The sequence below is a fragment of the Rattus norvegicus genome, chromosome 3, assembly GCF_021556685.1.
Source record: "Rattus norvegicus strain SHRSP/BbbUtx chromosome 3, alternate assembly SHRSP_T2T, whole genome shotgun sequence".
Taxonomy (NCBI): domain Eukaryota; kingdom Metazoa; phylum Chordata; class Mammalia; order Rodentia; family Muridae; genus Rattus; species Rattus norvegicus.
The window spans coordinates 70574805-70646893 of record NC_141536.1 but is presented as its reverse complement, the minus strand read 5'-3'; the positions used below and the strand labels follow the sequence as shown (position 1 = coordinate 70646893).

Sequence of the window (72089 nt, the reverse complement as noted above, 5' to 3'; positions counted from 1 at the left end):
ATCATTTAACTCTACAGGTGCTGCTGATCTCTCTAATCAGAAGAGGCTTTCTTATAAAGTAGGATGGAGAATCACAACAGGACAGTGGTAACTGAATTCATTCTGATGGGTATCACTGACCACCATGGGCTACAGCCCTCACTGTTTTGTTTATTCCTTCTCATCTATTTGATATCACTGGTGGGAAACTTGGGCATGATTGTTCTTACCATGGTGGACTCCAAGCTTCAAACACCCATGTATTTCTTTCTCCGACACCTTGCTACTGCAGACCTTGGTTATTCAACAGCTGTGGGACCCAAAATGTTAACAAATTTTATCGTTCATCAAAATAGAATATCCTTTAACCTTTGTGCTACACAGTTAACCTTCTTTCTCCTGTTCATTGCTTGTGAACTTTTTATTCTCTCTGCAATGTCCTATGATAGATATGTGGCCATCTGTAAGCCTCTGTTCTATACGGTCATCATGTCAAAAAGATTATGCTGGGTGCTTGTGGTAATCCCTTATCTTTACTGTACACTTGTTGCTCTTCTAATCACAACTAAGATTTTCACTTTGTCTTTCTGTGGCTCCAATGTCATCAGTCATTTCTACTGTGACAGTCTTCCTTTGTTATCTTTGGTCTGCTCAAATACAGAGGAAATTGAAGTAATAATGTTGTTCTTATCTGCTTTTAACTTGATTTCCTCTCTTCTACTTGTTCTTGTCTCCTATCTGCTCATACTCATAGCCATTCTCAGGATGAACTCTGCTGAGGGCAGGCGCAAGGCTTTTTCTACCTGTGGGTCCCATCTAACAGTGGTCACTGTCTTCTATGGGACTTTGATATTTATGTACATGCAGCCCAAATCCAGTCATTCCTTTGACACTGATAAAGTAGCTTCAGTCTTTTACACCCTGATTATTCCCATGTTGAATCCCTTGATCTATAGCTTGAGGAACAAAGATGTAAAAGATGCTCTTCACAGAACAGGGAAAAGACTACGAAGTGTTTGCTTTTGAAATTCATACAGAATTCAATACCTTTACTCTTTACTATCCATAAAATGTTTAACAAGTATAAAGGATCAACAGAGTTAAATGTTATTATGTTTCCTGGTAGTCAAACATCTTAATGCTCTATAAGAATTCATGAAGAAGACAATAAATCTTACCCCTCTTCCTGAGAAGGGTTGGATTGTAATGAAAAATATAAGATCACACAAAATATTCATAAAGTGTAAAGATCGTAAGATTCACTGGTATAGTTTTGTACTCTTTAGATAGAACAGGAGCTATAGAGCAGGGTTTAAATGGTATTGTATACCTGACTCATTATGTTTTTCAATGTGTTGCATCATTTTTGTCAACATTTTCATTAACTTTTTTAACTCATTCATTTCTATGAGTTGTGTGAAAATCTCAACTGATCACAGTGAGAGATAACTGAGTTCTCTGCTTTGCTCGTCAATCACCATAGACCTTGTTACATGTCCCATCACATGAACCCTACCAATCACATTTACTTTACTGTTATTCATAGTGACCCTGGTGCTATTTAATTTGGAAGTTTTTGCCACTCAAACAACCTGCAGTTCCTTCATAGAATCGATCTTATTTTTCCAATTTAGTGTATAGGCACTTTTGAGTGAATGTACAATTGTAGGCTACAAAACTTTGTATAAATGTTTCTTTTATTTATTTTTTATTAACCAGATTTGTATTCTTTATTTCCTGATCTTCATTGTACATTATGGAATTCTCTAAATTAAAAAATAAAGATAGTTGAAATGACATGTTTTTTATTATTATTATTCTTGTACACACACCTGGATGCATTAAGTAGATTTTTTAATGAAATCTGTTGAAAGAATATCATTTTATTTGGCCATGCAACAGTGAACACAATACTTGTTCCAGTATATTCCTTAAGTGTATCAATTTGTGAGCAAGCATAATACCACAAATGGAAGTGGGCTTTATTTCTAGCCAAAGTACACCAATATAGGTACAGAAATAAATACTTACATATTATGATAATACCTCATATGTATCCTTTCTGTTCCTTCAAGTTTTAGAAAAGTGTTTCCTCTTTAAGTTTCATACCATTTGATGTGTGTATTATATTATACCAAATCTATCTCTGCTGCCAATCAATTTATAAATACATATTCTGTAGAATAATAAAACTATATGAAGGGTAACATGGGGTCTATCAAAGAAGACTTTAAAAGTTGATGATTGCACAATTTAATTCACTAGAATAAAAATTGTACAGTTAAGTGCTAAGTGTATTTAAGACTTATACTTTGAAAATTGTCCAATTTCTTTTAATTAATTAATTTATTTATATTCTTTAAATCTTTCTTATAGTCTAGACTTCATTCCCCTCCAAGTCTACCCCCTGACCAGTCCACATACCTTACCATCTCAGCCCCACCCCTATCTCCGAAAGAATGTCCCCATTCCACCACCCCAACCCTATCATGCTCCCCACTCTCTGGAACTTCAAGCTACGTGAGGGTTAGGTGCATTGTTTTTCACTGAGGTCGACCAGGCCGTTGTCTGCTATACAAGTGTTGGGGGCCTCATATTATCTGATGTAGGCTGCCTGATTGGTAGCTCGGTGACTGAGAGATCTCAGGGGTTGAGGTCAGTTGAAACTGCACGTCTTCCCTTAGGGCTGCCCTTGTCCTCCGCTTCTTTCAGCTTTTCACCAATTCAATCACAGAATTCCCTGGCTTTTGTCCATTCTTTGCGTTCTAATATCTGCATCTGACTCTTTAAGCTCTTTGTTGAGCCTCTAACAGGGCAGTAATGCTAGGCTCTTGTCTGCAAGCACAGCTCAGCATTGGTAACACTGTCAGTGATCCAGGCTTCCCCTTGAGATGGATCCCAATTTAGTCCTGTCACTGGAACTCCTTTCTCTCATGTTCTTCTCCATTTTTCTTCCTGAAGTTCTTTCAGGAAGAAACAATTCTGGGTCAGAGCTTTTGACTGTTGGATAGAAATCACATCCCTCCAACTGATGACCTGTCTCTCCACTGGAGGTGGACTTTACAGGTTTCCCCTCCCCACTGTAGAGCATTTCACTCAAGGTCCCTCCCTTTAAGTCCTTACCTGAGAGTTTTTAACCTCTCAGGTACATTATAGAGGATTCCCACTACCTCTTACTGCCCAAGGTTGCCAGTTTTCATTTTTTCTGCTAGCCCTCATGGCTTCAGTCTTGTCCCTCTACCCCATATACCTGATAATGTTTCCCCCTTTCTCACTCTTTCCCCTCTCCTACCCTTGTCCCTCCCCCTCCCTCTGCTTCCCCTTGACTGCTTTCTTCTCCCTCCCAGGTGGAGTTGAAGTTCCTCACTTGGAACCTTTGGCTTGTTAACCTGCTTCAGTCCTGTGGGTTGTATCCTGGGTATTTTATAGATTTGGGCTAATATTGCTTATATACCATGCATGTCTTCTTGGAGATGTTACCTCACTCAGGATGGTATTTTATAGGTCCATCCATTTGCCTAAGAATTTCATGAAGCCATTGTTTTAGGAGCTGAGTAGTACTCCATTATCTAAATGTATCACCTTTTCTGTATCTACTCCTCTGTTGAGGGACATCTGGGTTGTTTCCAGCTTCTGGTTATCACAAATAAGGCTGCTATGAATGTAGTGGAATGGGTGTCCCTGTGGCATTGTGGAACATGTTTTGAGAATATGCCCAAGAATGGTATCTGGGTCTTCCATTACATCTATCTTCAATTTTCTGAGAAACCACCAGATTGATTTCTTGAGTGGTTGTACCAGCTTGCAATCCCACCAGCAATGGAGGAGTGTTCCACTCTCTCCATATTCTCACCAGCATATGCTATCATCAGGGTTTTTGATCTTAATAATTCTGATTGATTTAAGGTAGAATATCAAGATCATTTAGATTTGCATTTTCCTTATCACTAAGGACTTTGAACATTTCTTTTAGTGCTTCTCAGTCATTCAAGTTTTCTCTGTTGTGAATTCTCCGTTTAGTTTCATACACCATTTTTTTTATTGGGTTGTCTGGGTTTTCGGTGGTTACCTTCTTGAGTTCTTTATCTATTTTGGATATTAGCCCTCTATCAGGTACAAAATTCTACCTGTAAAACTAAAATGACACTTAGTCATTAACAGACATCAAGTAATAAAATGTTTAATTTTTGAACTTTACCATATTTTGTTTCAATATATTAACTTAAATGAATAGATAAAACTATGATTGACAACAACACAAAAATCACTAACATCCACATTTGAAGGTATATTCAGAAATGACCATAAATAAATAATGTATAACAAATATAAATAATGTCACATTTGATAACATACCAAATGAGTATGATAATGTTTAAAATCGGCCATATCAATCATTTTAATAGTTTGCATTTCATTATAATGTAATTTCATGATTATTTTGTTTTACATATTTTCCCACAGCATACAATTTTTATAAACAATGAACTAGAGTGAGATGAAATAATTACTAGAAAAATTTGTAACATTGAATTTAACATTCTTTATAAAAGTTATTCTAAATTTTAAATACTGATCAAAATAAGAAAACTAAAATTAATTAGAGAAACTTAGAATGTATATGAAAATATAAGCTGAGTAGAGTATAGTCTGTAGTAGTGATGTAATGGCTTTTTATTTCTAGAGATTATTTGAAGTACATGACAGGTAAGAAGAGCTCAATGATTAAGTGAACTTGCCAAAATTGACAATATGAATTTAATAACCAGGATTCACCGAAAGTGGAAGGAGAGAACAGATGCCTGAATGCTGTCCACTTTCATTTGTATGTACACATTGACACATGAACAGACACAATAATGCTGAAAAATAAAAATATTTGCAAAGTATTTGCAAAAATAGTTATAGGGGCTGTAGAGATGTTTCAGTGATTAGATTGTACAATGCTCTTGTCTAGGATCTAAATTCACTTTCAAGTTCCTATGTCAGATTACTTACAACTGCCTGTAATTCCAGTTTCTTAGGATCAAATCCCGTTCTCTGGCAAACACCATATAATGTACTCTGCAGTTCTACTGTGTGCTTTTATTTCATTATATGTTGGTGGATTTTGTTGTTGCAATTTAATTTGAGGTGTGGTTTTTATTAAGCTTTCTTAGTTCCAGACATTTGGCTTGGTTTTGTTTCGTTGAGAAATAACTATATATTTAAATGTGGGATTATTTTCAAACCCCAGGCCATAGCTCAGTATGCCTCCTTGGAGGACAACTGACACCAGGACAACCAGGTGAGATAACAATTCCTTAATTCCCCATCTTCTGGGACTCTGATAAGCCCAAGAGCTATTAGGTCTGCCCCATCCCCTCTGGGACCCATCTTCTGGTTCACACAGGCCAGAGTTCACTGTGCCACCCTAAAGGCCTGTTGCTACCAGTGTGAACTAGGTGAGATACCCATGCCTCAATTCCCTGCCTGCTGGATCCCAAACAAGCCCAGCACCCATGAACTCTTGCCAATCCCTCTGTGCTCCATAATCTAGTCCAAACCTCTATCTGAAATCCCAGATCTGCATTCAACTTTCAGAGCCAGAATTAGTCTACATCCCTGGAGGTCTGTCGCAACCCAGAACAGCCAGTTCATTCTGCCTGGCTGGATACTAGCTGCCACCCTAGGCAAGCAGAGGCCTCCTGCCCTTAGGAACTACAAGCTCTACCTGCAGTCCCAGAGGCATGTCACTACCAGAGCAGTGAAAAACAGAGAAAATAGAATAGCCAAAGGTAAGCACAAGAACACAAACAATAAGTGCTAGGTCAATATGTCAACACCAGAACAAAGTTCACCTACTAAAATACACCCAGGACATCTTAACACACCTGAAGAGAAAGACAATAACTTTAAGTCTCATCTTCTGAAGATGATAGAGGCATTTAAAAAGGAAATAAATCCCTTAGAGAAATACAGAAAATATAATCAAACAGATAAAGGCCTTTAAAGAAGTAGTGTATATAAGAAGTATATATATATATATATATATATATATATATATATATATAGATATATAGATATATAGATATATAGATATATATATATATATACACACACACACACACACACACACACAATTAAACACGGGAATGAAATGAATAAAATTATACATGATGCTCTGCACCCAAATCCCGTGGGAGGGAGAGCTAAACCTATAGAGAGGCAGACACGCCTGGGAAACCAGAAGAGACTGCACTCTGCACACATTACTGATTCCAGAGGAAAACACCAAATGCCATCTGGAACCCTGGAAAGGGCAGGGCAGATCTTTCTGGTTGCTGCGACCGTGGAGAACTCATAAGCAACACCCCATGAGCAAACTTGAGCCTGGGGACCACAGGTAAGACCAACTTTTCTGCTGCAAGCGACCTGCCTGGTGAACTCAAGACACAGGCCCACAGGAACAGCTGAAGACCTGTAGATAGGAAAAACTACACTCCCAAAAGCAGAACATTCTGTCCCAATAACTGACAGACACTACCTCACAGTGAAAGGCTGGAAAACAACTTTCCAAGCAAATGGTCGGAAGAAGCAAGCTGGAGTAGCCATTCTAATACCAAATAAAATCAATTTTCAGCTAAAAGTCATCAAAAAAGTTAAGGAAGGACACTTCATATTAATCAAAGGAAAAATACACCAAGATGAACTCTCAATCCTAAATATCTATGCCCCAAATACAAGGGCACCTACATACATAAAAGAAACCTTACTAAAGGTCAAAAAACACATTGTACCTCACACAATAATAGTAGGAGATTTCAACACCCCACTCTCATCAATGGACAGATCATGGAAACAGAAATTAAACAGAGATGTAGACAGACTAAGAGAAGTCATGAGCCAAATGGACTTAACGGATATTTATAGAACATTCTATCCTAAAGCAAAAGGATATACCTCAGCTCCTCATGGTACTTTCTCCAAAACTGACCATATAATTGGTCAACAAACAGGCCTCAACAGGTACAGAAAGATAGAAATACTCTCATGCGTACTATCAGACCACCACGGCCTAAAGCTGGTCTTCAATAACAATAAGGAAAGAATGCCCACATATACGTGGAAATTGAACAATGCTCTACTCAATGATAACCTGGTCAAGGAAGAAACAAAGAAGGAAATTAAAGACTTTTTAGAATTTAATGAAAATGAAGTTACAACATACCCAAACTTATGGGACACAATGAAAGCTGTGCTAAGAGGAAAACTCATAGCGCTGAGTGCCTGCAGAAAGAAACAGGAAAGAGCATATGTCACCAGCTTGACAACACACCTAAAATCTCTAGAACAAAAAGAAGCAAAAATACCCAGGAGGAGTAGAAGGCAGGAAATAATCAAACTCAGTGCTGAAATCAACAAAGTAGAAACAAAAAGGACCATAGAAAGAATGAACAGAACCAAAAGTTGGTTCTTTGAGAAAATCAACAAGATAGATAAACCCTTAGCCAGACAAACGAGAGGAAACAGAAAGTGCGTCCAAATTAACAAAATAAGAAATGAAAAGGGAGTCATAACTACAGATTCAGAGGAAATTCAAAAAATCATCAGATCTTACTATAAAAACCTATATTCAACAAAACTTGAAAATCTTCAGGAAATGGACAATTTCCTAGACAGATACCAGGTACCCAAGTTAAATCAGGAACAGATAAACCAGTTAAACAACCCCATAACTCCTAAGGAAATAGAAGCAGTCATTAAAGGTCTCCCAACCAAAAAGAGCCCAGGTCCAGATGGGTTTAGTGCAGAATTCTATCAGAACTTCATAGAAGACCTCATACCAATATTATCCAAACTATTCCACAAAATTGAAACAGATGGAGCCCTACCGAATTCCTTCTATGAAGCCACAATTACTCTTATAACTAAACTACACAAAGACCCAACAAAGAAAGAGAACTTCAGACCAATTTCCCTTATAAATATCGATGCAAAAATACTCAATAAATTTTGGCAAACCGAATCCAAGAGCTCATCAAAACAATAATCCACCATGATCAAGTAGGCTTCATCCCAGGCATGCAGGGATGGTTTAATATATGGAAAACCATCAACGTGATCCATTATATAAACAAACTGAAATAACAAAAACACATGATCATTTCATTAGATGCTGAGAAAGCATTTGACAAAATTCAACACCCCTTCATGATAAAAGTCCTGGAAAGAATAGGAATTCAAGGCCCATACCTGAACATAGTAAAAGCCATATACAGCAAACCAGTTGCTAACATTAAACTAAATGGAGAGAAACTTGAAGCAATCCCACTAAAATCAGGGACTACACAAGGCTGCCCACTCTCTCCCTACGTATTCAATATAATTCTTGAAGTTCTAGCCAGAGCAATCAGACAACAAAAGGAGGTCAAGGGGATACAGATTGGAAAAGAAGAAGTCAAAATATCACTATTTGCAGATGATATGATAGTATATTTAAGTGATCTGAAAACTTCCACCAGAGAACTACTGAAGCTGATTAACAACTTCAGCAAAGTGGCTGGGTATAAAATTAAATTAATAAATCAGTAGCCTTCCTGTACACAAAAGAGAAACAAGCCGAGAAAGAAATTAGGGAAACGGCGCCCTTCATAATAGACGCAAATAATATAAAGTACCTCGGTGTGACTTTAACAAAGCAAGTAAAAGATCTGTACAATAAGAACTTCAAGACACTGAAGAAGGAAATTGAAGAAACCTCAGAAGATGGAAAGATCTCCCATGCTCATGGATTGGCAGGATTAATATAGTAAAAATGGCCATTCTACCAAAAGCGATCTACAGATTCAATGCAATCCACATCAAAATGCCAATCCAATTCTTCAAAGAGTTAGACAGAAAAATTTGTAAATTCATCTGGAATAACAAAAAACCCAGGATAGCTAAAACTATCCTCAACAATAAAAGGACTTCAGGGGGAATCACTATCCCTGAACTCAAGTACTATTACAGAGCAATAGTGATAAAAACTGCATGGTATTGGTACAGGGACAGACAGATAGCCCAATGGAATAGAATTGAAGACCCAGAAATGAACCCACACACCTATGGGCACTTGATTTTTGACAAAGGAGCCAAAACCATCAAATGGAAAAAAGAGCATTTTCAGCAAATGGTGCTGGTTCAACTGGAGGTCAACATGTAAAAGAATGCAGATTGATCCATGCTTATCACCCTGTACAAAGCTTAAATCCAAGTGGATCAAGGACCTCCACATCAAACCCAATACACTCAAACTAATAGAAGAAAAACTAGGGAAGCATCTGGAACACATGGGCACTGGAGAAAATTTCCTGAACAAAACACCAATGGCTTATGCTCTAAGATCAAGAATCGACAAATGGGATCTCATAAAACTGCAAAGCTTCTGTAAGGCAAAGGACACTGTGGTTAGGACAAAACGGCAACCAACAGATTGGGAAAAGATCTTTACCAATCCTACAACAGATAGTGGTTTTATATCCAAAATATACAAAGAACTCAAGAAGTTAGACCGCAGGGAGACAAATAACCCTATTAAAAATGGGGTTCAGAGCTAAACAAAGAATTCACAGCTGAGGAATGCCGAATGGCTGTGAAACACCTAAAGAAATGTTCAACATCTTTAGTCATAAGGGAAATGCAAATCAAAACAACCCTGAGATTTCACCTTACACCAGTGAGAATGGCTAAGATCAAAAACTCGGGTGACAGCAGATGCTGGCAAGGATGCGGAGAAAGAGGTTCTCTCCTCCATTGTTGGTGGGATTGCAGACTGGTACAACCATTCTAGAAATCAGTCTGGAGCTTTCTCAGAAAATTGGACACTGAACTGCTTGAGGATCCAGCTATACCTCTCTTGGGCATATACCCAAAAGATGCCCCAACATATAAAAAATACACGTGCTCCACTATGTTCATAGCAGCCTTATTTATAATAGCCAGAAGCTGGAAAGAACCCAGATGCCCTTCAACAGAGGAATGGATAAAGAAAATGTGGTACATCTACACAATGGAATATTACTCAACTATCAAAAACAATGACTTTATGAAATTCGTAGGCAAATGGTTGGAACTGGAAAATATCATCCTGAGTGAGCTATCCCAATGACAGAAAAACACACATGGTATGCACTCATTGATAAGTGGCTATTAGCCCAAATGCTTGAATTACCCTAGATGCCTAGAAGAAATGAAATTCAAGACAGATGATCAATATGTGAATGATTCACTCCTTCTTTAAAAGGGGAACAAGAATACACTTGGCAGGGAATAGAGAGGCAAAGATTAAAACAGACACAGAAGGAACACCCATTCAGAGCCTGCCCCACATATGGCCTATACATATACAGCCACCCAATTAGACAAGATGGATGAAGCAAAGAAGTGCAGGCTGACAGGAGCCAGATGTAGATCGCTCCTGAGAGACACAGCCAGAATACAGCAAATACAGAGGCGAATGCGAGCAGCAAAACACTGAACTGAGAACTGGACCCCGGTTGAAGGAATCAGAGAAAGAACTGGAAGAGCTTGAAGGGGCTCTAGACCCCTTATGAACAACAATGCCAAGCAACCAGAGCTTCCAGGGACTAAGCCACTACTTAAAGACTATACATGGGCTGACCCTGGACTCTGACCTCATAGGTAGCAATGAATATTCTTGTATGATCACCAGTGTAAGGGGAAGCCCTTGGTCCTGCTGAGACTGAACCTCCAGTGAACATGATTGTTGCGGGGAGGACGGCAATGGGGGGAGGATGGGGAGGGGAACACCCATAAAGAAGGGGGGGATTAGGGGGATGTTTGCCCAGAAACCGGGAAAGGGAATAACACTCGAAATGTAAATAAGAAATACCCAGTTAATAAAAAAAAAGTAAATGAAACAAAAAGAAAAAATTATACCTGATAATGGAAACAGAAAAATAAAGAAAACACAGAGGCAATCCTGGACATGAAAAACCTGGGAAAGAGAACAGGAAATACAGATGCAAGCATCACCAAAAAAACAAACAAACAAAAAACCCAAACAAACAAACAAAAAATCAAACAAAAAACAACAACAAAAACGAAATGGAAGAAGGATTCTAAGGTTTAGAAGATAAGATAGAAGAAATTTATACATTGGTCAAAGAAAATGCCAAATCTAAAAATTATCTAACAACAAACATCAAAGAAATTTGGTACATTATGAAAAGACAAAACCTAAGAATAATAGGAATAAAAAAATTCTTAGATTAAAGGCCCAGAAAATATCTCCAACAAAATTATAGAAGATATAGCTATAAGCACATAAGCAACTTACAGAACACAAAATAAACTGACCTAAAAAGTCTTCCCACCACAAAATAATGAAAATACCAAATGTACAGAACAAAGAAAAAATTTTAGATGCTCAAAAGGCAAAATCCAGGTAACATATGAAGGTAAACATATCAGAATTTTATCTGACTTCTCAATAGATACTCTAAATCCAGAATGGCTTGGACACATGCTTTTCAGACACTAGGATACTACAGATGTGAGTCCAGATTATGATACTCAGCAAAATTTTCAATCACCGTAAATGAAAAAAACCAAATTATTCTGTGATAAAAAATTTAAATGATATCCTATGCGATACCACATTAGATATACTAGAAGAAAAATTCCAATGGAAGTAAGGTAAATACACGGAAGAAAACACATGAAATTAACCATTTCACAGCCAAACCTAAAGGAGAGAAACACACACACACACACACACACCATCAACACTGAAAAAACAGGAACTAACAATCTCTTGAATTCTCTTAATGTCAATGGACTCTATTCACATGGGTTTAAAACACAGGTTAAGAGTCTGGATGCCAAAAAAGTATACATCTTTTATCGACATACGTGATTCACACTTCAGCAACAAATATAGATACTACCTCAGAGTAAAGGGCTGGAAAAGTTTTGAATCAAAGGTAAATAAGAATAGCCATTCCAATATCTAATAAAATATACTTTCAAACAAAAGTAATTAAAAGGGATGATGAAAGACACTTCATACTCATCAAAAGAAAATTTCAAGATGACATTCAATTCTGATCATCTATGCACCAATCAAAAGGGCACCCACAGACATAAGAGAAACGTTATTAAAGCTTAAATCACAAATCGAACCCCACAGATTAATAATGAGAGACTTCAATACCTGAGTTTCACCAATGGTCAGGTTATCGAAATAGAAATTATAAAGAATAATAATACAATTAACAGAGGTTATGAATCAAATAGACCTAATGTATTATCTATAGAATATTCAACCAAAACAGAAAATATGCTTTCTTCTCAGCATCTCATGGAACCATGCATTGGTCACAAAGCATGGAATTGACAATGCACTGGTCACAAAGCAAGCCTGAATGGATACAAAGAGATTGAAATAACCCATGGATAAAAAGTTTACTTCAACAACAACATAAACAACAGAAATCCTACAAACTCATGGAAACTGAACAACTCAATGACCTCTGGATCAATCAACAAATAAAACAATAATCAAAGACTGTAGAATTTTATGAAAATAAAGACATATTATATACAGACTTATAGGAAACAATGAAAGCAGTTCATGGCACCGAGTACCTTCATAAAGAAATTAGAGTTCTCATACTAATGTTTGAGAAGAAAACCTGAAAACACTTAGGGGAAAAAGGAAGCAAACTCACCCAAGTGGAATAGATGGCAAGAAATAAACTCAGGGCTAAGACCAACAAGAGCAAGTCCTTTGGGAAAAAAATAAACAATAAGACAGACAAATCCTTAGTTAAACTAACTTAAAGGTGGGCAGACATTATCCTAATTAACAAAATATCAAGTGAAAAGGGAGACATAACAAAGACAGTGAATTGTCACAGAATCATTAGGTTTTACTTTAAAAGCCTCTACTCCACAAATTAGAAAATATGAACAAAATGAATAATTTTCAGATTCATACTACTTACCAAAGTTAAATCAAGATCAGGTTAACTGTATAAATAATGCTATAACCCATAAAGTAAAAGACACCATTATCCCAAACCAAAAAAGCCCAGGGTCAATTTTTTATTATAGATTTTTTAATATAGAATCCTATATAAAGATTTTCAAAGAAGAGTTCATAACAATACTCCTCAAACTAGAAAATAGAAACAGCAGAAACATTGCCAAATTAATTCTATGAGGCCACAGTCATCCTGATACCTAAAACATACAGAGACTCAACAAAGAAAATTTCATACCAATCCCCTTATAAACCTTGATGCAAATATACACAGTAAAATACTGAAAAGCTGATTCCAGGAACACATCAGAAACATCATCTACCATGATGAGGAAGGCTTCATCCCAGGGATGCAGGCAAGGTTACCTGTTATATAAAAAAAATTGAAAAAAATCACATATGATCATCTCATTAGATGCTGAAAAGATCTTTGACCAAATCCAATACATGTTCAAATTAAAAGCCTTAGAAAGAGCAGGGATACTAAGAAAATACCTAAACAAAATAAAAGGAAACATAACAACAAACCAATAGTCAACTTCAAATTAAATCAACGAAACTTAAAACAATTTCATTAAGAGACAATATAAGACTCTCTACTATTTCCATATTTCTTCAATATAGTCTTTCATTTCTAGACAGAGCAATAAGACAACTAAAGGAGAAGGAGGGAACTCAAATTGTAAGGGAAGAATTCTAAGTATAGTTATTATAGATGATATGACAGTATACAAATACGTCTGCCAAAACTTTACACAAGACCTGCTATAGCTCATAAATTCCTTCGGCAAGTGGCTGGACACAAAATTAATGCAAAAAAAAAAAATCAGGAGTCCTCCTTTATACAAACAATAAATGGGCTGATAAAGAAATCAGGGAAATAATACACTTCACAATTGCCACAAATAATATAAAAAAAAATCTTGGCATAATTCTAACCAGGTGAAAGGTCTGTATAACCAACTTCAAAAACTGAAGAAAAAAACTGAAGAAGATATTAGGTGGAAAGATCTCCCATGTTCATAGATTGGTAGGATTAATATAGAAAAATGACTATCTTACCAAAAATCAATCTACAAATTCAATGCAATCACCATTAAAATCAGTACTGAAGTCTTCACAAACATGGAAAAAGAAATTCTCAATTTAAAAACCAAGGATAGTGAAAACAATTCTCAAAAATAAAAGAAGTTCTTGGGAAATCACCATCCCTGACCTCAAGCTGTTCTACAGAGCAATAGTGATAAAAAACAAAACCAAACAAAACAAAAAACAAACAAAAGTAAACCTCATGGTATATTTATAGAAACAGATAAGTCAATCAATAGAAAAGAGTTGAAGACCCAGAAATAAATCCATATACCACATAAACTCATATACCTGTGGGCACTTGATCTTTTACAAAGAAGCCAGAACCATACAGTGGAAAAAAGAAAACATCTTCAACATTTGATGCTGGCCTAACCATTGGCCTGCATGTGGAAGAATGCAAATTGATCCATATTTATCTCCTCTTAAAAAGCTCCACATCCAAGTGGATCAAGATAAAACTGGATATATTGAATCTAGTAGAAGAGAAAGTGGGAAAGAGCCTTGAACACATTGTCACAGAGGAAAGTTTCCTAAACAGAACACCAACTACTCAGGCTCTGAGACTAACAATCGTCAAATGAGAAATCATAAAATTGAAAAGGTTTTCTAAGGCAAATGTCACTGTTTTTTTTTCCATCTTTATTAACTTGAGTATTTCTTATTTACATTTCGATTGTTATTCCCCTTCCAGGTTTCCTGGCCACACATCCCCCTAATCCCCCCCCCTCCTCTTCTCTATGGGTGTTCCCCTCCCCATCCTCCCCCCATTACCACCCTCCCCCCAACAATCATGTTCACTGGGGATTCAGTCTTAGCAGGACCCAGGGCTTCCCCTTCCACTGGTGCTTTTACTAGGATATTCATTGCTACCTATGAGGTTGGAGCCCAGGGTCAGTCCATGTATAGTCTTTAGGTAGTGGCTTAGTCCCTGGAAACTCTGGTTGGTTGGCATTGTTGTTCATATGGGGTCTCAGGCCCCTTCAAGCTCTTTCAGTCCTTTCTAAGAGTCCTTCAACGGGGGTCCCGTTCTCAGTTCAGTTGTTTGCTGCTGGCATTCGCCTATGTATTTGCTGTTTTCTGGCTGTGTCTCTCAGGAGAGATCTACATCCAGTTCCTGTTAATAGCACAAAGTGGCAATGCAGAGATTGGGCAAAGATCTTTACTCACACTACATCTGGTTGAGGGACAATATACAGAATATATAATGAACTCAATATGACTCTAGAAAACCAAATAACACACTTAATAAGTGGGCTATAAAGGAAAAGAGATAATCCTCAGCTGAGGAATCTTGAATGGCTGAGAAGCACCTAAAGAAATGTTCAACATTCTTAGTCATCAGGGAAATTTGAATCAAACAACCCTGGATTTCTACCTTACACCAGTCAGAATAGCAAAGACCAAAAAGTCAGGTAACAGCAGATGCTGGCAACAATGTCCAGAAAGATGAATATTCCTCTATTCATCTGTTCCAACCATCCTGCAAACTGGTCCAACCACCCTGGAAATCTGTTTGGAGTGTCCTCATAAAATTGGAAATAGTTCTACTTGTGGACCCAGCTATATCACTCCTGGACATATACCTAAAAGATGCTCCACCATATCACAAGGATATATGTTCCATTTTGTACACAGCAGCCTTATTAATAATATCCAGAAGCTGGAAACAACCCAGATGGCCCTCAACAAAAGAATAGGTACAGAAAATGTGGTACATGTACACAATGTAATCCTACTCAGTTATTAAAAACCAGGACATCATGAATTTTACAGGCAAATAGATAAAACTAAAAAATATCATACTGAATGAAGTAATCCAGATTGCAAAGGACATATATGGTATGTAAACACTGATAAGTGGAGAAACTAAATGTTGTTGTCAAGGTATTCTATTATTCTCTATATAAAACTCTCATCAGTTTAGAAACAAAAATTCATACCTGTGTCTTTGTTTTTTGGAAAGCCACATATGTTTGCATATGTTTGTGTAAGGATGTCATAGAAGTGCATATAAACCTTTTTAGTACATTTATTTCAAATACTAATTTTACATGTTTTAACAAATTATATTTAATCTACTTTTCTTTCTTTTTTTTTTTTTTTGGTTCTTTTTTTCGGAGCTGGGGACCGAACCCAGGGCCTTGTGCTTCCTAGGTAAGCGCTCTACCACTGAGCTAAATCCCCAGCCCCTTAATCTACTTTTAATAAAAAATCCATAACATGACAATATTTGAAATAATTGATTGTGCTACAGCCTCTATTCACAACTTGTTTTTTAATAAATCCAGATGGGGAGACAAATCCTCATAATAGTGGCTGAGTTTTCCTGAGGGTCATTACTGACTACCCTGAACTGCAGGCCCCATTGTTCAGACTATCATGATCTATCTGATCTCACTAATGGTCAACACTGACATAATCATTCTTACCTCAGTGGAATCCAGGCTGAAACAGCAACATACTTCTTTCTCAGACACAATGCTATCAAAGATCTTGGTTACTCGACTGCTATCAGACCTAAAATGTTAGCAAATTTTAATGTCAGTAGAAATACAATGTCCTTTCATCTTTGTGCTACATAATTAGCCTTCTTCCTTCTGTTCATTGACTGTGAACTGTTTATTCTATCTCTGATGTCTATCTGTAACACACTGCTCTAAAACATCATGATGTTACAAATTATGTGTTGGATACTGGTGGCAATCCCATACCTTTATGGCATATTTATTACTTTTATAGTCAACATAAATATTTTTTTTATCCTTTTGTGACTACAATGACCTTCCTTATATCAACTGTGATAGTCTTCCCTTGATATCCCTGCTCTGCACAAATACAGATGAAATAGAACTGATAATTTTAATTTTATCTGCTATTAATGTATTTCCTCTTTTGTGGTCATCCTTGACTTCTATCTGATTATCCTAAGACCCATTCTAAGAATGAACTCTGTCGAGGGCAGGTGGAAGTCTTTCTTTACCTGTGAGTCCCACCTGACAGTGGTCACTGTCTTTTTTGGGACTGTGATATTTATATTCGTGCAACATAAGAGGAGTAACTCTTTGACACTGACAAAGTAGCTTCTGTCTTTTATAACTTAATCATCTCTATGCTGAATCCTTTGATTTACAGCTTAAGAAATAGGGGTAGGATGGGGAGGGGAACACCCATATAGAAGGGGAGGGGAGGGGGTTAGGGGGATGTTGGCCAGGAAACCAGGAAGGAGAATAACAATCGAAATGTAAATAAGAAATACTCAAGTTAATAAAGATGGGGAAAAAAAGAAACTATATAAAAATGCTCTTAGAAAGAGAAGTAAAATTGATGCATGTAAGTTCTCATAGAAGTCAGATTTTGCCAGACCCCATGGGAAAGAGACGTCACCGCCTGATCAGGTGGGCACTCCTGAGGCTGCAGAGCGGAAGAAACCACCAACACTGCCCACCCCTGCCCACATCCCTGGCCCAAGAGGAAACTGTATAAGGCCTCTGGGCTCCCGTGGGGGAGGGCCCAGGAGCGGCAGGACCCCTGCCTGATACACCGCCGGAACCTGAAGGAAACAGACCGGATAAACAGTTCTCTGCACCCAAATCCAGTGGGAGGGAGAGCTAAATCTTCAGAGAGGCAGACAAGCCTGGGAAACCAGAAGAGACTGCTCTCTGCACACACATCTCGGACGCCAGAGGAAAACACCAAAGGCCATCTGGAACCCTGGTGAACTGAAGCTCCCAGAAGGGGCGGCACAGGTCTTCCTGGTTGCTGCCGCAACAGAGAGCCCGTGGGCAGCACCCCGTGAGCAAACTTGAGCCTCGGGACCACAGGTAAGACCAACTTGTCTGCTGCAAGAAAGCTGCCTGGTGAAATCAGGACACACAGAGGCAGAATTCCTCTAGGACCGGGCACGTCCTGTGTTTACCGGAAGTCCCACACCCGTGGATCCCGGCCCGCAGCAGCTCTCTGCTCCCAGACCCCGTGGGAAAGAGACTTCACCTCCTGGTCAGGTGGGCACTCCTGAGGCTGCAGAGCGGAAGAAACCACCAACACTGCCCACCCCTGCCCACATCCCTGGCCCAAGAGGAAACTGTATAAGGCCTCTGGGCTCCCGTGGGGGAGGGCCCAGGAGCGGCAGGACCCCTGCCTGAGACACCGCCGGAACCTGAAGGAAACAGACTGGATAAAGAGTTCTCTGCACCCAAATCCAGTGGGAGGGAGAGCTAAACCTTCAGAGAGGCAGACAAGCCTGGGAAACCAGAAGAGACTGCTCTCTGCACACACATCTCGGACGCCAGAGGAAAACACCAAAGGCCATCTGGAACCCTGGTACAGAAGCTCCCAGAAGGGGCGGCACAGGTCTTCCTGGTTGCTGCCGCCGCAGAGAGCCCGTGGGCAGCACCCCGCAAGTGAACTTGAGCCTCGGGACCACAGGTAAGACCAACTTGTCTGCTGCAAGTGACCTGCCTGGTGAACGCAAGACACAGGCCCACAGGAACAGCTGAAGACCTGTGCAGAGGAAAAACTACACGCACGAAAGCAGAACACTCTGTCCCCATAACTGGCTGAAAGAAAACAGTAAAACAGGTCTACAGCACTCCTGACACACAGGCTTATAGGACAGTCTAGCCACTGTCAGAAATAGCAGAACAAAGTAACACTAGAGATAATCTGATGGCGAGAGGCAAGCACAGGAACCCAAGCAACAGAAACCAAGACTACATGGCATCATCGGAGCCCAATTCTCCCACCAAAACAAACATGGAATGTCCAAACACACCAGAAAAGCAAGATCAAGTTTCAAAATCATATATGATCATGATGCTGGAGGACTTCAAGAAAGACGTGAAGAACTCCCTTAGAGAAACACAGGAAAACATTAATAAACAAGTAGAAGCCTACAGAGAGGAATCGCAAAAATGCCTGAAAGAATTCCAGGAAAACATAAATAAACAAGTAGAAGCCCATAGAGAGGAGACACAAAAATCCCTGAAAGAATATCAGGAAATCATAAATAAACAAGTAGAAGCCCATAGAGAGGAGTCACAAAAATCCCTGAAAGAATTCCAGGAAAACACAATCAAACAGTTGAAGGAATTAAAAATGGAAATAGAAGCAATCAAGAAAGAACACATGGAAACAACCCTGGATATAGAAAACCAAAAGAAGAGACAAGGAGCTGTAGATACAAGCTTCACCAACAGAATACAAGAGATGGAAGAGAGAATCTCAGGAGCAGAAGATTCCATAGAAATCATTGACTCAACTGTCAAAGATAATGTAAAGCGGAAAAAGCTACTGGTCCAAAACATACAGGAAATTCAGGACTCAATGAGAAGATCAAACCTAAGGATAATAGGTATAGAAGAGAGTGAAGACTCCCAGCTCAAAGGACCAGTAAATATCTTCAAAAAAATCATAGAAGAAAACTTCCCTAACCTAAAAAAAGAGATACCCATAGGCATACAAGAAGCCTACAGAACTCCAAATAGATTGGACCAGAAAAGAAACACCTCCCGTCACATAATAGTCAAAACACCAAACGCACAAAATAAAGAAAGAATATTAAAAGCAGTAAGGGAAAAAGGTCAAGTAACATATAAAGGCAGACCTATCGGAATCACACCAGACTTCTCGCCAGAAACTATGAAGGCCAGAAGATCCTGGACTGATGTCATACAGACCCTAAGAGAACACAAATGCCAGCCCAGGTTACTGTATCCAGCAAAACTCTCAATTAACATAGATGGAGAAACCAAGATATTCCATGACAAAACCAAATTTACACAATATCTTTCTACAAATCCAGCACTACAAAGGATAATAAATGGTAAAGCCCAACATAAGGAGGCAAGCTATACCCTAGAAGAAGCAAGAAACTAATCGTCTTGGCAACAAAACAAAGAGAATGAAAGCACACAAACATAACCTCACATCCAAATATGAATATAACGGGAAGCAATAATCACTATTCCTTAATATCTCTCAAAATCAATGGCCTCAACTCCCCAATAAAAAGACATAGATTAACAAACTGGAAACGCAACGAGGACCCTGCATTCTGCTGCCTACAGGAAACACACCTCAGAGACAAAGACAGACATTACCTCAGAGTGAAAGGCTGGAAAACAATTTTCCAGGCAAATGGTCAGAAGAAGCAAGCTGGAGTAGCCATTCTAATATAAAATAAAATCAATTTTCAACTAAATGTCATCAAAAAAGATAGGGAAGGACACTTCATATTCATCAAAGGAAAAAACCACCAAGATGAACTCTCAACCCTAAATATCTATGACCTAAATAAAAGGGCACCTACATATGTAAAAGAAACCTTACTAAAGCTCAAAACACACATTGCACCTCACACAATAATAGTGGGAGATTTCAACACACCACTCTCATCAATGGACAGATCATGGAAACAGAAATTAAACAGAGATGTAGACAGACTAAGAGAAGTCATGAGCCAAATGGACTTAACGGATATTTATAGAACATTCTATCCTAAAGCAAAAGGATATACCTTCTTCTCAGCTCCTCATGGTACTTTCTCCAAAATTGACCATATAATTGGTCAAAAAACGGGCCTCAACGGGTACAGAAAGATAGAAATACTCTCATGCGTACTATCAGACCACCACGGCCTAAAGCTTGTCTTCAATAACAATAAGGAAAGAATGCCCACATATACGTGGAAATTGAACAATGCTCTACTCAATGATAACCTGGTCAAGGAAGAAACAAAGAAAGAAATTAAAGACTTTTTAGAATTCAATGAAAATGAAGGTACAACATACCCAAACTTATGGGACACAATGAAAGCTGTGCTAAGAGGAAAACTCATAGCGCTGAGTGCCTGCAGAAAGAAACAGGAAAGAGCATATGTCAGCAGCTTGACAGCACACCTAAAAGCTCTAGAACAAAAAGAAGCAAATACACCCAGGAGGAATAGAAGGCAGGAAATAATCAAACTCAGAGCGGAAATCAACCAATTAGAAACCAAAAGGACCATAGAAAGAATGAACAGAACCAAAAGTTGGTTCTTTGAGAAAATCAACAAGATAGATAAACCCTTAGCCAGACTAACGAGAGGACACAGAGAGTGCTTCCAAATTAACAAAATCAGAAATGAAAAGGGAGACACAACAACAGATTCAGAGGAAATTCAAAAAATCATCAGATCTTACTATAAAAACCTATATTCAACAAAACTTGAAAATCTTCAGGAAATGGACAATTTCCTAGACAGATACCAGGTACCGAAGTTAAATCAGGAACAGATAAACCAGTTAAACAACCCCATAACTCCTAAGGAAATAGAAGCAGTCATTAAAGTTCTCCCAACCAAAAAGAGCCCAGGTCCAGACAAGTTTAGTGCAGAATTCTATCAAACCTTCATAGAAGACCTCATAACAATATTATCCAAACTATTCCACAAAATTGAAACAGATGGATCACTACCGAATACCTTCTACGAAGCCACAATTACTCTTATACCTAAACCACACAAAGACACAACAAAGAAAGAGAACATCAGACCAAGTTCCCTGATGAATATCGACGCAAAAATACTCAACAAAATTCTGGCAAACCGAATCCAAGAGCACATCAAAACAATCATCCACCATGACCAAGTAGGCTTCATCCCAGGCATGCAGGGATGGTTTAATATATGGAAAACCATCAACGTGATCCATTATATAAACAAACTAAAAGAACAAAACCACATGATCATTTCATTAGATGCTGAGAAAGCATTTGACAAAATTCAACACCCCTTCATGATAAAAGTCCTGGAAAGAATAGGAATTCAAGGCCCATACCTGAACATAGTAAAAGCCATATACAGCAAACCAGTTGCTAACATTAAACTAAATGGAGAGAAACTTGAAGCAATCCCACTAAAATCAGGGACTACACAAGGCTGCCCACTCTCTCCCTACTTATTCAATATAGTTCTTGAAGTTCTAGCCAGAGCAATCAGACAACAAAAGGAGGTCAAGGGTATACAGATCGGAAAAGAAGAAGTCAAAATATCACTATTTGCAGATGATATGATAGTATATTTAAGTGAAAAAGTTCCAACAGAGAACTACTAAAGCTGATAAACAACTTCAGCAAAGTGGCTGGGTATAAAATTAACTCAAATAAATCAGTTGCCTTCCTCTATACAAAAGAGAAACAAGCTGAGAAAGAAATTAGGGAAACAACACCCTTCATAATAGACCCAAATAATATAAAGTACCTCGGTGTGACTTTAACAAAGCAAGTAAAAGATCTGTACAATAAGAACTTCAAGACACTGAAGAAGGAAATTGAAGAAGACCTCAGAAGACGGAAAGATCTCCCATGCTCATGGATTGGCAGGATTAATATAGTAAAAATGGCCATTCTACCAAAAGCGATCCACAGATTCAATGCAATCCCCATCAAAATACCAATCCAATTCTTCAAAGAGTTAGACAGAACAATTTGCAAATTCATCTGGAATAACAAAAAACCCAGGATAGCTAAAGCTATCCTCAACAATAAAAGGACTTCAGGGGGAATCAGTATCCCTGAACTCAAGCAGTATTACAGAGCAATAGTGATAAAAACTGCATGGTATTGGTACAGAGACAGACAGATAGACCAATGGAAGAGAATTGGACACCCAGAAATGAACCCACACACCTATGGGCACTTGATTTTTGACAAAGGAGCCAAAATCATCCAATGGAAAAAAGATAGCATTTTAGCATATGGTGCTGGTTCAACTGGAGGTCAACATGTAGAAGAATGCAGATCGATCCATGCTTATCACCCTGTACAAAGCTTAAGTCCAAGTGGATCAAGGACTTCCACATCAAACCAGACACACTCAAACTAATAGAGGAAAAACTAGGGAAGCATCTGGAACACATGGGCACTGGAAAAAATTTCCTAAACAAAACACCAATGGCTTACGCTCTAAGATCAAGAATCGACAAATGGGATCTCATAAAACTGCAAAGCTTCTGTAAGGCAAAGTACACTGTGGTTAGGACAAAACGGCAACCAACAGATTGGGAAAAGATCTTTACCAATCCTACAACAGATAGAGGCCTTATATCCAGAATATACAAAGAACTCAAGAAGTTAGACCGCAGGGAAACAAATAACCCTATTAAAAATGGGGCTCAGCGCTAAACAAAGAATTCACAGTTGAGGAATGCCGAATGGCTGAGAAACACCTAAAGAAATGTTCAACATCTTTAGTCATAAGGGAAATGCAAATCAAAACAACCCTGAGATTTCACCTCACACCAGTGAGAATGGCTAAGATCAAAAACTCCGGGGACAGCAGATGCTGGCGAGGATGTGGAGAAAGAGGAACACTCCTCCATTGTTGGTGGGATTGCATACTGGTACAACCATTCTGGAAATCAGTCTGGAGGATCCTCAGAAAATTGGACATTTAACTGCCTGAGGATCCAGCTATACCTCTCTTGGGCATATACCCAAAAGATGCCCCAACATATAAAAAAGACACGTGCTCCACTATGTTCATTGCAGCCTTATTTATAATAGCCAGAAGCTGGAAAGAACCCAGATGCCCTTCAACAGAGGAATGGATACAGAAAATGTGGTACATCTACACAATGGAATATTACTCAGCTATCAAAAACAACGACTTTATGAAATTCATAGGCAAATGGTTGGAACTGGAAAACATCATCCTGAGTGAGCTAACCCAATCACAGAAAGACATACATGGTATGTACTCATTGATAAGTGGCTATTAGCCCAAATGCTTGAATTACCCTAGATGCCTAGAACAAATGAAACTCAAGACGGATCATCAAAATGTGAATGCTTCACTCCTTCTTTAAAAGGGGAACAAGAATACCCTTGGCAGGGAAGAGAGAGGCAAAGATTAAAACAGAGACTGAAGGAACACCCATTCAGAGCCTGCCCCACATGTGGCCCATACATATACAGCCACCCAATTAGACAAGATGGATGAAGCAAAGAAGTGCAGACCAACAGGAGTCGGATGTAGATCGCTCCTGAGAGACACAGCCAGAATACAGTAAATACAGAGGCGAATGCCAGCAGCAAAACACTGAACTGAGAACGGGACCCCGGATGAAGGAATCAGAGAAAGAACTGGAAGAGCTTGAAGGGGCTCAAGACCCCATATGTACAACAATGCCAAGCAACCAGAGCTTCCAGGGACTGAGCCACTACCCAAAGACTATACATGGACTGACCCTGGACTCTGACCTCATAGGTAGCAATGAATATCCTAGTAAGAGCACCAGTGAAAGGGGAAGCCCTGGGTCCTGCTAAGACTGAACCCCCAGTGAACTAGACTGGTGGGGGGAGGGCGGCAATGGGGGGAGGGTTGGGAGGGGAACACCCATAAGGAAGGGGAGGGGGGAGGGGGATGTTTGCCCGGATACCGGGAAAGGGAATAACACTCGAAATGTATATAAGAAATACTCAAGGTAATAAAAAAAAAAAAAAGAAAAGAGGAATTAACGTAAAAAAAAAGAAGTCAGATTTTAAATGTTGTTTCATTTCACAATAAATGTGTATGCTTTATAATATCAGTGAAGGAAATAGGAAAGAGTTATTCTCTAAAGAGAAGACAGTTTAACAAAATTTAAAAATTAAATATAGCAGAAAATTCTCTTAAAATATGTAGAACAAAGAAGGGAATAATTTTTTTTGAGTTTAGTGTTAGCTAAATAGATAATATGAAAATTAAAAAGCCTAGAAACATTAATGAAGGGATGAGTTTTTCTTTTGCTGGAAGATTACTTGGTAGGTTTGATATCAAGCCAATCAACAGCTGAACAGATAATAGATGAAACATAAAAAAGAAATAACTTTTGCTATTGTTTGAAAATTGCTATGTGAATTTGATAACAAAGCCTATGGAATTAGGTGGATAAAACCAAATATAACTTTAAAATGTCTGTGTAAAGTAATTTATTATCAGATAATAAAACTGATAGCAAGAACTATGAAAATCTAATATGGCTATGTATAGTCAAACTTTGTCATTTTGGCATGAGAGATTGAGCCAGGACTTTGGGCATTCTTGGTCAATAAACAACATATCTAGATCTATAAATAGGTGATAAAGGTCCAAGTAAATAGCATGCAATTAGCTATTAAATCTTGAAGAAAATTAATTTCAAAATTGGTCCATAATTTGTATAATATTTTATTTTGAAGGATAATGTGCCTAATCACATGTGAAAAGCAAGTCAATATCACGAATATTCCTGGCAATAGTCTCTAAAGTGTTTTTTTTCTTTTATTGGATATTTTTTAAATTTACATTTCAAATGTTATTCCCTTTCCCAGTTTCAGGGACATAAGTCACCTTTCCCATCCCTCTCCCCTTCTTCTATAAGGGTGTTTCTCTCCCCATCCACCCACTTTCAGCCCCCTCCCCCACTGACATTCACCTACACTGGGGTATCAAGCCTTGGTAGGACCAAGGGCTTCTTCTTCCATTGGTGTACAACAATGCCATCCTCTGATATATATCCAGCTGGAGCCATGGATCAGTCCATCTATAATTTTTGAGTAGTGGTTTAGTCCCTGGAAGCTCTGGGTGGTTGGCATTTTTGTTCTTATGGGGTTCCAAGCCCCTTCAGCTCTTTCAATTCTTTCTCTAATTTCTCCAATGGGAATCCAATTCTCAGTTCAATGGTTTGCTGCTAGCATTTGCCTCTGTATTTGACATGCTTTTTCTGAGCCTCTCAGGAGACATCTATATCTGGCTCCTGTCAGCATGCACTTCTTGGATTTATCAATATTGTCTAGTTTTGGTAACTGTACATATATGGGGTGTATACTCATGTGGGGCAGGCTCTAAATGGCCATTCTTTCAGTCTCAGCTCCAAACTTTGACTCCATAACCCCTACTATATATATACTTTTTCCCCCTTTTCAAAAGGATTAAAGCATCCTTACTTTGGTTGTCCTTCTTGAGCTGCATGTGGTCTGTGGATTGTATCTTGGGTAATTCGGGCTTTTGGGCTAATATCTATTTATCAGTAAGTGCATACTTTGGGTGTTTTTCTTTGATTGGATTACTACACTCAAGATGATATTTTTTTAGTTCCATCTATTTGCCTGTGAATTTCATGGAGTCATTGTTTTTGACAGCTAAATAGTACTCCATTGTGTAGATATACCACATTTATTGTATCCATTCCTCTGTTGAAGGGCATCAGGGTTCTTCACAGTTTCTGACTATTATAAATAAGGCTGCTATGAACATAGTTGAGCATCTGACTTTGTTGTATGTTGGAGCACCTTTTGGGTATAAGCCCATAAGAGGTAAAGTTGGGTCCTGAAGTAGGACAATGTCCAATTTTCTGAAGAACCTCTAGACTGATTTCCAGAGTGGTTGTGCCTTTTTGAAATCCCACCAACAATAGAGGAGTGTTCCTCTTCCTCCACATACTTGCCAGCATCTGTTGTCACCTGAGTTTTTTATCTTAGCCACTCTGACTGGTATGAGGTGGAATCTCAGGGTTGTTTTCAATTGAATTTCCCTGGTGACTACAGATGTTTAGCATTTCTTTAGGTAATCCTCAACCATTTCATAGTCCTCTGGTAAGAATTCTTGGTTTAGTTTTGTACCCTATTTTTAATAGGGTTATTTGGCTCTCAGGAGCCTAACTCCTTGAGTTCTTTGAATATTTTGGATATTAATCCTCTATCATATGTAGGATTGGAAAAGATCTTTTTCCAAACTGTTGGTTACTGTTTGGTCCTAATGACATTGTCCTTTGTCTTACAGAAGCTTTGCAGTTTTATGAGGCCCCATATTTTTATTCTTAATCTTAGACATAAGCCATTGACATCTTGTTCAGGAAATTTTCCCCAGTGCCCCTGTGGTCAATACTCTTCACCACTTCTTCTTCTATTAGTTTGAGTGTATCTGGTTTGATGTGGAAGTCTGTGATCCATTTGGACTTAAGCTTTGTAAGGAGTGATAAGAATGGATTGATTTACATTCTTCTACATGCTGACCATCAGTTGAACCAGCACTATTTGTTGAAAATACTATCTTTTTCCCGCTGGGTGGTTTTAACTCCTTTATCAAAGATCAAGTGACCATAGGTATGTGGATTCATTTCTGAATCTTCAGTTCTATTCCACTGATCTATCTGCCTGTCTCTATACCAATACCATACTTTTTTTTAATCACTATTGCTCTCTAATACTGCTTGAGGTCAGGGATAGTGATTCCCCCAGAAGTTCTTTAATTGTTGAGGATAGTTTTCACTATATAGGGTTTTTTGTTATTCCAAATGAGTTTGGAGATTTCTCTTTCTAACTCAATGAAGAATTGATTTAGAATTTTGATGGAGATTGCATTGAATCTGTAGATCGCTTTTGGCAAAATGACCATTTTTACAATATTAATTCTGCCAATCCATGAGCAGAGGAGGCCATTCCTCTTCTGATATCATCTTCAATTTCTTTCTTCAGAGACTTGAAGTTCTTGTCATAAAGATCTTTCTCTTGTTTGGTTAGAGTCACACCAAAGTATTTTATATCGCTGTGACTATTGTGAAGGGTGTTATTTCCCTAATTTCTTTCTCAGCCTGTTTATCCTTTGAGTAGAGGAAGGCTACTGATATGTCTTAGTTAATTTTATAACCAGTCAATTTGCTAAAGTTGTTTATCAGGCTTAGTAGTTCTCTAGTGGAACTTATGGGGTCTCTTAAGTATACAATCATAGCATCTGCAAATAATGGTATTTTGACTTCCTCCTTTCCAAATTGTATCCCTTTTGCCTCCTTTCATTGTCTAATTGCTCTGGCTAGGATTTCTAGTGCTATTAGTAATAAGTAGGGAAAGTGTAGACAGCCTTGTCTAGTCCGTGATTTTACTGAGATTCCTTCGAGTTTTTCTCTATTTAGTTTAATGTTAGCTACTGGTTTGCTGTGTATTACTTTTACTATATTTAAGTATGGGTATTAATTTCCTGATCTTTCCATGGCTTTTATCATGAAGGGGTGATGAATCTTGTCAAATGCTTTTACAGCAACAAAGGAAATGATCATGTGGGTTTTTTTGAGTTTGTTTTTACAGTGGATATTATGATGGGTTTCTGTATATTGAACCATTCCTGCATCCCTGGGATGAAGCCTACTTGATCTTGATGGATAATCATTTTGACGTGTTCTTGGATTCAGTTTGTGAGAAGTTTATTGAGTATTTTTGTGTCAATATTTCCTAAGAGAAATTGTTCTGATGTTCTCTTTCTTGGTTGGGTCTTTGTGTGGTTGAGGTATGAGCATAATTGTAGTTCATAGAAGAGATTGGGTAGTGCTCTTCTGTTTTTATTTTGCAGAATAGTTTGTAGTATTGGTATGAGGTCTTCTATGAATGTCTGATAGAATTATGCACTAAAGCCATCTGGTCCTGGGCTCTTTTTGGTTGGGAGTTTAGTAACTGCTTCTACTTCTTTAGGAGTTATGTGACTGTTTAGATGGTTTAACTGATCCTGATTGAACTTTGGTACCTTGCATTTGTCTAGAACTTTGTTCATTTCTACTCCTGTTATGTGTATTTGCTTCTTTTTGGTCTAGATCTTTTAGGTTGGCTGCCAAGCTGCTAATGTATGCTCTCTCCTGTTTCTTTTGGGAGACACTCTGAACTATGAATTTTCCTCTTAGCACTGTTTTCATTCTGTCCCATAAATTTGGGTATGTTGTGCCTTCCTTTTCATTAAATTATAAAAAGTCTTTAATTTCTTTTCTTATTTCTTCCTTGAACTAATTATCATTGGGTAAATCATTGTTCAACTTCCATGTATATGTGGGCTTTCTGTCATTTTTGTTGTTATTGAAGACCATTTTTAGTCCGTGGTGATCTGATAGGATGCATAGGATTACTTCAGTCTCCTCGTATCTATTGAGGCCTATTTTGTGACCGATTATATGGTCAATTTTGGAGAAGGCACCTTGAGGTGGTGAGAAGTTATATTCTTTTGATTTAGGATGAAATGTTCTATAAATATCTGTTAAGACCATTTGGTTCATAACTTCTTTTAGTTTCTCTATGTCTCTATTTAATTTTTGTTTCCACTATCTGTCCATTGATGAGTGTGCAGTGTTGAAATCTCCTACTGTTATTGTTTGAGGTACAATGTGTGCTTTGAGCTTTAGTAAGGTTTCTTTTATGAATGTATGTTTCCTTGCATTTGGAGCATAGATATTTAGAATTGAGAATGAATTTTTCCTTTGGTGAATATGAAGTGTTCTTCCTTATCTCTTTTTGATAACATTTGGTTGAACGTCAATTTTATCTGATATTATAATGGCTATTCCACCTTGTTTCTTTTTGCTTGCACAGGAGTTTTCCAGCTTTTTACTTTGAGGTAATATCTGTCTTTGCCTCTTAGGTGTTTCCTGTATGCAGCAAAATGCTGGGTCCTCTTTACATATCTACTCTGTTAGTGTATATCTTTTTATTGGGGAGTTGAGTCCTCTGATTTAAGAGATAATAAGGGATAGCGATTGCTGCTTCCTGTTATTTTTGTTGTTAGAGGTGGAATTATGTTTGTGTGTCACCCTTCTTTTTGTTTCATTGCAAGGAGATGTATTTCTTGCTTTTTATAGGGTATAGTTTCCCTCCAGGTGTTGTAATTTTCTATTATCATACAAATGATAATAGAAAGGGCTAGACTTATAGAAAGGTATTTTGTAAATTTGGTTTTGTCTCCATCTATGTTTATTGAGAATTTTGCTGGATATAGTAGTTTGGGCTGCCATTTGTGTTCTTTTCAGGTCTGTATGACATCTGCTCAGGATCTTTGGACTTTCATAGTGTCTGGTGAGAAGTCTGGTATAATTCTGATAGGTCTGCCTTTATATTTTTCTTGACCTTTTTCCTTTACTATTTTTCATATTCTTTCTTTGTTTTGTGCATTTGGTGTTTTGACTATTATGTGACAGGAGGAATTTCTCTTCTGGTGCAATCTATTTGGAGTTCTGTATGCTTCTTGTATTTTATGGGCATCTCTTTCTTTAGGTTAGGGAAGTTTTCTTCTATAAGTTTGTTGAAGATATATACTGTCCCGTTAAGTTGGGAGTCTTTTCTGTCACTTTCAGTTGGAAGTCTTCACTCTCTTCTATGCCTATAATTCTTAGGTTTGATCTTCTCATTGTGTCCTGGAGTTCCTGTATGTTTTGGGCTAGGAGCTTTTTGCATATTACATTATCTTTTGATGGTTGTGTCAATGTTTTCTATGGTATCTTCTGCCCCTGAGATTCTTTCTTCTATCTCTTGTATGCTGTAGGTGATGCTTGTATCTATGACTCCTAATCTCTTCCCTAGGTTTTCTATCTCCAGGGTTCTCTCCCTTTGTGCTTTCTTTATTGTTTCTATTTCCATTATTAAATCCTGTACAGTTTTGTTTAATTCCTTTACCTGTTTGGTTGTGTTTTCCTTTAATTCTTTAAGGGAATTTTGCGTTTCCTCTTTAACGGCTTCTACTTATTTACTTGTGTTGTTCTTTATTTCTTTAAGGGAGTTATTTATGTCCTTCTTAAAGTCCTCCACCTTAATTCTAAAATATGATTTTAAATCCAAATCCTGCTTTTCCAGTGTGTTTGGATATCCAGTATGCGCTTTGGTGGGAGAACTGGGCTCTGATGATTCTAAGTAATCTTGGTTTCTGTTGCTTAGGTTCCTGTGCTTGCCTCTTGCCATCAGGATGTCTCTGGTGTTAGCTTGTTTGCTGTCTTCGACAGTGGCTTGAACCTCCTATAGGCCTGTGTGTCAGTACTCCTGTAGACCTCTATTCTTTCAGCTGGGTCTGGGAACAGAGAGCTACTCTTGTGTTTGTGTGACCTCAAGCCTCCAGGCAGGTGGCTTGGTACAGAAGAGTTGGTCTTAACCTCTTAATTGTGCAGGCACTCCTGACAACGGACTTACACTTATTGGCACAGGCAGAAACATGAAGGGTCCTTCCCCTGACTGCTTTTAGGTCCATGTTCCTAGAGGGCACAGATGGTACTAGGCAATTTCCTCTTGGGTCTGAAATGTGGGCAGAAAATAATTGTCTCCTTTGAATTTTCAGAAGTTTTGGCACTTCTGAGGGTCCAGATCTCTCTCAATGGGATTTGGGTGCAGGGAGGTGTTGGACCATTTCAGTTCAGTTCCAATACAGTCAGATTACATCAGGTTCCTGATGCTGACTCTTCCTGTATTCCTCTATCCAGAGGCACTATGTAGTTTCCTCTTGGGCCAGGATTGTGAGCAGAAGTGGACAGAAGTGTTGATCTCCCCTGAGGTCTCAGGATTGTCCGCACTTCTGGGAGTTCAGCTCTCCCCTCCCCATGGGATTTAGGTGTAGGGAGCTGTGGGCCTCTAACGTGTGTTAAGTACTGCTCAAAATATTTTTCTTTCAAAGAATGGCAACAGAAAAGTGTTTATTCCTGAAGTACTGCACTTTTATTGTTTGATTTTTTTTGTTTATTTTGTCATTTTTGTTGTTTTGTTTTCTTAGATTTTACCATCAGTCATCACAGTTTGCTTTTGCTAATTTCAAACCCCAAGATAAATGTGGCATAATCCTTCTGGGACATGTTCTTGTTAAATGGATATAAACAAGGTGAATTAGGAGTATTAAATGTGCTCAAAGTTGCATGCTCTTTTCCTTGAGTTAAAGTGAACAGCAGAATATCTAAAGTATTTTGGGAGGCTGGAATCTAAGATTCGAAGTTTAGCTTCCAATTTATTATTTTATTTAATAAACATGGTGATTGTTTACTGTGCTGTCCAAATAATATGTATTTTTCAAATTCTGATTAACTCATAATAATGCCTTGGGATTAAAATCAAAGTTTCACTGTCAGAAACAAAAGACTAACCTTAGAACTCACAGTATTGAAGTAAAAAGGAGTTCTATTTAAAATTTTAAAAGTTTGTGAATTTTTTGAGTAATGAATATACTTCAAAATAAGGATATTCACGAATGCATAGAAAATTGAGAAATGCTTTTTATTTGAGGTTTTAAACAAGCTATATATTAAATTTTAATATAAAAAATACAGTTAAAAGGCCTTTAAAATTTAAAGTCAACAGGGCATGGGTAGTCTTCTACAAAAATGATTTGATGATTATGTCTAGGAATGACTAGTATTGAGTATTTTTGATTTTTTTTTATTTTCTACACGCTAGAGGTTGTGGGTCTCTGTAAATGACCAGTTATCATAAACCAAAAAAATCAATTTTTGGAGTTCCATTAAGACATGTCCCTTTAGCAGATGTGTCATTTTTGACTCTTCTGGAATGACTATAACCTAACTGTCCTCAGGTTCTTGGCTGCTTAAATGGTGCAAGATATGATATTTCTCTTGCAATAGATAGTTTTCTCCTTCTGCCATGTAAATAAAAAAAAATAGGTCTTCAGTATTGGCGACAGGAACCCTTATTAGATAAACCATCTCTGGAACATGTCCCTATAATTCATTAAGAGAAATGGAGTTTGCATCTCACACTAGTTTTGTTTTGTTTTGTTTTGTTTGTTTTTTCTCTCACTAGTTTTGAAAGAATTACTAGAGAATAAGAAGACATTTACTAAGTTTTGGGATAATGACTAAATTTAATTACTTTTTTGTATCTCACTAAATTATCAAAGACTATTTATTTATTTATTTTTATACTCCAGATTTTATTCCTCTCCCAGTCCACCACCCGAGGGTTCCATATTCCATAATTCTTCCTCCTCCCACTCCCCTCCCCATCTACACAAGGATGTTCAAGTCCTTTGTTTTCTTGCTGAAAAAAAATGACAGTCTGCATACCTTATGGTTTTGTTTTTTAACTTTTTATCATTTTAGAAAAATGGGAAAAATACAATAGACGAGACGAGAATAGATAACTTCTCTGCAATTTGTATAGAAATTGCATTAGTATGTGTGTGTGCATGTGTGTGTATGTATGTGTGTGTATGTATGTATTTTAATTATCTAATGTTTTCTCATGCTTACTGTAAGAACATTATATTTTTTGAGGGCCAAAAGATTAATAAAGAATATAGACAATATATTACAAACCATATTTTGTAAATTTTATTTTATGCCCACAAATGTACACATAAAAAAAATCATCTTTGGGGTTGGGGATTTAGCTCAGTGGTAGAGCGCTTGCCTAGGAAGCGCAAGGCCCTGGGTTCGGTCCCCAGCTCCGAAAAATAGAACCAAAAAAAAATCATCTTTAAACAAGATGTTAACAAGTAGATTTCATTGTTTTTTATTGAGACACTAATATGTTCATTTCTCTCAACTAATTTGTATTATTTATTTTTTTCTATTGAAACAACTTTTAAAGTATTTTTCTACATTTGATCTGTTGTTTTGTTAAAATTTTCATCATGATATTTAGTAGATTTTCCAAAAATTTATCTCTGTTTACAAGGTTTTTTGCACTGCATTCTGTATCATAATAGGGAGATTATCTGCTAGCAGAACAGAAGTATGTTATAAACCTTCTTATAACAATTTTTTTGTTGTTATGGTGTTTGTATATCACAAACAAAACACATAAAATGAAAGCTACTGAAACTGACAATAAGAACTTTGAAACATATCTTAACAGAGAAAGTTGACAGTTCAAAATGCAAGTCCAATTCAACACAGTGTTCATCCCTCAAATTTTAATATCCTCATATTTTTCTAGAAAAATATATTTCTAATTATTTGTATAAATATATTATCTAATAAAAATAATAATTCTATGTTCTTTAAAGATTAAATTTTGGGACAGAAACACATACCAAATTTTTATTATGTTAAGAAAGGCCGCAGAATATAATATAAACCTGAGCATTGTGAAATTTATCATTATGTTGTAAAGGAAATGAGTTATTCAATCTTGAAACTAAGTAAAACATCCACTAAGTAATTTTAAGGTCTGAATATTTGATAAAGTAAAATAATTTACAGTTCAACTATTTTTGTCACCTGATATGAGGGGTTTATACCTCCAAGACTGAAAAACCAAGTATCTGTAGACATTGAATAATATTATTTTGTAACACAAATCTAGTTTAGAGCCATTCTTATGTCTGTTTATTTTATTTTTAAGTCATATACAAGTGTGTTATATATGTGTATTCTAGATTAAATTTTACATATTGAAAAAATAAGAATTATTTTTCCTATAATAGATTGTAATAAATTCTCCAAGTAATAATTGGTTGATTATATATTGTTGCATCTAGAAAAATTGTCTGATGAGTCAAGATGAAGAACCAAAACTTGCAGTAGTGACTGAATTCATCCTGCTTGGCATCACAAATGAATCTAATCTATAGGCATTAATTTTTGCATTTTTCTTATCATCTATCTGATCTCCCTAATGAGCAGCTTAGCCATAATTCTAATTACTGTGATGGACTCCAAGCTGCAAACTCCCATGTATTTTCTAATAAGACATATAGCTACTAGAGTTCTTGTTTATTCAAGAACTATTGGAACCAAAATGTTAGAAATATTATAGATCAAAACCTAGTGTCTTTTAACTTTGTAACTTTGACTTAGTCTTCTAAATTTTCATTGCTTGTGAGATTTTTATTCCATTTTCAATGCTGTATGACCACTATGTGTCCACTGTAAGCCTTTATTTTTATGATCCTCATGTCAAGATTATGTTTATTACTGGTGGCAGTCCTTATCGCATTGCAAAATTGTAACTGTTCTATTCACAATTAAGATTTTCATTTTATCTTTGTGTGTATACAAGGGTGTCATTCCTTTCCACTGTAACAGTCTTAATTTGTTATCTTTGGTCTGTTCAAATATACACAAGATTGAAGTGATAATGTTCATCTCTCTAGATTATAATTTTATTCCATCTATTCTAGCTTCATGCACCTCATATAATAGGAAACTTACCATTTTTAGCCTCACATTATTGAGGATTATTTCACTCTGCTTGGTGTTCTCCATTTTCATCCCTGGTATCCTACCTTCCATTTTAATAATTACATAGTACTCTATCTTTGTAAAATTCATTCATTCATGATTAGATATTTTATTTCTTTTATATCCTGTCCACGTTATGGCACAAGAACCATGAGAGCACATATTCACCTTTGAGAACTTAGCTGTGCTACTTTTGATAAGTACCTGGAAGTGGGAATGTTGACCTATACAACAAGTAACTGAATTGCAGCTGAAAACAAATTGATCCTGAAAGTTTATAATGTTTAGGCATTATGTCATAAGTCCTTCAGAAGTTCACTGGTAATTAATAATTTCTTGATGTCTCCTCAGGGAGAGTCTCTATGGTTTAAAAATGTGCAAAATTAGATCTCAGAAACCTGAGCTAAGAGCCACAGTGGGAACGGAAGGCAGGAGTTACACACCAGGTAACAAAGTGTCCCACAGAGCCCTGTCCTTTAAGTCTAAGGAAATGTGGACATTCTTTACTAAAGGTTCACCATCTAGAGATGCTTATTTGTGTTTCACTGTCTAGTCTTTCTCATATTCCAAGATATCTGGGCAGCAATAATATCTGTTCATTTCCTTTTTCATGTTTGTTGTGGGACATTTTAACTGAGGTTGGGGGAAAATATTCTCTCTCTCTCTCTCTCTCTCTCTCTCTCACACACACACACACACACACACACACACACACACACACACACACATACATTCAATGTTATTGCCAATGGAGGGCCTAGATGAGAAGTCATATATAGTAAACAAAATGACTTGATGGACATTTAATGGAATTTGAGAGCAAAAGTATTAAGTCAATAGTATTTCTTACCAATACAAAATTACATTTGTTCCTAGAATTACTTAGAATCCCTTACAAAAAAATTGTCATAAACCCCTAGTGGTCAAACATCTGGCATAAAGAAAAGAATCCAAAGGATTCATACACACACACACACACACACACACACACACACACATATATATATATATATATATACATATATATATATACATATATATATATATATATAAATTTGTATATTATATATGGTGGTAGATTAGAACAATACATGACAAAACATATTCATGAAATTATCATAATGAAATCCATTATGTTAAAGTAACTTAAATAATTGAAATGTTAATAAGTGATTTTTGTAGAGGAAAAGTATAGATATGATTATATGGTTACTTTTTAATCTTTTAAATTTTTACAATATATTAATTGATTATGTGTAAGTGCACATGTGCAAGGATCAGAGGACAAGTTCACGAGTGAGTTCTCCCCTTCCATTCTGTATCGTCTTTCTCAAATACAAGTCCCTATACTCAGTAATTTTACCTGAGAAAAGATGTCTCTTCACATTGATCCTTTTGTAAGAGATTCCTTTGTTCCACTATAGGTGTGAAAACCACTACTTGAGCGTCAAGGGATACTCAAAATATCTTTATGACAGTGGAAAGCTTCTTCTTTTTGTACTAACTACAAATAATTTTCTGAGATTAGAGTTTTGAAAAATAGCATTAAAGTGTCAGTGAAGAAAATAATTTATACTAAGCAATGTTTTTCTTTTCTTTGAATTCCAAATCTCTTCAGATGAAAAATTCCTGTCTCTCCTCACGTATAAGAAAAATTGATATTAAGTGAACTTAAAATTTTACTTTTGTATCATTGCAAATCAAACCAATGCAAAAGGGACCAAGAGTAAGTGATTTTCAGTTATGTAATAATTGATAATTTTGCATGCTTAATAGATGAAGTGAATAAATAGAGAATGGAATACTATCAGATAACCACACTATAAAACAACCTGTCAAGTGAGTGAAGTGTCAATTAAATACAGTCAGCTGTACACAGCAAAGTGACTGCTGGGGGATTTTACTTTTATTTACTCAGAGGCTGCACTTTCTACCATGATTACAGTTGTAAATCGTTTTATTTCTTACTTTACTCAGAAAACATCAACATGTACGTCTTTTATCAAAAGTAAAAATTGTTCCCCTCCTGTGACTTTCTCTCTGGTACATTGGCATTATTCAGGCATGCCTTATTATATTGAGTTCTATGTTAAATTCAAGATGTTCCTGAGAACTAACCAAACAAATATTTTCTGCCCCTTGTTTTTATCCATGAAAATGCCAATTTATTGCACATTTTTTGGTGTGTTCTCTACTGTAAAGATTTATCCAGTATAAAGCATTAAATATGGGCAGCCATGATTAGAATTGCTATTACTAAACAGTTACCATTATAATATACTGCCTCTTAATCAATGTGGTATCCTGAGAATTCATTCATAAGCCAATTTTAATGAATTTTTAAATTTTCAGCATCACTCATATTTTTCTAGGTTTTTAATGGTTTGTGTCTGATTCACTATATCAAAGTAAGTTATACTATAATTAAAGTGTTCTTTCAAAAATACTAATTTATACGAAGGTGATACAATTTTTGAGGTTTTTATACTATTTGTCATAGATTTCCTATGTTTTGTTTTTCCCTTTTATTAAAAATAACTCTTTTCTCATCAAATATATATCCTTATTAAGTTTATTAGTAATAAATACAGTGTTAATTAAAAAATGAAAGGAAACTATGAAAATTACCTCTGTGCAAAGATACAGACCATGGAAGTTTGGAGATACCCTGTTTCCCTGACCTTCGCTCATCTTTTCAGATTTACAAAAGAAAATAAGACTCTATTGTACATGATTTACACACACATTTATAAGGAAAATTCATTCAGGTAGGATAGAATATTCAGTGACTGTTTTAAATTCATATGTTCATGGTCTTAATGACTATAGGCAGGAAGAACAAACTTGTTGGATCATTTACCTTTACTTCAGGTTTTGAAAAGTCGATATAGGGACCTCTTAATTTTATATAGGCTAAAAATGTATTTTACACATCTCACTTGATTTCCCCAAAAGAATATTTGTACATGCTAGGTATTGTGTAAGCAGATTGCACATGTACCCTTATTTACATGCTATTTAGTTTCTTTAAATCAAGAGAATTCTCTGTAATGTGCAATACAAAACTTATGCATAGATCTGACCAAAATGGATTGTGGTAACATCTCTAAATATTCCATTTTTTTGTTAAGATTTGGTACATCTATACATAAAACCTGAGGAAGTTCATTTGTAAAAAAAATTATTAGGTATATGTATATGTATTACAATTTGTATATGTTTATGTATTATGACTAAGTATACGTATATGTACTATTATTTACATACATCATATATCTAATCACAAATATAAAATTATTAAAATCCAAAATGTGATAGTAATCATATCAGCAACAAAAACATAAGAAAAATAAATTTCAACAATGTTTGTGCAAATAAATCCAACTATTAGCAATTTAAAGAATTTATCTTATATTCTCTCTATATTATATACATACATACAATTTCATATGCATTAATTTAGAGATGTACATCTGTTTGTACAGCAAAATTCTCACATTCTGAGAGTATAATAGACAATGAGGCTGAATGATTCTTTGGCTAGATATTACGTGTAGGAAGATGTTCTCTAGATGAAAATGCTTAATATTAAATTAAATTTACTCTTCTCATAATAGTTAGAAAAAGCAAATATTATTTTAAAGAGTTAAATTATTATCTACTTAAAACTTTAATTGAGGACAAAGGATTCATATCTGTGTCTTTCCAGCCACTTGTCTGCATCTCTGTGTGTATTTATATGCATAGGAGTATGTATGTCTTTGATAAAGAGTACTTTTTAAAAATAAATTAAAATATTTGGAGATATTTTATTGAAACTACTTTGAATAATATAATATTTGAAATCTATTCACAGTACAAATGTCTCTATTCAAGACAGGACTTCCTGTAAACCTGAATGGAGAACCATACCTTCGAAATGGTGACTGAATTCATCCTGCTGGGCATCACTGACCGTTCTGAGTTGCAAGCCCCATTATTTGGACTATTCCTCAGCATTTATCTGACCTCCCTGATTGGCAACTTGGGCATGATCATCCTGACCATAGTTGACTCCAGGCTGCATACACCCATGTACTTTTTTGTCAGACACCTTGCTACTACAGACCTTGGTTATACAACAGCTGTGGGACCAAAAATGTTACAAAATTTTCTTGTAGATCAAAACACAATATCATTTTATCTTTGTGCTATCCAGTTGACTTTCTTTAGTATGTTCATTGCTTGTGAAATTTATATTTTGTCTGCAATGTCCTATGATAGATATGTGGCCATCTGTAAGCCTCTGTTGTATATGGTTATCATGTCAAAAAGACTATGCTGGGTACTCATAATCATCCCTTATCTTTACTGTTCAATTGTGGCTCTTCTAATCACAATTAAGATTTTCACTTTGTCTTTCTGTGGCTCCAATGTTATTAGTCATTTCTACTGTGACAGTCTTCCTTTGTTATCTTTAGTCTGCTCAAATACACAAGAAATAGAAGTGATGTTGTTGTGTTTTTCTGCTTTTCATTTGATTGTCTCTCTTCTACTTGTTCTTGTGTCCTACCTGCTAATATTTATAGCCATCCTCAGGATGAACTCTGCTGAGGGCAGGCGCAAGGCTTTCTCTACCTGTGGGTCCCACCTGATAGTGGTGACTGTCTTCTATGGGACTTTAATATTTATGTATATGCAGCCCAAATCCAGTCATTCCTTTGACACTGATAAAGTGGCTTCAATATTTTACACCATGGTCATCCCCATGTTGAATCCTTTGATCTACAGCTTTAGAAATAAAGATGTAAAAGATGCTTTCCATAGGACACGGAAAACAATACACCGTGTTTTCTTTTGAAAGCAATATAGGCGTTGAGTCCCTCACTCTTTGTTTTCCATAAAGATGTTTAAAAATTACAAAGGATGACGGCTGGATTGCATTTCTAATAATAGAAGATATAGGATCACAGAAAATATACTTAGGAGAGCATAAAGATCACAAGATTCAGTAGTATAGCTTTGTTCTTTAAAAAAAAAAAACCAAAGCAAAACAAACAAACAAAACAGATACTGTAGACAAGGACTTAAATGGTAATTGTGTACTTGATTACATTTTCTTAATGAACGAATGTGTTACATTTTTATGTAAACATCTTCATTAGCTTTTCACATTCATTCATTTCTATGCATTGTGGGAAAATGTAAATTCATCAAAGTGAGGGAAAACTAAGTTCTGTGCTTTGCTTGTAACTCACCATAGACCTTGCTTAATTAAATGTCTCATCCTAGAAGGCACACTAGGATTCTTCCCTTTTTCTTGTCATCATACTTACTTTCATTGCCTCTGGTACTTGTTAATTTGACATATATTGTCACTCAAACAACTTATAGCTTCTTTGTATTGTCTATTTTTTTTCTTTTTCAGTGTATATATGCTTGTCAATGTATTCAACGATTCAGATAAAAGCTTAAAATCTGCTATAAAAACTTGTGCAAATGTTTTTGTATTTACATTTATTAGCTTGATATTTACTTTTGTTGTCTGATCTTGTACATTAAAAAATTCTCTAAATTAAAATGACAAAAATTGTTTAAATGCTGTATCGTCTTTATTCTTGTACATAGAGTCTGAATCTATTAAGTAGCTATCTTGTCGTTCTGTGGTGAAGTGATATCCTTTACTTAGTCCCATGCAACTGTGAGTGCAATATTGGTTTCAGTACAGACTTTTATTGTAGTAAATTGAAAACACACATAATGTCACAACTAAAAATGTGCTGTATGTCTAACCCACGTCCAAAAATATATGCAGAGAAATATATCCTCTCGTATTGTAATAGTAGATTTCTAATCCCCCAAAGTTTACAAAAGTACTTCCTATTCAAGTTTTATAACATGCTTTGCCTATTGTACCATATATGTCTGTGCCTCCTATTCACTGATAAATTTTTGTGGAATAATAAAAAGTATATGATTAAAAGGGAATTAAAAGAATTGATGACTAAATAATTGAATTTGTTAGAATAAAATTATAATTAAATAATAAATTAGGCATAGTTTATATTTTGAAAATATGAATACATATTTGAAAAAATAAACAAACTCAAAGAAAAATTTGCATGATCATCTCATTGGGTGCTGAAAAGCCTTTGACAAAATATAACACTCCTTCATGTTAAAAGTGTTGGAGAGATCTTGAACTCAAGGCCTATATATAAACATGATAAAATCAATATATAGCAAACCAACAGCCAATATCAAATTAAATGGTGAAATTCATGAAGCAATCCCATTAAAATCAGGGACAACACAAGACTGCCAACTCTCCCTGTATCTATTCAATATAGTACACACACACACACAAATTTATAAAGTTCATATATATATATAATTTTTATATATTCATATATATAATTTTTATATATTCATATATACATTTATTAACTTGAATATTTCATATATACATTTCGAGTGTTATTCCCTTTCCCGGTTTCCGGGCAAACATCCCCCTTCTCCCTCCCCTTCCTTATGGGTGTTCCCCTCCCCATCCTCACCCCATTGCCGCCCTCCCCCCAACAATCTAGTTCACTAGGGGTTCAGTCTTAGCAGGACCCAGGGCTTCCCCTTTCACTGGTGCTCTTACTAGGATATTCATTGCTACCTATGAGGTCAGAGTCCAGGGTCAGTCCACGTATAGTCTTTAGGTAGTGGCTTAGTCCCTGGAAGCTCTGGTTGCTTGGCATTGTTGTACATATGGGGTCTTGAGCCCCTTCAAGCTCTTCCAGTTCTTTCTCTGATTCCTTCAATGGGGGTCCTATTTTCAGTTCAGTGGTTTGCTGCTGGCATTCGCCTCTGTGTTTGCTGTATTCTGGCTGTGTCTCTCAGGAGCGATCTACATCTGGCTCCTGTCAGCCTGCACTTCTTTGCTTCATCCATCTTGTCTAATTGGATGGCTGTATATGTATGGGCCACATGTGGGGCAGGCTCTGAATGGGTGTTCCTTCTGTGTCTGTTTTAATCTTTGCCTCTCTCTTCCCTGCCAAGGGTATTCTTGTTCCCCTTTTAAAGAAGGAGTGAAGCATTCACATTTTGATCATCCCTCTTGAGTTTCATTTGTTCTAGGCATCTAGGGTAAATCAAGCATTTGGGCTAATAGCCACTTATCAATGAGTGCATACCATATGTGTTTTTCTGTGATTGGGTTACCTCACTCAGGATGATATTTTCCAGTTCCAACCATTTGCCTACGAATTTCATAAAGTCATTGTTTTTGATAGCTGAGTAATATTCCATTGTGTAGATGTACCACATTTCTGTATCCATTCCTCTGTTGAAGGGCATCTGGGTTATATATATAATGAAAAGTAAAGATTATAATTTTGGTTGTATGAGTAGTTCACCAACATATAATGCTCTCCACAGTTTTGTTGTGTGCTTTGATTTCATAACACTTTGGTAGATTTTGTTGTTGCTGTTTCATTCAAGATTTGGTTTTATTTTTTTCTTGGTTTTCTTCTTATATATTTTGGGGTTTTTGTTTGTTTTTGAGAAAGAGATTAACGTTTCGTGATTAGAGAGGGGAAAGAAATTGGAAGGATTGGGAGAGAAGAAGAAGATATTTAAATTCAAAATTGTTTTCAATAAAAGTATAATATAATAAAGAGAAAAAAAACAAAAACAAAATCTTAAAAACTCTCCTGAGAGACACAGCCAGAACATGTCAAATACAGAGGCAAATGCTAGCAGCAAAACACTGAACTGAGAACAGGACTGCAGTTGGAGGAATTAGAGACAGGATTGAAAGAGCTGAAGGGACTTGCAACCCCATAAGAACAACAATGCCAACCAACCAGAGTATCCAGGGCTCCAATTGCATAGGTAGCAGAGATGGTCTTGCTGGGCACCACTGGAAGGAGAAGCCCTTGGTACTGCAAAGGTTGCCCCAAGAGTAGGGGAGTATCAGGAGAGGGGGAGATTAGAAGGGGTGGATGGGAAGGGGAACACCCTTATAAAAGAAGGGGGAGGGAATGGGGTGCTTATGGACAGGAAACTAGGAAAAGGAATAACATTTGAAAAGTAAATAATGAAATATCCAGTAAAAAAGACATTCAAAAGATAAAAATTAAAATATTATAATTGGAAAATAAGAAATGAATAGTTACTCAATAAAAAGAACTCTATCCCTACCGAAATTAAGTGTAGATGACTTGATTGGAGGGATTTATTAAATGGTATTTAAGAAAATAATTTAGTATTAAAAGTTTTGCCAAACTAAAAATTGTTTATTTCCCAAATTTTAGAAGAATTAAGCAAATTTGTAATGCATGACACAACTATACATACTATAGAGCAAATAGTTTTTATGTCTCTTATACATTTGTTTGCTCTTTGAGCAGAATAATAGATTTATAGTTATTCTATCCCTAAAATTTAAAATTAATTGAAATTAAATATCTAGGCTATATACTGTGGTTTTAACAATTGGATCTTCTTCCTATTGCAGTCTCAATACTTCCACCTTATTCAAATTAGAATGTTGTACAGAGATACACCACAAAAAAATAAAGAATAAATTGATGTAATCATTACATCTACCTGCTAACATAAACATCCAGGGGAAGCCATAAACAGCATTCATATTTCACCTTTGTGAAGAGATGCATGGGGACTTGCTAATGAGCTTGTCATTTGTCTTCCTTTCCCTCTGGAATCAAGCATTTACTTAGAGAAGTAATTTGTTATGTTTAGGGACTTCAGAAAACATGTAAATATATTTCATTGAGCTAATCTTTAAGGACAGACATGTGTAAACCTGTTCATTTATCTTCATAGGGCCATCATATTGGTTGTAGGTCCTAATAGATTGTTCTTATTGGTAGGTTGTATGAAGTATTTCATTTATTTCATGGTCTAAATCCAGAGTCCAGGTATCTGACAAACCATTTAACCTTTTGATCAACAATGAAATTTCTTTTCCTAGGAATTCATGCTTCTGATCTAAGTGTGCTGGATCTAAGATAGCGATATTAATTACTTATATCCAGTGTCTCTACTGAAAAATTGGCATGGGCTGCTAGTTCAGAGAGATTGTGAGTAAAGTGGTATTTTTCCATAGAGAATAGAGAGGTTTATAAACTGTCATAGAAATGGCACAACAGAAGATAAATCTGATGAGTCTCTCACATACATAATTCTTTGTTTCCAAAAATTGCTTACAAGGTTACTAACAGTAAAAGGTGAGTTCTCTGCCTTCCTTCCTTCCTTCCTTCCTTCCTTCCTTCCTTCCTTCCTTCCTTTCTTTTTTTCTTTCTTCCTTTCTTTCTTTTCTTTTGGTCTTTATTTTTTGCATTGTTGTCTACTCAATAGTAGAACGATTTCCTGTTACTTAAGAGTTGATGGTTTTGATCACAATTCAGAATCAAGAAAACTACAGAAAAATTCATGAAGTTAGATCTCTATAGCTTAGGTATAAGTTCTTTGATAAATATATTATCTAAAGTGCCCTGAGTTGGACTCCCAGGACACTTACATTAAAAATGATTTCTTACGTGTTGAGAATTGGTAGAATAACCTATTGAAATCTCAGAAGATAATTAAGAAATATTTTATAATGTCATTTCTAAATCAAATTCTGAAGATTAAAAAATTTCAGTCGTTGATAGCTTCTTATGGTTCACCAATTACATATTTCTACTTGAAAACTAATTTGTAAAAATTTGCACAGTTCAAACACCTCATCCAGTGATAGTTCAATCAAGATTCTGATGAGAACATTTAGAATTCTTAGTAGTTCTACACGTGGCTATTTCAGTGATATTTGCTTACCAAAATCATAATGCCATTGGCCCTGTTGTTAATTATGTTTTAGTATACCATTGATTTAATAGTTAAATATATTGAATATATAAAAAATAATAATTGCATTCAAAAATAATTGCACATATTTTAGCCAAAACAATAACTGTTGATGACACCATTGATTCTTGTTAACGTGAGATTACATTGGTAAAAAGCACTGGAGTTCCAATGAAATGACATTTGATATTTTATATTTAACAACTTGAGAGGAAATAGTAGCATTAAAATAAATTACATCATGTAAGCACCTGAAGCTTGCTTTCCAATGAAACAATCACATCTATGGAGGAAGAGTGCTGTGACACAAAATATGATGAGAGTTGACATAACCCATGTATACGAATTCTAAAAATTCAAATCATCTCTTTTCAAGCAGTCACAGTAGGTTTATATCTATTTTTGTTGCTACAATATTAATTGATACCACATGCCCTAATTTTTAAGATATTTAATCTTACTGAAATGTAAGCTTTACACATAATTATAGGGTACAGTGTGAAATTCAGTCTGTATATAAGGATTTGTACTAAATTGATGAGATTTCCATAATGTACAAATTTATTACTCTTATGTATTATACATTATTTTTTACTATTTTTTAGTTATTTACCAATGTACTCTTTTTTTCTAATTTTTCAATTTACAAATATACTTGATATAGATATTTAAAGCTTGAAAATCATTAATAAGCTAGGATTTATCAAGAAAAATTCACCAAACTATTAGAAGCAGAAAAGCAGCAATGTAACTGAGATTATATATACATATACATATATATATATGTATAACTGTTGTATTTGTTTTGTAACATTTAATTTAGAAAATATAAAAACTAAATTAGTTATTTTTAAAATCACCAAAAAATGATTAAACAACTAATCAAACTTGTCTTAGTAAAGAAAATCACATAGTAGAGATGTTTTAAAAGAACATTACTGCTTTACATAGATTTTACAAAATTTATTTTATTGAAAATTATATAAAAATACTAATAAACATATTCCCAAGTTAGCCTATAGAACAGTGTGGAACTTATATCAAAATACATATATAACTATATTATAAATGCATTATAAATAACTACATATAATTAACCTATAATTGCATAGAGATTTAGTGTTATATAAAAATAAAAATAATTTAGAATTAGTGTTCTAACATTCAAATTCGAGCAATTAAAATTTAGCAGAAACTGTCCAACTGACAAAGCACCCAGAAGTTAGTTGGAGCGATGGTTGCAGGTTATCATACAAAATGGGACATAAAATGAGTGTCAGTCTTGAAAATACTGTTAGTGCTAAATTGAAATTCTTAAAAACAATTTAGGTTATTAAACTCTAATGGAAAGGCCAGAAAAATGCAGGAAGGACGTAATAGGATGTAAATTAACTAGAAGCCAGAACAGCATAGCAAGACTGGATGAATCGGCAAAAGAAATGAATTGTGTTTTAAAATTTTAGATATTTGAACGAAGATAACAAGGAATACATGTGTTTGCAGTAAATTGGATCAAAGAAGTAAGAGGAATCAATGAGCAAAGCCCAAAATATGCAAAGCTAACAACCGAATAACCCAGTCACTTCTGCTCCAATCCTCAGATCTGCTTATTTTTGTAACTGAAACAGAAGTGGTGTGTGTGTGTGTGTGTGTGTGTGTGTGTGTGTGTGTGTGTGTGTGTGTGTGTGTGTGCATGTGTGTGTTTGTAAGAATGTGTGTGTGTGCACATACATAGTGCTCTTTGAGGTTTCTCATTTATATACAGATAAGGGAAAATAGTATGATTTAATATGTTTTATATTTGTCTTTCTAAATAAAATGGCTTATAATGAGACATTTAATAATCTATTATATAAGACAGACGAAAATAGTGATCTGTAAATATTTTATTTTCCACATTAAAAGATGAACCTATAATGGCTCCAGGGAATCTCACTCATGTAACAGAGTTTATACTCATGGGGGTATCTGACCGTCCGGAACTTCAGGTACCACTTTTCTTTCTCTTCTTGGTCATTTACCTTCTGACAGCTGCAGGGAACCTGGGCATCATCACCCTCACCACTGTGGACTCACGACTGCAAACACCCATGTACTTTTTCCTCAGACACTTGGCGGTCATCAACTTCGGCAACTCCACTGTCATTGCTCCTAAAATGCTGGTCAACTTCTTAGTCACAGAGAAAACTACCTTATATTATGAATGTGCCACGCAGCTAGGGGGATTCCTCGTTTTCATTGTAGCAGAGATCTTCATGCTTGCTGTGATGGCCTATGACCGCTATGTGGCCATCTGCAACCCACTGCTCTATATGGTGGTGGTGTCTCGACGGGTCTGCCTTCTGCTGGTGTTTTTCACATACCTCTTTAGTTTTGTCACAGCCATTGTTGTGACACCTTGTGTGTTCTCTGTTTCTTATTGCTCTTCCAATGTAATCAACCACTTTTACTGTGACAATGTCCCATTATTAGCTCTGTCCTGCTCCGACACTCACCTTCCAGAAACTGTTGTATTTTTTTTCTCAGCAACAAACCTTTTTTTCTCAATGATCATTGTTCTTATATCCTATTTCAACATAATACTTGCAATTTTGAGGATCCGTTCATCTGAAGGAAGGAAGAAAGCCTTCTCCACTTGTGCTTCCCACATGATGGCTGTCACTGTGTTCTACGGTACACTTCTCTTCATGTACCTACAACCACGGACTAATCACTCCTTAGACACTGACAAGATGGCCTCTGTGTTCTACACCTTAGTAATACCAATGTTGAACCCTGTCATCTATAGCTTTAGGAACAAGGATGTAAAGTGTGCATTGAAAGAATTCCTAAAAAATCCATGCAAACGATTCAATCTTATATAAAATTTTAGTGATAATTTTTTACTTAAAAGATTTCCTTCCTTTTTTAAAAATAATCATTGTTCTTCAAAGATGTTGTTGGTAAATATCAGAATGTAAAACTTCAGAAGCTTTTAGATTTATTTTTATTGTCTTATCCCATCTTTATTTACCTAACTGAAAAAATAATAAGTAATTTACACGTTAAAATTATTTTTCAAAGATAGAATGTAATATAGTGCAAGGGTAAGCAGAGAGCTTAAGCAATGGCTTATGGTAGAGTTATTTCATCACAAGGACAAAATCATGAGTTTAATTCTTAGTATGAAAATGTCATAATTGACAACGAGAGAACTTTAGCATGACTGGAGATTTTTGAGCATTATTTCTTAGGGATATCAATATCTAGCAACAGACAGTTTCTGAGAAACTATTGTAGATAGTTAAGTGCTTCATTTTTTTTTGCAAAATGTTATTCACTCATCTATCTTTAATATTTGATTGTGCATTTATTTTACTCTTAATGATAAAGTATGTAACAAAAGCATTATTTTTCAGAAAAAGATAAATACTGAAAAAAGTGTTCAGTACAACTAGGTATTGGATATGTGAAAAGCCAAATGCAATTGATCTCACAAAAGAATCACTTGTGTTCCTTTGGGTTTTGTGTTTTTTATTGGTTACTTTATTTTTGTACATTTCAAATGTTGTCCCCCTTCCCAGCTTCCCCTCCACAAAGCCCTCATACCATTCCTCTTCCTCCTGCCTCTATGACAGTGTTTCCCCATTCCTACGTCAGCACTCAAAAAATGCCCCTAACATGGTGCAAGGAGCCTACATAGGACCTTGGGCCACCCTTCCCATTGATGCCAGATAAAGCAATTCTCTGCAACATATGTAGCTGGAGCCATGGGTTCTTCCAGGTGTATATTCTTTGGTTAATGGTTCAGTCCCTGGGAGTTCTGGGTGGTTCAGTTAATTGATATTCTTCTTCTTATGGGATTGCAATCCATTTCTGCTCCTAATCCCTTCCCCCAACTCTTCCATTGGAGTCCCCATGTTCAGTCCAATGATCTGTTTTGGTCAAGTGCTGGCAGAGCCTCTCAGGGGATAGGTTCATGTCAGTAAGAACTTCTTGGTATAAACAATAGTGTCTGGATTTGGTGTTTGCAGATGGGATTGTTGGGCAGTCTCTGGATGTTTTTTCCTTTATTCTCTGTTTCACTCTTTGCCCCTAAATTTCCTTTGGTTTATTTTATTTTTTTATTCTTTAGTCCAAACTTTATTCCCTGCCTGATTCATCCCTCAACTGTTACACATCGTATGCTACTGTCTCCCCTTTTCCAATAGGATATCCCCATACCCCACTCTACCAAATCTCCCCACACCCTCAGACCCCAAGTCTCTCAAGGGTTAGGTGTAACTTCTCTGCCTAAGCCCAGATCTGGAAGTCTTCTACTATAAATGCATTGGGACCCTCTTATCAGTTGGTGTATGCCTGGTTGGTGGTTCAGTTTCTGAGAGATCCAGGGATCCAGGTTAACTGAGACTGCTGCTCCCAGTCTCAGTTATAGGTTTGCCCTTCTCCACAGCTTCTTCCTGTTATACACTAATTCAGCCACAGGGTTCACCAGCTTCTATCTGTTGGTTGGGTGTAAATATTTGCATCTGACACTTTCAGGTGCTTATTAGGCCTTTCAGAGGGCTGTCATGATAGGACCCTGTTTGTAAGCACAACATAGATCAATAATGGTGTCAGACCTTGGGGATGCACCCTGACATGGATCTCAATTTGAGCCTGTCATTGGACCTCCTTTTCATCCGGTTCTTCCCACTTATTGTTCCTGCAGTTCTTTCAGACAGGAACAATTCTCAGTCAGAATTTTTGATTGTGGCATGGCAAACCCATCCCTCCACTTACTTGATGACCTGTCCTTTTACTGGAGGTAGACTCTACAAGTTCCCTCTCACCAATGTAGGGCATTTCATCTAAGGTTCCTCCTTTTGATTCCTGAGAATCTCTCACTTCCCAGGTCTCTCATGCATTCTAGAGTGTCCCCCTACGTCTTACCTTCCAATGCTGCCTGTTTCAATTCTCTCTGCTGACCCTCAACACTTCACTCCCCACTCCCCAAATGCCTGATCAAGTTCCCCTCTTCCCCTCCAAGTCATTTTTCCCACTCATGTCCCTCCTTCCTTCCCCCCTATTTTGATTGCTTTCTTCTCCTTCCTAAGTGGGATCGAGGCATCCTCACTTGAGACCTTCGGCTTGTTAACCTTCTGGAGTTCTGTGGATTGTATTCTGGGTATTCTCTACTTTTTTGGCAAATATCCACTTATGAGTAAGTACATGTGATGTATGTCCTTTTGTGTCTGAGTTACCTCACTCAGGATGATATTTTCTAGTTCCATCCATTTACATACAAAATTGATGATATCCTCATTCCTAAAGCTGAGTAGTATTTCATTGTGCAAATCAACCAAATTTTCTGCATCCATTCTTCTGCTGTAGGACATTTGGGTTGTTTCCAGCTTTTGGCTATCAATGGCAATGTTCAATGCTATGAACATTGTGGAACACGTGCCCAAAGTGACTCAATGATGTTTATCGAAGAATAAATATATGTAGAAAATATTCAGAACAAAGGAAGACATAAGGAAAATTGTACACATTTCATGGTTTCACTTTTGAAGATTGCAGAAGCAGTGAAAATAAAATTTTGTTGGTAAATATTTTAAAGAATAAAAAGAATATAAGGAGGGCTATAACTTCATGCCCTGAGACTACTATAGCCCCTTCTCAGTGAAGAAAAGAAACCTGTGTTATTAAATAGGAATAAAACTTGCTTCTCTGAAAAAAAAGGAGGGCTATAACAAAATACTTTGTTTCTTATAGATGATAGATAGATAGATAGATAGATAGATAGATAGATAATAGGTAGATAGATAAATAGATAGATGTAGAGAGTTGACTATATAAGTTTTCACATATTTATTCACATATTATATATGTACAAATCCTGAAAGGAAAGCTATTTGTGTAAAGGAAGAAAATCATCAAAAGGCAAAATATCACAATAAAACCCATTATTTTGGTAACTTAGCAAAACTAATTTTGAAATAGATGCTAGCACAAGTTGAACTGTTTTCACAATCTTATTTTATATTGTTTGTCAAATGTAAAAGTAACTCTTATTTGTTATATGTAATTACCTTGGAGGCTTTCTGTTGAATAAGCTTATCCTTTTGTGAACTTTCTGAACTCTGGCTAGCTGGTTCAATTGGTTCAAAACTCTTCTCTAAGCTTACTAATTCAACCTTATGTCTCTTGGCTTCTGACTGAATTGTTCTGTTTATTCTCAAACTAACTGTGCCAGCCTATTCTAATCTTCTGGCTTCTTCTTATTTTTTTTATTTCAATTGCCCCTGCTTACCTGCACTGAACAGCATCAATTCATGAGTGAATTCATCTGCACAGCTTTGTACTTACTGTATTAACTCCTAACTGACTCAACTCCAGACTTACTCATGAAATGAATGAACTGCATTCATCTCCCTGTGCTGGTGTTAAATACATTTTCCCCAGAGAGTTGGATATATCCTACCTCTGAGTCATTCTGTCAAATATTGCTCTGATTTGTCACTTTGTGTGCTCCTCAATTAGATATTACTGCTTGGGATTAAAGATGTGTACTAAAAGATTCCAGGAAGAAGGATTAAGGTATGTACTAAGAGCAAATCGATATTCCAGCTAGATCACACAGACCTCTGGAAATTATAGAAGCAGACATATTGCTGGAGTAAATGTCTCCACACTTTATTGTAATGATATTTTTCTGCATATGCAATCACTTCTTCTCATGTATTATTTCCCGTCTCATAATTTTTCAACATTTAGTTAAGAAATAAAAGGTATTAATTTTCAGAACAAACATAACCAACAAAAACATGCAGACAAAATGCACATAATGACACTCTAAGATCATATAAAATTTAAGGTAGAAAACAGCCATTTCACAGCTATTATTAATATGCAAAAACTATTTATGACATTGCCCTCTGTCTTTATTCTTGTTAAATTCTATATTACATTCTTATAATCATCAAAGCAAAGAATCAGAATGATCACATTCAAAGGCGAGTTTTTTAGATAAGTTACTATGGCTGATACGAATACATTATGTGTATCAATAATTTGTTAAATACAGGAGACCTAAAACCCATTTAAATTATAATTTGGTCACTATAAAGTCATCTAAACATGGTGTAAAGTTTATAAAAAGCAAAATAGAGTAAGGACACAATTTTTTAAAGTCAAAGACATTTTGAATGCTTCCATTCTTATGGCTGTCACTGACTACTGTGTAGTATATTCTCCTCCATTCTGTTCTGCCTTCTATGTCATTTTTACTTTGGGTAATCTGCTCATGATCATTAAAAACATACTGAACAACAGGCTACAAACACCCATGCCCTGTTTTCTTAGATTAAGGCTTCTCTGATTTTCTTTTCTCAACTGCTATGTTACACAGAATGTTGGGAAATTTTAAGCAAATGAAAATACCATCCTCTAACACTGTTGTGCCATCATTGTACATGATCTTCATCATTAGTTCATTTTTTATGTGTAACAGTTTTTGCCTATGATAGCTATATAGACATTTGCAAATCACTGATATATACAGTCATTTCTCAGAAAGTATACTGGGCACTGATAACAATCCCCATGACAATCACCATCAAAAATTTGATTGATTCCTTCTGTGGGCATGGCATCCATCATTTCTACAATAACAGCCTTCCTTTGTTTACTTTGATCTGCTCAGGTACATATGACAATGACTTGACAATATTGATATCCTCAGCATTTAATTTGCTTTCATCCATCTCCATTGTACTTGTGTATTTGTAGTCATCCTTAGGCTGAATTCTGCAGAAGGAAGGTTACAAGGCCTTCTCCATCTGTGGGTTTCATCTGACCTGGAAGTGTTTATCATCACCATTCTGGAGATCATAATGTTAAATAAAGTAAGTCAAACCCAAATGCTAAAAAATGCTATAAAAATGCTACTTTGGCAATTTTATAGACATAAAAATGTAGAAAGGTAACTAACTATCTGAATTAAGAAGGTGAGCAGGGAAAGAAGAAGAAGGATGCAAGTTGCCTTGAGGTGTAGGTAAATCCAAAGAAAATATTTATGTCACATGTTAAAATAATCACAGGGAAGCAATTTTTCTCAAATAATATACGTAATGGGTATAGGATAACAGAAAACCTACTGAACCCCATGGCTGAAGAAAATTTATGTTTCTATAGCTAGCAACAAACACCATTCAACAGCACCTCAGATAGGAGTATGGCCTCACATGATCCTCCACTATCTCTGTGAGAATACTTCCTACATGAACTTAGGACATCAAAACTATTGTGACTTCATGAGAACAATAGCCTTGTCAGGTCCAGATTTTGCAGCTGTCATCCTGAAACAATGACTCCTATTAGTTTCTGTCCCTCTCTCTGAGGTTATTCTCAGTAATTAAGCACAAATGACACTCATTCTCCTTACTTTGACTTGTGAGTTTTTATATAAACTATCATCTATTGAAAAGAGAAGAAACATTTTCAGTTAAGTGTAAGTGATGCACTTATCCATTTCAAATGCTTTCCCCCTTCCTGGATACCTCTCCACAAATCCCTCCATCATATCTGCACTCACCTCTACCTTATGAAAACTGTTAATTCTATAATACTGAAAACACTATTGCACAGATGTTTGTATCTTGCCACAGTGGTCATTATTATAATTCATAGTGATCACAACTTGGTAAACCAGTTGATAGCTTTTATATCTCAGTAGCCAAAAGAACACCTTGAGGCACTATAAAAGCCAATAGAGAAGACTTCAGATCAGTATCAACTTCATTTCTCCTTGTCCTGTGATCAAAGTATGTGTTCAGCACTAGAGTCTTACATCAAATTCTAGTGGACAACCAAAAGTGTGATAATCATGTATACTATATGGTGTCTTATCTATAATGTCCTTTGATTGATGAATAAATTAGTATTAAATTCCTATGTAATTCAGCATTTTTTGTTCTATAAACAATGTCTTTTGGGAGAAGTGTTAGTTAAGTCCCAATCAATAAAGGTTAAATGGAGCTTATGAAAAATTAGAGGCCGAAAGCCAGTCACCAGGGGCACCTGCACACCTGACTGCAGAGGTCAGTTCCAAGTGACCCACCTGGTATTCTCAGGACACATAAAGGACACATAAAGGCAGAAGTCATCTGAAAAAGGACACTTCTGATTTCTGACTGTAACTAGAACTGAACAGCTTTCTCTATCTAACTCCCACGGGGGAGAAGCTGGACAGTCAGAAGTGCAGACAATTCTGAGAGCTTAGAGGGGACTGCCACTTCTGCTCACATTCTGGCCCAAATTCTTGCAAATTATTTTTTTTTAATTTTTTTGTATTAATCATTCCATTCATTTACATCTCAAATGATATCCTACTTCCTGGTTAACCCTCCATCAACCCCCACATCCTATCTGCTGCCTCCTCCCTCCCCCTTGTGTCTATGATGTAAATGCATTCAGTCACACCCCAGAAAATAGGAAAACAACAGGAAATGTAAAAAGACGAGTGTCTGTCCACAGAGAATCAAGTCTCCCAATCGTATGCCCACAGATTTCAAAAATATTTAATATTGAAGTAAAATGAACAAAGATTTTTAAGCTCAGAGGAAGACATAAGTAACATAACTAACTGAAGGTTGATTGCCATATAATAAATGTACAAAAAATGGTTTCTATCAAAGATTATCACAATTTTATTCAATGAAATTAAGCAAAATAATAAAACATGCATAAGTCATAAACTAGACTTCAAGAAAAGCTTTACCTATCGAAAAAGCATAAAAATGACCTTGTATGGTAAAAATTTTGACATATTTACTTTATAAGGATACTTATATTTCAGGTACCTATATCAATTTTATGGTAGAAGTATGTATGAGGAAAAAAGTGCATGAATAGAACTGCTGGCTTCCTGATGATTTCAGATCTACCATTAACCTATCCTTTATTCTCATTTCATAAATAACAATTATAAAAAGTTTGCAATAGTAAACTTTTAATTTTTAAAAGTCACCATTGTGAATGTTTAAATTGTCCTCCATACAGAAACATAAAACGTGTCTCAACACATGGTGGGAACTGAGGAACTTTATGTGAATAAAACATCAAAATATAGGATGCAAAAAAATAAGATGCATTAAATTATTTGAATATTTTAAGTTAAATTTAATAAGAGAAATTAAATTAAATGCTGTATAATATAATTTCTCAGTAGGGAAATCAAATGGTCCCTGGGTAATTAGCAAATTACTCAGTGAAAGTGTTGTCAGTTCTAAGATGTTTGGGGAATAACCAAGAAATTGTATTCAAGCTCTCAGATGCATACTTCAAAAGGAAGAGGCACCTGGAAGGGTGATTAATTGAAGTTTTGTTGTTAATCTTACAGTAGAACAAAAACCCATTTCTGACTGTAGGTGAGTAGATTGAACCAGTCTTCATGGTATCAAATTATTTCTAATGATTATTCCTGACCACTTGAGTTTCAACTATAGACACAATAATGGTCATCCTATTTAACCTTATACCTGTCATTTTGCTTTTCCTTATCAGCCCTGTCTCTATTTCCTATTATTTCCATTCTAAAGGGAAGTCTGAGGAAAATTAATAGATTTAAATTTTTTCAGGTAAAGTGTTATTACAGAAAACATGTTGTTATTTGGCTGTGTATGTATGAAACAGGGAGAAAATATAACATGAGTCTAAATGTTTCTCACCCCGCCAAAAAAGGCTTTATAAAGGGGTTTCCAGATATTCAATAAAATTAGGTCACTCTGTCTTTCCCTGATTTTTCTGCAGTTGTGTTTGCAGTTTTGCAATAACTATCTGATTTACTAGTGTTTGGATAAGTGTGCCTCCCCACAGGAGCTGACACTGAGACAACATCTCAGCTATGCTTATGTTATAGGTTGTTCCAAAAAACATGCAATGTAGAGAACACACTCACTCACAGCGAGAGAGAGAGAGAGAGAGAGAGAGAGAGAGAGAGAGAGAGAGGGAAATTCAATAATTGTGAACCAAAAATAGGTTGGTGCTATTAACAAGTGAAATGCGGGTGCAAAAATATATCAAGACATCTTTATTTCCAATTAGAAATAGTGACAGAGAACAGGGAGCATTGCATTCATTAATATTCCTTATTACTCACATATCACTCTTTAATATTTTAAATTCCACCTTTTCAAATGTTTTGTAAACTCTTCACTGTTTAGGGAGAAGCAAAATAATTATATATAGACAGTTATTCACAGCAATACCTACAATAGAGACATCAGAGCTTAAATGTAAAAATAAGCCTAAATTTAGGCTAATACGCATTTCCTCTGTCAACTTCATATTAAATTTGCCTCGTTCTAATCAATGATGGCCACATATTAAAGAATTACCGATAAGATGTATGTATTTTTCCATTTCAATCAATTTGTTATAAACTCTATGCCATTCTAAATTTGACATTGGCTTTTCTTATATGTTCTATAGAAATGGACCAAGAATTTACATTCTAATTTGGATTTCACTAGGAGATATGAGAGAACCATGACAGTACTTATGTCAAAAATCTAGTAAAATTTTAAAACAGATACCCTGACAGCCACTACAAGGTTCTGCATTACAGCTGAGATCAAACATTTAGTGTAGTTATAAAATGACTCAGTCCATGCTTGGGCAGCACTTTCCCCTTGTTATTAAATGCCAAATATAAAAGATGTCATACATTATGTCATAGTTACTATTTTTATACACATTATATACTGCTGAAATGTGAATTTTTTTCCAAGCTTGGGTTTACCTCCAGACCCATCGCTGACCATTTGTCTTACCTGTCTTATGATCAGAAGTGTAGTAAAGATCATGGGAGGAGACCAACTGACTGCAAACTTTCAACACAGAATAACCAGGGGAGAGGTGAGGCTTAGGTGGACTGAGTAGGAAACTCATTCCAACTCCTACTAAAGTGGTATCCATGTCTCCAGTTTTATTGTAGCCATGGTCCACAGAGCCATGAGTACCATCTATAGTCTCAGTTGTGTGATACTTGGCAGCAGAGAAATAAATACTTTGGAGAAACAAAAGTTGTTCATGCCACCTGTTGAACCTGCTTATCTGGCCAGCAAGGCTTAGTGTACAAAAAGCAAAGCTGTTATCTTTCAGCAGCAGCACTGGGTACCCACCCAATCCTGAGAGGTTCTGCTGCTTAGCTTCTTGGTGGTCTTGGTTCAGCTCTGGTTCCCCTAGTGAGCACACTGTGCTCTGCACTCTACACAGAGCTGGATCACAACGAAGTCCTTGGTTCTTAGTATCTATATGGGCATGTGAGTGTATATTTTAATTATGTGTGTTGAACTCTTTGGAATTTCTTAGATTTTAATTTATCCTGTAAATTTCTGTATACATATTTTGTTAACAAACCTCCACCAGGAGGAATATCAGCATACAGATTTGTCATTTCTTTTTTTTTCATCTTTATTAACTTGGGTATTTCTTATTTACATTTAGATTGTTATTCCCTTTTCCTGTTTCTGGGCCAAGATTTGTCATTTCTTAATGTTTGTCTAAAAGCTCTAAGTTTTTCATGTGTTAAGGTGTTGTGACTCAGAAAGGAACCTCATGGCCTCAATAATGTTAGGAAAGTGATATAAAAAGGTATGTCACCATTCCTAACTGCACTTATTCCCAAAGAACCAGACTTGTTTCCCCATTAGAGAGAAGATAACTGAACACTCCAGGGCTTTTTGGAAACTTGGTGAGAGTTTCCCTTCCCTGTCAAAACCAAGCTGAGTTAACCATGCCTTCTTCCCCTGGCCTGGATAGAACGGGTCAGCATCACAGTAAACCTTTGGGAACCATGTAGCCAGCTGGCATCCTATGTAACACCTTCCCATAGCCCGACTGCTGTTATGGCTGAGCTTCTCCCAGGAGTTCTGGAGGTTATATCGCTATCTCAGCTCAGAGCAGTTCTGAGATTTAATCTGAGAAATGGAGAAAGGAACAGGAATATGTGGGAAACTGAAATTAAGCAGAGCAGAAATTTAAATTTGTGTTAACATGCTAGAATCTCATTTGAATCTGCAGAAATTTGCTGTGAGAAATAGGGTATCAGGGAGAGCCCAGGGAAGACGTGTATCATACCAGAAGCAACCAGTCCTCCATTGCCTTTGCTACAGACAGTTATGAACTCCTGAGCAGGAGAACCAGCTTCTTCATGTTTATTTTTCTCTGAAGCCTAGCCCTGTTGTATTTGTAGTAAAGATTTGTACAAATTTGTATAATAATCTGTACCTTGTGGTACATGGTACTATTAGAGTTAAAACCTTGGGTTCAGGCCTTCTTGCTGTTTTTATATCATTTTATTTTGTGTTTTATATAAATCCTAGTAGTTTGATCCAAATCCTATTACAGTTGTATAAAGAATCAAAATTTTATACTCATACTGAAGATCTCATTTTTAATATTAAAAATACAAATTTAAATGAAAAGGTATTCTTGAGTGTTGAAGAGGAAGGCCTGTTTAAATTATTGATAGATGCTAGTTATATGACAAAGGTATCGAAAGTCAGACATGTGAATACACAGAAGGTTGACTAAATATTTGAGAATTTTAAATAATGAGATATAATGAATAAATAAAATCTTAAAATAACTAAAGTTACAACTAACATAATTTTTTAAAAAGAGAATTAATAAATATACTAGGATAATTGTCATTTTCTATCTAATAGGAATATACTTGTAGTATAAATATATATTTAGGTGATATTTGGTAAAATTTATGTTATGCAGTTTTATTCTAAAATTAGGAATAGTGGTTACACAAATAAAATATATATTAAGAGGGCAAGGAACTTAAGAAATTTTTTTTTTAGAGATTGATCCAATTATACTAAGCACTCAGTACTCAGCACAAGAGTAAATATCTGAAAGAATTATCGGATGGAACAAAATACTAACTTGTGTGTTGTCATAAAATTTGGAAGTGGAGATAATTTATACTAATTCCATGTAATTTACAAATGTGAACTGCAATTTGTATTTCCCTATGGAGATAAAATAGTTGATCTTCTTTTCATTTTATACATTGGGTAGAAAAGCAATCTCTCCTTAGTTTTTCTGATATGGTGCATGAAACAAGTATATCAGAAGTATGGGTGCTCTTTACACTTTGATAATTAAAAATTAATATTGTCTGGCTGTTTCAAGCAATGCTTACTCATCTAGATAGCCAAGCCTGATGCATTTTATTTGTAGCACCTGGAAGTTCTTCCCTTGACTGCTTTTTTCATTTGCTGGAGCATAATGCTTTTGGTTTTTCCCACTTGTTCATCTCAGTTATTCTACTGCTAATTGTTATATTATAATATGGTGGGATCATTGTGGCCCTCTACGTAATTGGGAATCAATGTACTTCAGATCCTTCTTCCACTCTGTTGTGTCTTCTGGGAACTGTGATTCTATGTGGTCAGAGTGAGACTTGCTATAAATCTTCACTTTCTTCCAATCAGATCAGGTAAGAGAAAGAGAGAGAGAGAGAGAGAGAGAGAGAGAGAGAGAGAGAGAGAGAGAGAGAGAGAGAGAGAGAGAACAGGAGAAAAACAGTACATGTTCCAGCCACTTAGGAGTCTAAGGGAAAGACATCGTGATTTCAAATCCAGCCATGGAAACTATGTAAAACTGTTTCAAAATGATGAGTCAAAGGCTGTGGTTACATTTACATTTATATATATATATATATATATATATATATATATATATATATATATATATATATATATATCTCCTATGCATTAACAAATGCTACCAAGTTAGTATAGCAATATCTAGCTAGAGGAGAATATATTGACCTTTTGGTACTGATTGCAGCAACGTGGAGGAAAATAGAGGTCAGTATACTGAGTTGTTGCTTCTGTTTCCGACCCTCAGAAAGGAGCAACACCACGATGTTCTTCTCAAAGCAGTTTATTCAGGAACCTTTCTTTCTGCATGCAAGCAGCAATCTTTCTTTTCCTTTATTTTCTCCACCCCAGCCCCCGAGCACACTCTCTTATATCCTCCCTCAACTCTGCCTCCTCAGTCCAGACTGCATAATCTCAGTTCATAAGTCCACATCACATGGCCTGATCTTGCGTCATGGTGCGCCTGCGCAGCTCTCACAATGGACGTGGCTAGTTTCAGGTGTGTGAGGAAGTCAGGTGCTAGTCATGAGAATTAGCTGCAGTCCCAGGCGCCGTCTTGGGACTGCCGCCACACACGCTCCCCACACTGAGTGACACATGAAACATAAAAAAAAAAAAAAAAGTCACATCTTCAGATAATTGAAAACTAAAAGAAGTTGTTACTGAACAAGGTTAGTAATTTGATGACTATAGAATTGAGAGGGTACGGAGAATGAGAGCTGGGAAAAGTGGAGATGGGACTTTAAAGCAGAGTAGAGAAACTAGCCACAATTCTAAACGGCACGGCAGAGTAACTATTGGCTAAAAGGATCCTTCACATATATGCATGCAATAAAAATTAGTGAAAAAATGAAGCAGTACGTTTGAGGAAAAATGTGGTGGTTATAGGGCAATGTCTGAAGGAAGGAAAGGAATAGTATAAAATGGTAACATTAAAATTTGAAATTTGAGGATAATATAGAATAATTTTATTTGACCATCATAAAATGCAGACATACCAGTTTTTTAAGGTATATCATAAAGCCTTACAAACATTTTCACTTAAAAATGGGCAGTTTTTTATCCTTGAGGTGTTGGATACAGGAACATAGCACCCCTGCCAACTTAGTTTGGAAACTTTATAATCTTTTCTACATAATTTTAACTTTTCCTTTTAAGAGAATACTGAAGTCCAGAATTCTCATCATTACAACATGTTATCAATCTCAATTATGTAAGACTTTCTAATACCATTAATCATCCATATACTCACTTATCCATTATATTCCATCTAATCTCATTGTTTAGTGAATTATAGTCACAGATTTTCCAATCTTAAATTCATTAACCCAGCATAATATTAGCTAATATTTAAAATAGTAAATCATTCTGCTTTGTTTTTAAAATTCAAAATATAATTATAATTTATCATAGATATTGCTATCAATAATGCATTACTGTTACTTATAAGTTATATTATACTGACTTTAATTCTTACAGTGTATGTATTTTTAATTTTTTCTTTATTTTTGAGGATTTCACACAGGTATAAAGGGAATTATGATAAAATATACTTTCTATATACTCCTTCAATCATCCCAGTTATTCCTCAACACACAGTTCTCCAAAGTTCATATCTATTTTTATAATACTTTAAGTCCCCCTTTTCTGCTCAAATATGAATGGTTGTGGTGCCAACCACTGGAGCATGAAAAATCAAGTATGGCCCACATCCTCAATAAATAATGGTTTTTCTTCCTTAAGTGAATACCGACTACAAATAGTTTGTCAATAACAGAAGGGCAAGGAGAAGAATACCTCCCCCATTTATGTCAATATTTCAGCTAGCTTGATCCTGCGCATGATTTGTAGTGCAGATAACCACAGGTGCTGTGAATTCATGATTGTGCTAAGTTATAACCAGAAGACATTTGATATTTTGATATGTACATATAACAAAGTGTGTGTGTGTGTGTATCTGAATAGAGAAAGATAGTACTCCTCATTTTTTATATTTTATACAATATTCTACACAATATTTTATATGTGATATAAGCACTTATGTATGTGGATGAATTTGTTTAAAAACAACCAGACATATAAAAGATATCAGAAAGAAATCTATAAAATACAGATTTAAAAACTGCTATTGGTAATTCAGATCTATAAAAATTTGGCTGATGAAAAATATTTTATTATTAATGTTTTAAAGTAATCAAAATTAAAACATTGAGCAAAGTACATTTCTATAGATGTTATTGCTTCTTAGGTATCTAGTATTTGTTTGCTTCTTTTTGCATACAATTTATTTAAAATTAATTTTGCCATAAATAGTTACTCACAGTAACCATAGATCTTTCCTTGGTACATCATTTGTTGTTGCTCCTGCATCAGGTTAGAAATTATTCCCTATGTTTGAAAACATCAGCTGCTCCTTTACTCATCCACTCCCAATAGTGAACTGTGTATAGCTGTAGAGGTTCACTTAGGAGTACAGGTGACATGTCAGTTACTATGATGGTGCATGCTTCTTTAAAGTATACTAGAATGAATAAAAGCAATACAGGACACATCCTGTATTCACTGATGCAAATGAATCATTTAAAATTACTTTCAAAACTAACAAAATGAAGAACATAAAAACATAGGATTCTCTTGCCAAATGTGACTTAAATTCTGAAATTTTAACAGGTAATTTCCTGAATCCCAGTGGGCTTTGAAGATCCCTCCAAGAAAACATTTCCTTAACTCTCTAGATGGAGAATCAAAATCTCTCTGTGCTCAGTGAGTTCATTCTCTTAGGCATCACAGACCGCCCTGAACTACAGGCTCCTTTTTTTGTACTGTTCTTTCTCATCTATGTTGCCTCCATGGTGGGAAATTTAGGCATGATCATCCTGACCAAGCTGGATGAGAGGCTGCAAACACCTATGTATTTTTTTCTCAGACATCTAGCTTTCATTGATTTTGGCTATTCGACAGCTGTGGGACCGAAAACGTTGGTAAACTTTGTAACAAATAATAACACCATCCCCTACAATTGGTGTGCCATCCAGCTATCTTTGTTTATCTTCTTCATCATTAGTGAGTTATTTGTTCTATCAGCCATGGCCTATGACCGCTACGTGGCCATTTGCAACCCCCTGCTTTATACTGTCATCATGTCACAGAAAGTCTGCTGGGTATTGGTGACAATTCCCTATCTGTTCAGTGCCTTTCTTTCTCTGATCACCACCATCAAAATTTTTATTTCGTCTTTCTGTGGCCATAATGTTATTAGCCATTTCTACTGTGACAGTCTCCCCTTGCTGACCTTGATCTGTTCAGGCACACGTGACATTGAACTTATCATATTGATCTTCTCAGCATTCAATTTGGTTTCATCCCTTTCTGTAGTACTTGTGTCCTACATCTTCATCCTGGTGGCCATCCTCAGGATGAACTCTGCAGAAGGCAGACACAAAGCTTTCTCTACCTGTGGGTCTCACCTGACAGTGGTAGTTATATTATATGGGACTCTGTCTTTTATGTATATACAGCCCAAATCTAGTCACTCTTTTGAGAATGATAAAATGGCCTCTGTGTTCTACACCTTGATAATTCCTGTGCTGAATCCCATCATCTACAGCTTGAGAAACAAAGAGGTAAAAGGTGCCCTTCAAAAGCTATGGAAAAATTTCTCTAAAGTTTGTGTTTAAACTTCAATAAAAAGGGGAAATAGCCCAGAAGCACAAAGCTTGCCTAACATATCCACATCTCTTTTTCAATCTTTGGTTCTACAAGAAATAAGTAAATAATAGGAGACGGATGTAGATCTCTCCTGAGAGACACAGCCAGAATACAGCAAATACAGAGGCGAATGCCAGCAGCAAACCACTGATCTGAGAATAGGACCCCCGTTGAAGGAATCAGAGAAAGAACTGGAAGAGCTTGAAGGGGCTCGAGACCCCTTATGAACAACAATGCCAAGCAACTAGAGCTTCCAGGGACTAAGCCACTACCTAATGACTATACATGAACTGACCCTGGACTCTGACCTCATAGGTAGCAATGAATATCCTAGTAAGATCACCAGTGTAAGTGAAAGCCCTTGGTCCTGCTAAGACTGAACCCCCAGTGAACGTGATTGTTGGGGGGAGGGCGGCAATGGGGGGAGGGTAGGGAGGGGAACACCCACAAAGAAGGGGAGGGGGAGGGATTAGAGGGATGTTTGCCCAGAAACCCGGAAAGGGAATAACATTCGAAATGTAAATAAGAAATACTCAAGTTAATAAAAAAAAAAAAAAGAAAGAAAGAAATAAGTAAATAAAGCAAAATTTAATACTGAATGTGTATTTAATAAATCTGATTATATATAAATGCACATAATATGTACTAGTCTATAAAGGTACTGGACTTTGAAATGTTTTCAAGATGCAGTTTATTAGAACCTGCTCTTACTTTAGTATTAATCTAGGTTTTACAAAAAGTTCCATGATAGTAGCTGAAGTCTGGCATTGTTCTTACATTGATATTTGCCTATTGTGAAATGGAAGGGACACATGCTTGTGTGTACCTCACTTTTGACTTTCTTTGGCTAACTACATCTTTCTCTACTGAAATGTGTATTTTTCTTTTCTTTCTTATATGTCATCTACATAAAAGTTTACATCATATGGCATGCTGACATTTAAAGGAATATTTCCTATATTATTTCTGCATATATGCTTTGCAAAAAATAGCATATAATTTTTACTATATAATTGAAAGTAGAAATGATATCTGATCCAGTTATACTATTTTTTAATATCTGAAAAGATTAATAAAAACAGCATAAAATATAGGTTTCTAAATACCAATGTTCATTTTTATATATTCACAATTAGGATAAGAAACCAGCATCGCTTCTCTAAGAAATTACATGGTAAAGACATGTGATCTATATAAAACATTGAACATTTCAGGCATGAAGATAAAGAATATAATGTCAGAAAGAAAATTTGAACAAACTGGAGATCATTGTGTTAAACAAAATATGCCAAACCCATAAAGAAGTATTGTTTATGTCCTCTTGTGTAGAATTTTTTAAAAGATGTAAAAGTAGAACTTGTATCATTAGAAAATGGGAAGTGGGGGGTTGGGGATTTGGCTCAGTGGTAGAGCGCTTGCCTAGCAACCACAAGGCCCTGGGTTCAGTCCCCAGCTCCGAAAAAAAAAAAAGAAAAAAGAAAAAAGAAAATGGGAAGTGGAAGGGCCTGAGGACAAAAAGACTCAGCCATAGTCCCCAGTGGGAATCCAGCTTAAGGGGAGGCCCCAAGGTCTCATATTATTACTGAGGCTATGGTGTGCTTACAAAAATGGATCTATTATGGACTGCTCTCCAGAAGACCCTACAAGCAATTGAAAGTGTCAGATACAGATATTTACACCTAACCTATGGAAAGAAGCCGCTGAATTAGGGAAAAGCTGGAAGAAGCTGAGAATGTGGCCGGCCTTGTAGGAACACCAGCCATCTCAACTCACCAGGACTCCTGAGATCTCTCAGATACTGGGCCACCAACCAGACAGCATTCACCAGCTGATATAAGGCCTCCCAACAAATACACATCAGAAGACTGCCTGGTCTAGCCCCAGTGAAAGAAGATGCACCTAACTTCAAGAGACTGGAGGCCCCAGGGAGTAAGGAGGTCTGGTGGAGTAAAGGGTGGCCATGGTGGGTGGGAACATTCTCATGGAGATAGGGGGAAGAGGTATGTGATGTGGAATAGTCAGAGGGTGGACAAGGAAGGGGATAAATTGTGGATTATACCCAACAGAGGGGAGATAGAACTTGTAGAGACAATATCCAGTGAATAAGCATGGCCCGCAGTTGAGGGATGGGGCATCCACCCACCACAAAAATATTAATCCAGAATTCTGCCTGTCAAAGGGAATGCAGGGACAAAGAGTGCAGCAGAAACTGAAGGAAAGGCCATCCAGAGACTGCCCCACCTGAGGATCCATCCATTGAGAGACACCAAACCCAGACAATATTGCTCATACCAAGATGTACTTTCTGACAGGAGTCTCATATAGCTGTCCCTTGATCCACTCTGCCAGGGTCTGACCAATACAGATGCGGATGTACACAGCCAACCACTGAACTGAGCATGGATTCCCCAATGAGGAAGTTAGAGTAAGAACTGTAGGAGCTGAAGGGGTTTGCCACCTCATAGTAAGAACAACAATATCATCCAATCAGACTCCCCCAAAGCTCCCAGTGACTAAACCACCAACCAAAGAGTACACAGGGAGTAGCCATGGCTCCAGGTGGATATGTAGCAGAGGATTTCTTTATTTGGCATCACTGGAAGTGGAGCCCCTTGGTCCTGTGGATGCTTGATGAACCAGGATAGAGGAATGCTATGCCGCTGATTCAGGACTGGTATGTGGGTGGGGTGGCACCACTTAGAGGCAGGGGGAGGGAGAAGGAGATAGAGGGCTTGCAGAGGGGAAACTGGGAAGGGGGATGTCTTTTAAAATCTAAATAAATGAAATAACCTATTTAAAAAAAAAGAGTTGAGGAGAGAATTTTAAGAGGGATAACTAATATTAAAGAACCTTTGTAAAAAGCAGATGAAAACTAAACAAATTTAAAAAAAAATTTAAAAATTATAAAAAAGAAAGAAAATGGAAAGTTGAACATACAAAGGGAGGGCAGACAAGGGTGGACCAAATAATGTAGTATGTAAATACTGTATATAAAGGTGTGAAAACATAATGAAACCTGTTTTGTAAAATTTAATATGTAATAATTGAATTAATAAATATAGTATTAAGTACTAGAATTGATGGTATATTTTATCTCTTAGCATAATGTTCGACTCAGAAATCTATTAAGTACAATATTTGCAATTTCGTCAAAGACATATATGGTTCCCTCAGGAAGCAAAAGTTCAAGTGCTGGCTGATACTCAAACAAGAGTTGAACAATATCAATGAACCAGACACCCTAGAGCTCCCACAGACTAAACCACCAACCAAAGAGTACACATAGACAGACCCATGGCTTCAGCTGCATATGTAGCAGAGGACGGTATCCTCTGGCATCAATAGGAGGAGAAGCCTTTGGTTCTGTGAAGGATCATTTCCCCAGTGCAGGGGAATACTAAGTTGGTGAGGTGGAAGTGGGTGGGTGGGAGGGGAGCATCCTCATAGAAGCAGGGGCAGGGGGATGGGAGTTGGGGGATGTGAGAAAGGGGACAAATTTGAAATGTAAAAACATAAAATATCCAGTAAAAAAATAAAACATGAGTTGAATAAATAAACAAGCCAAAGAGACCACAGGAAATCCACAAGTCCTCAGTCACAGGCCTAATGCTATACACAACTAAGAAATGCTTAAATTGGGAGAAATAGTAGTTTCCAGGGAAGAGCATACCAATAGGTTATCCAGCACCAAGTGGTTAGACTGAAATATGCATACAGATAATATTTTATAACTGAATAGGTTGTTTTCTGAAATATGCATATGTAAACATATAAGCATATAACAATTAATGAAAAATAGGAATGACAGTGAGGATGAAAATATGAGAAGTTAGAGAGAGGAAAGGAAATGATGTAATTTTAATTTCAAAACTAAAAGAAAAATTAAAATGAAAGATTTCTAAATTTTAAGTATAAGTAAAATTTACTAAGTAGATGTAGTATGTTAGCAATAATAAAGATAAAATGGTCACATATGTCCGAGATGGTCTTCACTCTTGTTCTGGAAACCAGTGTATCTGCCATGGCAGTAGACTCAACCACAACATTGTTTTTCAAGGCTTACTGAAGGAAAGTCAGTTTCAGATGGCTGTTGTTTAATCCTATCTTACTGGCATCCCATGCTTCTCTTCTACCTATGATATATAGGATTCATGAGTAATTTTTGTTATATAAGTAAAGCTCTTTCCAGTCTCTAGCCAACATTTTAGGGGCCAGCCCCTGCTGTATAGTCATTTCAATGTAAGGTCTGCCTCAATAAAGCCAGCCTGTGAAGTAATTGTTTTTCTTATCTGTGCCTTCTTTTAAATACCATGTAGAGGGAACCATCACGGATGTGTAACTAAAATGAACTAAAAGTTCTATATCTCTAGACTACATAGCTATAGTTCCCAATAACTGACTAAAACTTTATTGATTACATTTTGTTGTTGTGATAGAATTCCACAATTGTAAAAATTTATAGAGGGAAGTTTATCTGGTTTTAGTGTTCCAGAAGAAAATGAATCCATCATGGGGTGGAAGAAGCAAGAGGCAAGATGGATAGAACAGAAGATAGGGTCTCACATGCAGGATGTGAACTGGAGAGAACCATAAATTATTTGTAAAAGTAAGACATGGCATTACCTAGATATCATCAATTACAGAGACAGAGACAGAGAGACAGACAGGGAGAGAGAGAGAGAGAGAGAGAGAGAGAGAGAGAGAGAGAGAGAGATCATAACACTCAGCCTAAAAAGCATGACATCTCATGTTTGTTGGAAAATTCATGAACCTAGAATATGTTCTGTTTAGTTATTTACTCAGATAGATATTTTATTTAATCATTACTCATTAGCATATATATCTAACTGTTGGTCTGTAAAATATATTTTTCCTAGAACTTCAGTAGCTTTATTGTATGATATATATATATATATATATATATATATATATATATATTTAAACTTTACTTTTCTTGGATATTTTATGTATTTACATTTCAAATCTTAGCCCCTTTCTACCCTCTTCCATACAATGCAGCCCTACAAAAGATAATAACTGGAAAATTCTAACACAGGAGGGAAACTACATCATAAAAAAAGTAAGGAAGTAATCTCTTGTAAAAAAAAAACAACAAAAAAAGATAACCACACAAACATAATTCCATCCCTAAAAACAAAAATAACAGGAAACAATCACTATTCCTTAATATCTATTAACATCAATGGACTCAATTCCACAATAAAAAGACATGGACTAACAGACTGGATATGGAAAATATGTTTCTAAAAATAAATTAAATAGAAGAAGGCAAAGATGTTGGAAATAAGAATAACATTTATTTGTGCCGCTATTTTTATGAGCACAGGGCAATTCGTGTTAGAAAATACAGTCCAAGATATTTCTGAAAGCTGAAAATATTTTCTTTGAGTCATTGCTATATGATCTTGGTCCTCATTACAAAGATATGTTAATCTTTAAAATTTTAATTTATGATGTTAGGATTTGTAAAACTGTCTTATACATTGGGAATTAATTCAAAGTATCACAAAAATATAGAAAAACACAAACATTTTTTGCAATAACTTGTTTAAAAGTATCCTGTATTAAAGTTTTGCCATTGTAGTTGTAGACATAACCCTATAAAATGCAACTTCTTTAAACTATCATCAATAAGTTTCACAGGTTCAATGATTTGGTTTTATTTATCTGAGATACAGTAGAGAATAGTTAATAAAGAATAATCGTGGGAGATATCTCCCATAATACTCTTTACATAGAAATCTAAATATCTACCATATAATTATCACATGCCTCATGGGCTCTTTATGAAGCTTTCTAACGCCCAGGCAGAACTAGAAAATTGTTTTCCTTTGCCTAAGGAAGAGTCCCAAGGGGGCAGGGGTGGAAACTCATAAATCATTCTTATGGTGTTGAGAACACACAAGGAAAATGCATGAAAGATTCCTCGTTAGAAGTGAGTACCCTGCATTTGTTTCTAAACTTCCTCTTAAGAATCTAAGTCATAGCCTGCTACAAGTTTCTGAAATCTGGACATTATTAAGCTACAACAATCTGCTTTGAAAAACAAAGTCAAGAGCAACATTTGGAGTTAATTCTGCACAAGAGAGAAGGAGGGAAGGATGTATCTTCATTCTTCATTTATATATAGGTCACAGTACCATTTGTTGTAGGGACTCTACTTTCTCCACTGAGTACCTTCCACACAATTTGGGCATGCATGTATACACACAGTGTTCCTATTTATCATAGCCCATAACTTATATGTTTATATGTTACATTGTGCTTGTAAAGTAACCCACTTTAATCTTTTGCAATTGCTACTGTAGCATAAACCTATAAAAAGCAACTTCTTTAGAATATCATTAATATGTTTTATAGGTATAATGATGTGGTTGTAAATTTCAGAGATACAGAAGACAAGAGTCAAAAAAGAGCAGTGGTGGCTAAAATTAATGTCTAAAATTAAGACATAAAATCCAAATATACAAAATTTCTAACCTCTTAATTTTTCTGTTTACTTGTTTTGACTACTTTTGAGATTCTTAGCATTCCATCTAAATTTTATTACTGATATTTTTACTTCCTTTCATAATTACCACAGATATTTGATAAACTAGTTGGGTTTCTGGACAATTTTGATATAAGCAGCTATAAAATGATTCTCCATTAAATAAATAATATGTTCTTTATTTCATCAATATTTTGATTTTTTAGAATGTAAATCAGGAATATTATATATATATATATATAATATGAATCTTTCTTAGGCATATTGCACACACACATATCTGAATACAACTATTTTATGCCTTTATTTAAATTTTCTCCCATTGGCAAAAATTGTTCAGTGAGTTAAATGTTGAGTTTTTTCTTAGCAATAGTTTTACATTATCTTATATAAAAATAAAGTGACCCATGTCAGAGTTTTTAGCAGAAGCTTCATAATTTCTATCTGTATTAACTTATAAAACAATTTTGGCATTGCTTTAGGCTTTAAGATGTCATAAAATTTAAAAGAAACATAGTAATCTTATATATATATTAACATAATAATAATATAAGATGCATATTTATACTATATATTATACCAGATATTATATATAAGTACAAAAATACAATGTTGTTACTATTGTAACCTGAAATAAACAATGATTAATTTTGTTTTTTTTTAATCAGTATAGATTTCCTGAGCAGTCTAGATGGATACATACAATCTTACAGTACTGAAGTATTTCATTCTAACTGGAATCACAGATCTTCCTGAGCTGCAGGCCGCTTTATTTGGACTTTTCCTCATTATATACATCATCACTGTAGTAGGTAATTTGGGCTTGATCATCCTCACCAAAATAGACTCTAGGCTTCAGACACCTATGTACTTCTTCCTCAGACAGCTCTCTTTCACTGACCTTGGTTATTCATCTGCTGTGGGGCCTAAAATGTTAATAAACTTTGTTGCTGATCAACCTACAATTTCCTATAATTGGTGCTCAGTCCAACTGACCTTCTTCAGTGTGTTTATCACCACTGAAGTTTTCATTCTGTCAGCTATGGCCTATGACCGCTATGTAGCCATCTGCCATCCACTACTGTACACAATCATTATGTCACAAAGGTTATGCCAAGTTATAGTGGCAATCCCTTATCTCTATAGTATGTGTATAACTTTATTGACCATTATCAAGATTTTCACTTCATCATTTTGTGGCCATAATGTCATCAGGCATTTCTACTGTGACAGTCTGCCATTGATATTGATGCTGTGCTCAGACACACATGAAATTAAGCTGATAATTTTAATCTTTGCAACTTTTAATTTAATTTCTTCTCTTCTAGTAGTCTCCATGTCTTACATCTTGATCCTTGTGTCCATTATCAAGATTAACTCTTCAGAGGGCAGGCACAAGGCCTTCTCAACCTGTGGCTCTCATCTGACAGTGATAGTTATATTCTACGGTACTCTATTTTTCATGTATGCACAACCAAAATCCACTCACTCTTTTGAGACTGGCCAAATCACTTCTTTGTTCTATACACTGGTTATCCCCATGCTGAATCCCATGATCTACAGTTTGAGAAACAAAGAGGTGAAGCAGGCCTTGCATAGAAAATGGAAACTGTTTGTGAATATTCTACTTAAATTTTAAATTTGTAAGATAGAGTAAAAAGAAAATACACGATAGCATCTATCTATCTATCTATCTATCTATCTATCTATCTCTATCTATCTATCTCTATCTATCTATCTATCTATCTATCATAGCTAGTATTACTTTAGATGGGTAATATTATCTTGTAGGATGGTCACATGCTAAGTACAGATATAAAGAAAAACATTGATCAATTTTGAGTTCAACTTAATCATTTTCATATGATATATCCCCTCTTTATGTATCTGTATGTTTTAATGTGAAGTTTTGTTTGGATTCCATTTCTACATATCGTGCCAGAGAGCATGTTCCTTGTTCCTTTCCAATAAACTAATTTTAGCTAAAAATTTGATCCTTTCAGTTTGCTCTCATCTCTAATCCCCTAATTCTTTATATTATAAAATATAAAAGTATATGTACATTATTGCATGATATCATATAAAATTCTGATTGAAATCTTAGATGATGAAAAGATCCCTGAGACAACAGCAGCCAGGATAATTATTTCTATCCTTGATATTTAGACAGGAAAAAATAGGACAAAAAAATTGTTCCTTACTTAAATGTGCAATCTAAAAATTTCAACAAGTAGATCCTTCCTCACAGTATTTACTGTATTCTATGTGAGTTTGATATAATGTCTCTGTATCCACAGTCTAGTTATTTGCATGCAATGATAAAGTAGATTCTCTCCTTTATACTCTATCATCCCATATTGAAT

The 72089-nt window shown here is 35.9% G+C and overlaps 4 protein-coding genes and 4 pseudogenes across 5 annotated transcripts; all 8 read left to right on the top strand.

Annotated features, from left to right (window-relative positions):
• The first annotated feature begins 63 nt into the window (after positions 1–63).
• On the top strand, positions 64–1005 carry Or8k27 (olfactory receptor family 8 subfamily K member 27). The gene is given in 1 exon segment (NM_001000931.1): positions 64–1005. A coding segment is annotated over 1 exon segment (942 nt).
• On the top strand, positions 16449–17240 carry Or8k43-ps1 (olfactory receptor family 8 subfamily K member 43, pseudogene 1; annotated as a pseudogene).
• On the top strand, positions 34335–34981 carry Or8ag1-ps1 (olfactory receptor family 8 subfamily AG member 1, pseudogene 1; annotated as a pseudogene).
• On the top strand, positions 38924–39865 carry Or8k24 (olfactory receptor family 8 subfamily K member 24). The gene is given in 1 exon segment (NM_001000681.1): positions 38924–39865. A coding segment is annotated over 1 exon segment (942 nt).
• A 6913-nt stretch (positions 39866–46778) lies between these two features.
• On the top strand, positions 46779–47726 carry Or8j3b (olfactory receptor family 8 subfamily J member 3B). Its single transcript, NM_001000310.1, is given in 1 exon segment — positions 46779–47726. A coding segment is annotated over 1 exon segment (948 nt).
• Or8ah1-ps1 (olfactory receptor family 8 subfamily AH member 1, pseudogene 1) lies at positions 51998–52719 on the top strand (annotated as a pseudogene).
• Or8k23 (olfactory receptor family 8 subfamily K member 23) lies at positions 59703–63184 on the top strand. 2 transcript variants are annotated; one of them, XM_087650848.1, is made up of 2 exons: positions 59703–59714; positions 62243–63184. In XM_087650848.1, exon 2 carries the CDS (start codon positions 62243–62245, stop codon positions 63182–63184), a length of 942 nt encoding a protein of 313 aa, XP_087506974.1. In that variant the 5' UTR covers positions 59703–59714. The 2 variants fall into 2 exon arrangements, with proteins under 2 accessions (XP_087506974.1, NP_001000309.1); NM_001000309.1 differs by lacking the exon at positions 59703–59714.
• Or8k53b-ps1 (olfactory receptor family 8 subfamily K member 53B, pseudogene 1) lies at positions 70418–71345 on the top strand (annotated as a pseudogene).

Coding starts and splice junctions, on each gene's coding strand:
- Or8k23 (XM_087650848.1), top strand. CDS start 62,243: ATGGAGAATCAAAATCTCTCTGTGCTCAGTGAGTTCATTCTCTTAGGC.